General features: G+C 41.8%; 3 pseudogenes across 1 annotated transcript; 2 read left to right on the top strand and 1 right to left on the bottom strand.

The window, feature by feature from the left end:
- The window catches only part of LOC110196166 (cytochrome P450 4F3-like), an 8,303-nt pseudogene extending 4,025 nt beyond the window's left edge, over positions 1 to 4,278 (top strand).
- Positions 4,279 to 15,621: 11,343 nt separating this feature from the next.
- Positions 15,622 to 66,495, bottom strand: LOC110196135 (cytochrome P450 4F2-like; annotated as a pseudogene). Its single transcript, XR_013486426.1, has 13 exons — positions 66,415 to 66,495; positions 41,967 to 42,185; positions 27,191 to 27,335; positions 24,759 to 24,812; positions 24,301 to 24,427; positions 23,303 to 23,424; positions 18,676 to 18,946; positions 17,567 to 17,633; positions 17,168 to 17,297; positions 16,879 to 17,012; positions 16,574 to 16,638; positions 16,225 to 16,307; positions 15,622 to 15,942 (listed from the first exon to the last, which is right to left on the bottom strand). The product of XR_013486426.1 is annotated as a cytochrome P450 4F2-like (transcript).
- LOC110196098 (small ribosomal subunit protein eS12 pseudogene) lies at positions 38,655 to 39,038 on the top strand (annotated as a pseudogene).
- Positions 66,496 to 72,089: the final 5,594 nt, after the last annotated feature.

Here is a 72,089-nt window from a genome sequence, read left to right as displayed (position 1 = left end):
AAATTCTCTCTCCTGGATCTATTTTCTAGGTCAGTTGTTTTTCCAATGAGATATTTCACATTCTCTGCTATTTTTTCATACTTTTGGATTAGTTTTACAATGCCTCAATTTCTCATAAAGTCACTAGCTTCCAATTGCTCCATTCTAACTTTTAGGGAAGTATTTTCTTCAGTGAGTTTTTGGACCTCCTTTTCCATTTGGACAATTCTGCTTTTTAAGGCATTTTCCTCATTAGCTTTTTGGACTTCTTTTCCCATTTGGGTTAGGCTATTTTTTAAAGAGTTATTTTCTTCAGCATTTTTTGGTTCTCCTTTAGGAACCTGTTGACTCATTTTTCATGATTTTCTTGCATCACTCTCATTTTTCTTCCCAATTTTTCCTCTACTTCCCTTATTTGATTTTCAAAATCCTTTTTGAGCTCTTCCATGGCCTGAGACCAAGTCACATTTTTCTTGGGGGCTTTGGATGTAGAAGCTTTGACTTTGTTGTCTTCTTCTAGTTGTATGTTTTGATCTTCTTTGTCACCAAAGTAAGAGTCTGTAGACTGAATTTTTTATGCTATTTACTCATGTTCCCAGTCAATTATTTAAATTTTAAACTGTGTTAAGGTAGGGATCTGCTTCCAGTGTGGAGGGTGTACTGTCCCAAGCTTTGGGGGTTTTGTGCAGATGTTTTCAGAAATACTTCTAGGGACCTATAATTTTTCAATTTCTCTAAGGTGGTATGCTCAAAAGCAAGGTGTTTACTCCTTTCCTGGCCTGTGCTCTGGTCTATGAGTGACCACAAGCAATCTTTTCTGCCTTGTAACTGTGCAGAGGATTCCCTCTTCACTACTACCACAAGCTCCCCATGCCAGCACTCCTCCTCACCCCAGGAATGACACCCAGGACTGTGACCCAGATCTAAGCACAGGCAAAGCAAGAGAATCTTGCCTCAGCAACAGCAAAGAGATCCCTACAATCCTCCTCTGATCAGCTTGTTTGATACCGCCACTGTCTGTGGACTGAGAAGCAGTCTCTGCTTCTGTGGCTGCCACCCAGGGCTCCTGTGGGGCCAGGGTTAGACCAAACTCCTCTCATCCAGGTCTGACAAACTTTTTCAGCTCACTGTCTGAGTTGTCTTTGGCATTTGTGGTTTGAGAAGTCTGGAAACTGCCGCAGCTCCCCCTGATTCAGTCCCCTGAGGCCTGCTCCAGTTTTGCTCAACCCCTGTCTTTGCAGGGATAGCCCATGCTGAACGGTGTTTCTCTCCCAACCCAGTGCGACAGACCTTTCCTGTAGACCTTCAAGGTTTTCTTGGGCTGGAAATTTGTTTTTGTGGGTTCTGCTGCTCTAGAATTTGTTTGGACTCATTTTTACTGGTATTTTGAGGGGTTTGGAATAGAGCTCAAGCAAGTCACTGCATTTACTCTGCCATCTTGGCTCCATCTTTTCTCAAATTATTTTACTTAAAACTAATTCACACACCACAGCTTGAGGACCCCTGCCATAGGAGCATCCCAACACTGGCTGTACATCTCTAAAAGTAGATGAAATTCATATGTTCAGTAAAAGCTCTTTTCAAATCCAGGATTCTGGGGTTATGAGTGCTTCAGGAACCTTCAGGAAATCTGGTTCTAGGTGGACCTGGATGGTTTCTGAGAGTTCTACAAACTTTAGGGGACCTCCTAGGCATAATAACCTGCAAGTTTTTTAACAGCTACATGAGTCCAGAAGATGGTTTTAGCTGTATCCAATGTTCCTGGAATTGGTGACACATTCACAGGGGTCAATTATATAGGTTATAGGGAAATTAGGTGGTTCTAGGTGTACTTGAAATGCTGCTTGGGTCCCCTGAGCAGAGTTATGCATGGGAAGATAGGAAACCAAAAACCGAGAAATGTGGGGTGTTTCAGGATGCAAATGGGAAGCTTTTGTCAGATAAGGATATCCGAGAAGAAGCCAACACCTTCATGTTTGGAGGTAAAAGGACAAATGGAGAGGGAACGGCAAGGGCTTAAGAGGTCCTCTGGTTGGAATGAGATTTCTTGTTGGGGTCCTAATTAGCCCTGGTGTCAGACCCTGTCATATATTTTTTCACCAGTACTGGCCTAGGTATATGGGTATGTTTCCTCTCCCTCCACAGTCTAGTAATGGGTGTTCCTAACCACCATACTATACCACCTCTCTGCATTCCTTTTCCTCTCTTTTCACCCCAGGGCATGATACAATTGCAAGTGGTGTCTCTTGGGCCCTCTATAACCTAGACCAGCATCAGGAGCACCAGGACCGCTGCCACCAGGAGATACAAGAGCTCCTGAGAGAGGTCATCAACCAGAGAAGATTGAATGGTTAATGCAGGCTGAGGCTGGGGTTGGAATCATGGGGTCAGAGCTAGGGATACCCGTAGGTGTGTGTAGTCAGGGGACGGAGCTTCTGTCTACCCTGTCCACAACCAAAGACATTCCCAAATGAACCATTTACAATATAATAGTACAAGCAGGCATTTATATAGCACTTTGATGCTGGCCAGATATTTTACATATGTTGTCTCCTTTGATCCCCTACCTGGGAAGTAGATGTTATTATTTCCTCTCTGTTTTTCCTATTTTATAGAAAAGGAAACTGAGGGAGACATAGGTGAAGTGACTTGCCCAGGGTTACATAGCTAGCTAGAGACTGAAGCAGGATTCAAGCTCACATCTTAACTCTAAAGTCCGCACTCTATCACCCAACTCTATCATCCCAACTTGGCTGGAACTAATCTTTAGCAGATGATGACTCTCCTTTACTGAAACAGCTTCCCCCTTACCAAGAGAGACATAAAGGCTGAGCCAACCCACAGCTGATTTCAGTTTAACTTTAACACAGCTCCTACCCAGGGATAAAACACTGGGAGATTTCAAGTGTCAAAGCCCCCTTCCCACATCTCTATTGTTCATCCATAGTTCTCTTAATATTCCCTAATGTCTGAGTATAAAATTCTCCAGCCACTGATTAATAGATTCCTTCAAGTTAACAACTTCCTCATCCTCTTCTTTTTCCACAAGTATTGAGGAGGTATGTCCTCCCTTTCAACGCTATGGGTCTGGGCTGACAGTTCTTTTGTCCTTGGGGATGATCTATCCCCAATGCCATTCCTGACCATGTATATCAAGGAGAGCATGAGGCTGCACCAACCAGTTACTATTGTGGTCCACAAATGTGCCAAGGACATCCAGCTACCTGATAGTCGAATTATTCCCACAGGTGCCTTGGCCCAGTCCACATAGCAAAGGGAGGGAGAGTCACAGAATGGGGAAGAGGAAGTTTGGAGGAAGGAAGGATGGAAGATGGCAAATGGTGGATTTTACCATGGGAAGGGGCAAAGGCAGTCCCACTGAAGAGGCTAGATGGTCATGTCCATGAGTGTAGGCATGGAATTTTGGGACAATATTATGCCATCTCTCTTCTCCTTACCTGTTAGGGAATGTATGCCTCATCCACATCTTTGGAACACACCACAACCCAGCTGTGTGGCCCAACTCTGAGGTACCAACACCAACCTTTTACCCCATGGATGGTCCAAACTAGAGATTAGGGATATTGGTGTGAAGTAGAACTGAGCCCCACAAACATCAAAAACTAAGAACACCCTAGGTATACATTTCATGGCAGAGCTGCAGAAAGCACAAGGTGATAGGTATTTATTCTGTTCTAGATCTGTCTATTCTGACTATGATCCCACTGTGTGGGAAGCCTATTGACCTTGAGTGGGTATGACCCTGGGATAACTCCCACCAGCCTCTCTAACCACGTCCTTGTGCCCCAGTCTATGATCCATACCTCTTCGATGCCCAAAACACCCAGAAGATGTCACCCCTGGCATTTATGCCCTTCTCAGCTGGATCCAGATGAGACTAGAACATCTATTTGCCCATCTACATCCTTGAGAGATTTGCTCACCCTTTTTGTCAGTGTGGGCAGCTTCAAAATTCCAAAAGGTATGTCACCTCTTTGGGTTATAGATGCCCCATCCTTAAATGGATTGGGGAAGAGGGGAGGGTTCTGAGAAGCAGGTTGACCTCAGGGCCCCTTTACCTTGAGCAGGAACTGCATTGGCCAGAACTTTGCCATGTCTGAGATGAAGGTTGTGCTGGCCCTCACTTTGCTGCGATTCCATGTCCTACCTCATGAGAAACCAGACTGAAGGAAAGCAGATGTGACCCTCAGAGCAGAGGGTGGGCTGTGGCTGAAGGTGGAGCCACTGCAGCATCCTTCTAGTCCTGAGATATACCTCCAAGAAGTCCCTCAGAATTGATAACATTTTCTCTGGTCTTGGGCAGGCATGAGAACCTGATGGTTGCCTTCCTTTCCAACCATCTCTGTCTTCATTGTTATTCTTCTAAATAAAATACACTTCTACCCCTAATATTTTGGCATTCATTGTGAATCTTTATGCCAAGAAGGACATGGTAGGAGCAGAAGATAGAAGCCAGGAATCTGTGTCTTCAAACCTAGCCTTTATAAAGAGGCAAGAAGGATCTCATAGATCTATATAGTCCAGGACATCAGTCTGTAGAGTTCTTAGCCCCTAGCCTTGCAAGATCAGTCATAATGATAAATCCAACTATACTAATTATGAGAAATTGGATTAGTTGACCTGTAAGGTCTTCCAATTCTATAATTATTGAACTCTCTGAATAATCAGTGATTAACTGGACAGACAGACTAGTTCTAGGCTGGCAGACTCCCAGAGTAGGTAATGATATCAAAGAGTATCCATTTATACCCAAACCTAAGAAGGAACCTCCAAATCATCAGCCCTGACAAATGTTCACCCCTCTTTAATTGATAACGTTTTAGTTGCTTTGAGAACTCCTGGCATTACCCTTTATCCCTATTCCTTTTCCTGCCCCTTCAAACAGTCTCTGTTATTCCTTTCTCCTTGCCATATTATGCCACTTAAGGCTTAAGGCTGAAAAGGTTAGTAACTCCCAATCTGCTTCCTCACTGACATTTCCCATTTTAGCTGGTTAATTTTTCATACCTGGCCCCTTGCCTATTTTCCATCTTCTTGCTCACACTCCATTTTCTCTGGATTTTAATGTCTTTGTACATCATAGATTATCAAGCCAAACTGGAATGGATCTTACAGATTATGGACTCTAAGGTGTACCTGAAGAATAAATGAATAAAAGAATAAATGATTCCAAATTATTCTTCTTTCTGAAGCAATCCTTCTTTCCTTTTTTTGGACAGCTCTAATAGTTTGCTTTTATTTTGTTTTTTAAATACCATCAACCACAAATCTTTCCCTGCCTGGCCCTAATTCTGCTCTCCAGGTCCAAGGAAAACATATATCCTTCTCCCATCTCTCTTCCTAGTCCTCCAATTCATGAATAATAGTAGTAGTAGTAGTAGTAGTAGTAGTAGTAATAGGTGAAAGTTGAACTGAGTCTCAGCAGAGTCATAAATGACAGGTCAGTTCAATCTCGAGAGGTTAAAAATTCAGCAGTTATGGAAGGTTTGGAAAAAGTAAAGCAATTAATGAAAGAATTCCATTTGGAGTCCAATTAACATGCTTGCTCTTATCCCAGGTTTTTGTATCTTCTGGTAAAGCCTAGATGAGAAGGGAGCTTCATGAGTATTGTCTCCAAAGCCTGGCTCAGAGAACTGAAACAAATTTCATATCTTTTGCCCGAGAATGTTGATTTAAGAACAGCTGTACCTTCCCCTGTTGGAGAAAAATGCATTAATCACAAACCTCTAGTAGATTAAGGATTGAATTACAATTGGCCTTGAACTTCGAACCTCAGTGGAGGACTCTAGCTCGGGCACAAGATATTGCAAGAACCACCTTAAAACCAGATTGAAAGAGTTGTAGTATAACCTTACAAAAGAAAGGCTTATTAACCACAGTACCCTAGCTCCACAAAGGATGGTGGAGGTGGCTAAAAGATCTGGTGAAAGAGTTGTAACCACAGAATACTTAATGAATAGGGGTGTGTGTGTGTGTGTGTGTGTGTGTGTGTGTGTGTGTGTGTGTGTGAAATAGTGGCCTTTTTTAGTATGGGGTAGGGAGAGAGGGAATGATACAGCCTGGAATGTAAAATGTAATGAAAATAAAATTAAAGATTAAAAAATACAAAAATAAGAACTTTAACACTTTCAACCATACCTCTTTTTTAAACTCAGATATTTGCCATCATAGTAAAAAAGTCACACATCCACTTCAAGTTTCTCTAGGTTCTCCTCTAGGGAAACAGATTTCCTGAGAAAATTCCTTGATGGCACTAGGATTTTTCTATGACATTGAAGATATAGAATCAACACTACTCAGGGGTGGAATTGTTTGTTCCTGTCTAAGCAAGTCTCTGGCCTCTACTGCCATGTCTCCTCTGCCCTTTAAGGCTTCTACTTTTTAAGTCAGTTTCACCTACATATCACAAGACCATCCCTCCCAAATGTGGCTTCAGTCTTGTGTCATCATCATAAGATGAAGAATAGCATAGTCAGTAATCTTGAGAGAGGCCATTCAGTGGCTTAGGAACAGCAGTATAGTTTCAAACAAATCAGAAAATCTCTCTCAATCTTAAAGGTTCTTTGAACATGGACAAATCAGGAGCGTCTTTATCTGCTCTATGTGGCTACTCAACCTTCTTGACACATGGCCTACAGACTTGACAGAAACTCTACAAAACTGACATTTGCCCCTGAAAAAATTTAAGCCATTTTCCTTTAGTCACTCCAACATTTTTGCTCTTCCCAGAGCCAATGCTGTTATCAAAACATGCTGATATTTTGTTTAGATATCCAACTACTTTCTCCATTAGTGTTTGGAAACTGACAGGTTTCCCAGACATTCCTTGCAGCATAAGATCAAACTGGTAAACATCTAGCTGAGCATATGAAAGGAATCTTCTTCTTGTCTTTTTCTGCCTCAGAAGTCAGGCAGTAGCCACTGTGAGAATCAGTACTGAGAACCACTGGCTGTCTGATGGATAACCCAACACATCTGGAACTCTCATGATGGCATGCTGGTTGACTTGGCTCCTTTATTCAAAGGAGTCAATACACATTCATATTTTTCCGTTCTTCAGTAGTAACACTAGAGGCAATTCATATTGACTGTTGGATAATGATGTGATGATGCCATTCACCAGCAAATTCTTGAGATGATTTTTGAGATCATCCATCCCAGACAACAGACATTTCCCTGAATGGTAAGGAATTGGTCAGTGAGCTTGAGCACATCCCACTCACACAGTAAGAACACTCCATCTTCCTGATGGGCTGCCTCAATAACTACCTTTAGTCTTCTGTTATGAGGGAATCTCCAAAGCCCAATTTCTCTGGAGCCTCCTCAGAGGAAGAGCCAGTGTCCTTGTATTCTTCTTGTCTCTGCATGATTCAGTCCTCCTGCACAGGCCACATAGATAGACAAAGCACTGAAGGATTGGGACCCAACTTGCTGTTTGCAGTATTCTACTCATATCTGGAATATGTGGTGAGGCTGCGTGCACCAGCACCAGAGGTTTCTTCAGTGTACTCCAAGGATGGATGGTTTTGTCACTTAATCTTCCAAGGATAAACCATTCCAGAGACTATAATTGAATTTTCTTCAAATGTCTCCTTACAATGACTGGAACCTCATCATTCCTTGGGCTCCATTGTCCAGAACAATGATGTAGTCCACATGCTGCAGTTTCACTGTTGCTTCTGTATGAGGCCTGATGAGTAGACCCCAGATCCCTAATCTCCCTAGGGGGAGCTTCCTGTGTTCTAGAAGCACATTTGGGACTAGACTTTCCTTCTGAGAAAGGAAGTCATATTCATCTAAATCTCTGGCTTACAGTGTGAATATCCTTATTCACCCCCATCCCCAGTTAAACAAGTCACTCTCCAGAGAATCACAAAATGTTAGAACCTAAATCTAAGTCTAGTTCAATACTATAATCATTTTTTAAATTTTTACATTACTTTCATTTCCCAATCTGTCTTTTCTACCCACCCCCATCTCTAGCAAAGAATAACAAAGAAGAAAGCAGTTCAGCAAAACTAACCAAATCAACAACCAAATCTGAAAATTCATACATGGATATACGACCATAGCTCCCCATCTCTGCAAAGAGGGGAGAAAGGAAGATTCCTGCATTTCTGCTTCAGAGATAAGTTTTGATCAGTATAATATACGCCATCAATGGTTTTGGTTTTGGGTTTTTTGTTTTGTTTCGTTTTTTCCATTTATATTGCTGTAGTCATTTTGTATATTGTTTTGCTGGTTCTAGTTACTTCATTCTAGATCAGTTCATTCAAGTATTCTCACATCTCTCTGTATTCTTTATAATCATCATATTTAGCTGTAATATTCCAATATATTAATGTGTCCCAGTTCTATTCATCCTCAATCAATGGGTATCTACTTTGTTTTAAATTCTTTTCTACAATAAAGAATAACATTATGAATATTTTAGTGTTATAGAGGACCTTTCTTTGACCTCCTTGGTATATACCATTCTGAGTCAAAGGTATGGACATTTCAGTCTCTTCTTACCATCAATCCAAATTGTCTTTCAGAATGAGTGGATTGACTTGCAGCTCTACCAACAATATTAGTGTTCCTGGCTTCACAAAGCAACCCCTCAACATTACCTATTCCTATCATTTACATCAGTAACAAATTTCATCCATGATTTTTAAAAAATAAGTCATGTGGGGAAGCAGTGAAATGGATTAGAAAAAGTATTGGTCTTGGTCAGACTACCTGGTTCAAATCTTGACACCACTATTACTACTTTGGACAAGTTGCCTTTCTAGGCCTCAGTTTCCTCAACTGTAAAATAAGGATTTCCTAGAAAATTGATAAGGTCCATTTCATCTATAAGTCTATAATTCTAAAAAACGATACATAAGAGTTGAATATGACTAGGAAATAACATAACCTGGTATGTTAGTAGTAGTGAGAATGAGGCATAACAGATAGGCAGGCTAAATGTTGTACCGATATCTAAGGGTAGATATGCAGAGATACATAGGTATAGTTATATGTGTGTATGTATATATATATACACATCTGTATGTCTGTGTCTGTGTGTGGATATACATGCATGTACACATATTACATAAATATGCATGTGTGTACCTGCATTATATGTGTATGCATGTATTTGTCCGTGTATGTACATATATTTGCATGTGTATGCATGTGCGCTGTGTATATTGCACATATACACATACATAATGCACATATGTATACAAACACACCTATTAAATCAGAGGAAGACATCCTAGCACTCTGGGTGAGTTTTCTACATAGATGATTTGCACTCAGACATTGATAAACCTCTCATAGAATAGTCCAATCATCAATAAATATTTATGTGCCTTCTATGTGCCAGGCACTGTGCTAAGCACTAGGAATACAAATAAGAAAAGGACAGACAGTCCCTGCCCCCAAGGAGTTTACAATCTAATTGGGGAAGATACTACATAAAAGGAGGGAGAAGAAGATTCGGGGGAGGGAGGGGATTTGCAGAGTCAGAACCAAGCAGTGCAACCAGTGGGAAATGAAGAGTTTTCTGGAAATTCTGAGAAGCGCTCTAGAAGGGAGCTTTGGGAGGAAGTTTTTGATCTGCTGTCCAGCCCTCCAGAGAAGCAACTGAGTAGTGAATGTGTTGGATATCAAAGCTGAAGTCATCTCCGTGATGATGAGATTTCTGTAGATGACTTTGTTGCTGTTTGCCCTTCTTCCTTCATTTTGGAAGAGGACCAATGCTGTCATGAAAGTGATGTCTTGACTTAACAGCGAATTGGACTTCAGTGAGACAGAGCTGTGACATCATCAGCCTCACTCTCTCCTCCAGAGTCATCAGCATCCAGTGGCAAGACAAAAGTCAAGAGGACTGGCGATGGCCCAGGATGCAGAAGGTGACCTTGGCCTTTCTTAAATTAAGGTCTTTCCAGGTCTCAGTTTGTCTGAGGCAATACCCATTCCGTGACTAGGGGCTAGATAAGAAGTGAGACAAAAGATGCTGAGCTAAGCTTATCCTGAGCTAAGCACTAAGTTTGCAGAAACCAAACAGAGCAGCTATTAAGAGATGAAAGATGTAGCCAAGTGCTATGCTTATGGAGGGAACACCCACACTGATATAAACACAGTCCCATTAAAACAATAAAAAATACTGATTACCAATGGAAGACTAAGAAAGGAATCAGACCTCTGCTTGGAATGAACGGGAAGATGATTATGAATAATGGACAGAAGACAGCACCACTCACTTCTTGCTTCTTTTTCTCTGATGAGGACAATGATCATCAGATTGAGAGATGCAGAACAAAAATTACTAAAATAACAATAACCTTAGCTAACATTTTAGTGTCTACTATGTGCAAGGCACTATGTTAAGCACTTTATGGTTATTATCTCATTTGATCCTTACAACAACACTGGGAGCTAGGTACTATTATTATCCATATTTTACGGAAGAAAATTGAGGCAAATAGATGTTAGGTGACTTGCCCAGGGTCACACAGTTAGTAAATGTCTGAGGCTGGATTTGGGGACTTTCCTAACTCCAGGCCCAGTGCTGTATCCACTTTATCACTTAGCTTCCTAAAAGTAGTTGAACCCTCTGATAAGCAAGGATCTAGTAAGACAGTACCGTATCACCCTCAAGAAATCCAAGCCATAAAGACCCCAAGGTACATCATCCTGAATTGAAAAAATGGATAGGTATGAGTATGGTTGTCATGATGTTTTCTGTGATCTTTGGGCCTCTGTTGAGAATAGAAGATATGCTACAAAACTGAAAATGGACAAATGTTGACCCCGATTTCCAAACAAAAAAAGAAGACAAATTCTTTAAATTAGAGTTCAGTGATCTTAACTTTGATCTGTGGAGAAAATACTAGAAAGAGTAATTAAAGGGATAGTATGTGATGAATGCTTTCGCAACCCAGGGTCTCAAGTCCCCCAAACTCTGGGTTTACATAAACTAGTTTTAATCTTAATAGTAGCCCCAAGATATTGTATTTTTTTTTCTTATTAGGGCCACATTTGGATTTTTACTCTGGGAAATCTCAGAACATAATTTGTGTTTAGTTCTCTATTAATATGAGTAAATAGGATCCCAGCTACCAAACATTTGCATAAGTCACAGACTTTATTCTGCCCCATGGAAAATACAGAAAATGAAAATGACTCATAATATCCCATAAACCAGTAGTGTCAAACTCAAACAGGAACAAGGGCTTAGATAAGGATCACTTTGAGCCATATATTGACCAGAAAATATATTGACATTATCTGCGTTTTGTTTTAGTTTTTTTTTTGTTTTTAATATTTTTCCATTACATTTTAATCTAGTTCAGGCAGCACTCTAGAATGCTATGGGCCTAATGCTGCTCCAAAGCCTCCTATTTGATATCTCTGGCATACACAGATAAATAAAACACATAAAAGATGAACAATAATCCATAAAGAAACAACGCAATCCTCTTCTCTCTAGTGAACCCTTCTTCCCAACAGGGAAATTCTCTAGCCTCAATGCCACCTCCTTTCCACAGACTCAACCAGACTCCTGTGGTCATAGTGCCACCCTGTGCTTTGGAATCACCTCCAAAACAAAATGAATTTAGTACTGATAGACCACACTCTAACAATTCAGGAAGTCCCTCTTTCACCTCACAAAGACCCAAATAGACATTCAGCCTTATGGTACAACTCTGAAGGGCTCAGTCTCCCCTGAAAGGAGTACGTACACACAGCATGCCAGACAAGTAATTCCCCTTCTAGTCAGAGTTATGCCATTTAAATAACTCACTCTAACAGTGTGTGCCAAGTCTAGGTCCTTTAATCTTCTACATGCTGGCTTTCATTCCCTTGTTACTGTTCCTCTTAGCACCAGGGAACTCTATTCTCACCAAAAAGCATAATGCTCAGTAAATTCTTCTAGTTGCAATGGAAAGCCGAATCTTCAAACTTTAAAATTTACTTTCAAGGAAATCCCAGATGTGGGCACTGCCCAAGAAATTCCCAGTGCATTCTTGAGACTGTGGTCATGTGTGTAATATTATCTAGGATATCTCTTATCAGGTTTGTGGGAAAAAGTTATTCTGTCAGGTTCTTCTTCCCCAACACAGACATTAATAGCTGCTGGAGAGGAGAAATCCCAACCCCACCCCCTGCCACTGCCCCACTCATTTCCATCACCGCCACCACTGTTACCACCATTGCTACCACCTCTTCTGCTCTCAGAATCTCCCTGGAAATAAAGATAAAGATGAAAAAAAGTTTGTTACCACCCTATTTTAGACTAGAATAAATGGGTAATTCCTTCCACTATCTGTCCCACAAGAACACATCTTGAGAATAGATTTAATCAACCAAACTCGTTACTCCAAGAGGTAACCAGATACCAATAGGGCATATGTAAAGGGGCTGATTTGTTCTGGCCCTAGTTATTGAGAGAAATAATAATTAATAAATAATAATTTGGGGAGATCCAGAGTTCCCCCTTTTTTCTAGAGTCCTCATTTTGAAACTCAATCTCTAGAGGTTGAACTTTCTCCTCAATTGTGGTCAGACCTCATCCAACCTTACAAGAAATTTAATCCAAGGTGAATTCCTGCCCATTGTGTTCCTACTAAAGCAAGTTTGGGTAGAGGTAGATCCTTTCTCTAGATTGTCCATGCTGGGGGTGGTCTGGGTGTAGAGATGGTGTCTTTGTCCAAGAGAGACATGATGTCACTCTTTCAGTCCCTCATTGGAGTGAGCCCATTTCTCTTCATAAAGTCCGCCCCTCATTAATTGTGAACCAATCAGAGTTGATTGCCACCCTTTGGAACCCCTACTCTTCTAAGGGCATATAAATTGTGAGCCTACCACCATGATTCATCTTTGGTCCAAGAAAGAGATGTCCAAATGACCATTCTTTTTATCAATAAAATGCTAGCATTATTAATAAAATGATTAATTTTACCCAGAAATTATGTCTCTCAAACTTTTTTAAATATTACAGCATGCCAATTTTAGGGTGGCCTACCCTTGAAGAGAATACTGAGATACCAAAGAAAGAGCTCAAACCACCTTGGTTATTAATAGGTTTTATTAGGGTTAATTAGGTTAATTGAGAGAGTATTCTCATAAGAGATCAGTCATCCTGGGAGGCAGCAGGACAAGGTAACATCATGGATCCCCACACAAATCCTGAGCCAAGTCAGGTTCTTCCTAAAATGTGCCATGCAGACCTAAACACAATGTTCCAAAAGCTGTCTCTCCAGGGTACATACATGTTGCCCCAAAGCTATTGTCCTAATCCAGTGTAAGGGACCTGTGGTTTCTGGGTACCCCTGCCCTGTTACCTCTGGCACAGAGGCTCCCAAGAAAACAGAGAATGGCTCAGAAAGCATTCTTATTGGAACAGCTGTCCTGCACTATGTGACACTGTCATTACTCCTCATCCATTTATGTATGCCATTTTATCATTTCTCCATGAACCTGGGGAATGCATAAGGCTGCATTAGACATTCCTCAGTATCAGATATAATACAGGGAAATACAAGCCCAGACACATAATGAAAACACTGCGGTAACCTGGTTCCTCCCATTTCTGTTCTGTCACACACAGAGGTTTCACCAAGCTTCCTAGATCTCAAATCAACACATTCAGTTCTGTAATATTCCATTGAATTTGGGGGGGGGGGAAGCTCAGACTTCTAGATCTGGCTGAGTCATGACTGGCTTACCAGATTATTAGCAGCAGCAGCCACCTTCCTCCTCCACAGGTCCAACAGCCACCTCAGATGACTGTGCTAATATCTGGGCTAAACTTTCTTTGCTCAAAACATAGTATTATTCTTTGCCATGAAGAAACATGGCACACTACAGATTTGATAGATTTGTGCAAGTACACAAAATTACAACAATTATAATCTGTGGTACCTCTAGAGAAAATTTGTGGCATGCCTTTGTGAACTGCTCATCCAAGCCACTCGCTACCTCATTACTAGACTGTGTCAATCACCTCTTAATTTATTCCCTGCCTCCAGTTCATGCTATAAAAACCCTAATGACAATTCATCCACAGAAATTATTCTTTGCTATAGTCCCAAGCTGGAAATAGCAGTAAGTCTCCATTGACCACAGGATCATTACTATAAATATCTTACATTTCTATCATTCAGTTTACATAGCATATTGTTTGCCATAGCCCTTCAGCCTCATTTAACAGGAAGTATCTCTCTTTCTTGCCAAATTCCAAAACTGAACTCTGCTTCTAATGTGTGTCTCAGAATCTGTCCCTCCTTCCAAACGTATCCACTCTTAAGACATCTAGGCTTGAAATCTCAGTTATCTTTGATTTCTCTTTCTTACTCACCCACTCCCCACATTAAATTAGTTGCCAACCTCTATAAATTTGATCTCTAGGTCTCTCATATCTGTCCCCTTCTCTCTGCTCACAATGTCAACATCCTAGTTAAAGCCTGGTCATACATAACCTGGACTATTGGACTATTGCAATAGCTTTTAAACTGGTTTTAGTCCTTCAAGGCGTTGTCTCCAATTCCTACATCACATGCTAAGAAAATAATCTTTCGGATACACAGATCTAGCCATAATACTCTATCACTCCAAACTTTTAAGTGGCACTTTATTGCTTAGAGAACAACATAGAAAACCATTAGCCCGGAATTCAAGACTCTCCACAGTTAAGCTTCTATTTACCTTTCCAACCTGATTTTACACATTTCTCTCTTCACAAACTATGTTGAAGCCAAACTAGATTACTAGATCTTTCCCTGCACATTCTGGCCTGGAATGATCTCATCTCTGACTTCCCATGCCTACCATCTCCACCTGTTAAAACTCTTCCCTCAAGGCATAGCTAAGTATCATTTCCTTCATGAAGTTTTTCTTGATCATGCAGTTTGAGGTGATCCCTGCATGCTCATCTTTCTGATTCTTACTTGCTTTCCCCTATCATATTCTGCTTGGTATTATAACGATTTGTATACGTGTGTCTTACCCAACCCCACTCCACTAAACTCTAAGCCAGGGGTGGGGAACCTCAAGTTCATCCCTTTGAATCCAAACTTCACTAAACAAGTCCTTTTAATAAAAGGATTTGTTTGGTGAAACTTGGACTCAGTCAAAAGGCCACACCCAAGGACCTAGAAGGCCTCACGTGGCCTTGAGCCTGCAGGTTCCCCATCCTTGCAAAGTTCTTTGAGGCCTGACTATGTACCTTTTCAACATTATATTGCCAGCAGCATTTAGGGTTAGAGTTAGTGTTAGGGTTACACACCACTGTAAAAATAATCAACTCTGAAAGCTGTAAGAACCATCATCAATACTATGACTATTCATCTCTTATCCAAGAATATCTGTGTATGAGACCATCCACTTTACCATGTTCTTGCATAATTTGTTATAGGTTATTTTCTCCTTCAGTAGTGGTTGGGGACTTTCTACTATTAGACTATCAGGTAGATGGGAGATTATCTAACCAGATTTTTCTAGGTAATTGTGATTCCCATCTCCCCCTCTTCCCCACATTTCCATGTTCCTACTGATTCTTGCTGGAATTGAGAAATAGGGATTCCTATTTTCTCTCAGCAACCTCTACCTCATGGTATAAAGGCACAAAGCAAAACCAATATGTAATGTGTTAAAATGCTTTTATTCAGAAGACTCACAACCAAGACAAGGGTAACTGAAGGACTGGCAGTCTCCAGGCGTCCATGTCCCAGGCCTGAGGAAATTCTCATCCATCAATTCGGGGGGGTTTCTGAGGGGTGTGTCTCAGGGATGGAAGGATGCTGCAGTGGCTCTGCCCTCAGCCACAGCCCATCCTCAGCCCTGAGGATCACTTCTGGCTTCCTTCGGGCTGGGTGTTCATCAGGGAGGATTCTGAATCGCAGTAGAGTGAGAGCCAGCACAACCTTCATCTCATACATGGCAAAATTCTGGCCAATGCAATTCCTGTTCAAGGAGAGGGTCTGCCAATCCCCAGGTCTTGACCCCAACCTTATTCTGTCTTCCCACCACTACACATGTGTAAATGCACATGCATATGTGCATGGACACACATACACATACACACACACACAGAGGATGGCCCCTATATCTCCTGGGGATAGGGCTTGGGGCCTGAGACCCAGTCTCTCTTGAGGGTTTGGAGATGACCACAATGACCCAGAAGGGTGAGGGCATTTCCCCAGGACTTCGGGGAGGCAAATGGGAAAACATGTGCCATGGACTTACCTGGGTCCAGCTGAGAAGGGCATAAATGCCAATGGTGACATCTTCTGGAAATTGTCAAATTCAAAGCGGTGTGGGTCATAGACCTGCAGTAGAAGGACAGATCTAAGATGGTAGAGATAGCCCAGGGTGATACCAGGCAGGCAGACTTTTATCAGGGAGGCAAGGAAACTACCTTTAAGGCAGCAGGCCATTCCCTGTGAGGAGATCAATATTGTAGTCTCTTGCCTTCCTGGCTCTGCTCCCTAGAGGCATATTTAGGCTTCTCCTATATTCATTCTAGGCAAGGGCTCAACACTTTGCCATGAGTGTCCCTGACCCTTAGATCTGTCCAGATAACACAAGTAGGTACCTCAGGGTTGGACCACACAGATGGATTGTGGTGGGTTCCAAAAATGCTGATCAGACAAGTGCTCCCTGTTAAGAAGGAAGAGATAGAGAGCCCAACACGGCCAATAAATTCCATGCATTCACTTGTCAAAGTTCCGCCTCAACCCCACTCCTCCCCCATCAACTTTCTAAATATTATTCCTTGGCTGCTTCCTGAAGAAAACCTTATACCTGCTTTCTACCTTCTCCTACACTGCAGCCCCAGATGCAGCCCCTGTCGTGTCTTGCCTTCCCTTACTGTGCTACATACGCCTGGGTAAAAGATACCTTTGGGGATGACACGGCCATCAGGTAGTTGGATGTCCTTGGTGCATTGGCGAGCAATAGTAACAACTGGAGGGTGCAGCCTCAGGCTCTCCTTGATGCACATGGTCAGGAAAGGCATGTGGGACAGGTCATCCCTGGAGACAGCAGACCTGTCATCCTGGGAAAGGGGGCTTGGGGCTTAGGGATGTTTCTTTGGGGGAGTGTCTTGAGCTGTGGCCAGGATGGCCTGGGGGATGAGCTCCTAATCATCTTTCCTAGAGGAATTCTCCCAGTCTCATTCCACACTGACCATTCAATCTCCTCTGGCTGACGACACCTCAGGAGCTCCTGTATTTCCTGACGACAGAGGTCCTGGTATTCTTGGTGCTGGGCCAAGTTGTAGAGGGCCCAGGAGAGGCCACTTGCTGTTGTGTCATGGCCTGGGAGGAAGGGAGAAGACTCCAGACAATTGGAATGGGGGTGAGGGAGGTGTCTATCAGTGAACTGTGAAAGAGAGGGAATATCACAACCATACTGAAATCAGCACAGGCTCTGAGGGGACAGCTCCTTCTAGGCTAGTCCTGGTCAAAGCAGTAATCACTGAGGCTGACATCAGGAACGAGATATAAATGGGCTTCTTAAGGGGAAATCTCCTCGAAATCCCCAACACCCTTAGCCCCAGACCCTCCTACTCCATCTGCTCCCTTACCCTCGAACATGAAGGTGTCAGCCTCTGCCCGAATGTCTTTGTCTGACAAAGCCTTCCCATCTTCATCCTGGAATAGTACATATCTGTGGGTTCTTGGCTTCCTTCCTTCCTATGATCAGGCTCTACTCAGGATCCTCTTGTCAGCATCCCCCAGGAACTACTGATAGTGTCAGGTATCATACCTAGAACCTTGAGACTTAGCCCAAATTCTTAGCATAACTCATACCCCATAGCCTTCTAAAGTACCTGAAACTGTCCTCTGGACTCCTACTGCACTTACAGAACCACACCATAGAAGTCACCCGATATGTTCAAAACCCTCAGAAACTACACTGAGGAGTACCCAAAATCAGATACTGTTGGAAGACACACCTAGCATAAAAGAAACTTGAATTTAGAAGGGACCCTTACCCAAAGCATGAATCCTTTCTGATGCCAAAGAATATACCTAGCTTTGGTATACCCTGGAGGTATCAGGATTCTTTGATAGGCACTCTGTCCCTTAATAATTCTTGTCCCTTCCTCCTTAATACTCTCTCTCTCTCTCTCAAGCACATTTGTACCAAAGAAATTCTAGCTATTTCCAGCATACCCTAGACTCTCCTTTGATATAGCTAGAAGCAGCTTTAATGGTACTCCTAGATAAATCTATAATGTAGGGAATTACACTTGATATACTAGAACCACAGAAATATTTATGAATATGCCTGGAATCCTATTAACTATCCTGATAAACTTAGAAATAACCTCAGGGGATATACTTTGAGGTTATTTCTAAGTATAGTAGATATACTAGTTATTTCTAAGCATACTAGTTAATTGGATTCCAGGCATATTCCAGCTAGGATATATCTAGCTATACTTAGAACCCAAGTTAATCCTTTCATATACCTAGAACAGGCTAGAGGTAGCTATATCACCCCACCATGGGAGGGTGAAAACAGCATTCTATGTGACTCAGCTCTGGGACATATATTACAGAACCATGAATCTGCTTTGGCAAGCAAGCCCTTCATCTTCCCCTGGCTGTGCTCCCCCTCCCCATGGTCCCTCAGGGCTTCTGGAAGACTCCCTCCCTTCCCACCTCTCCCTGTAGCTCTAATGTTCACCCTGGCCAGCAGCAGAACATCTATGAAGTCCACAGTCTTTCCTTTAATCTTATTCCTGAGGAAGGCCTCAGAACCTTGTTCAGCAAGGACTCGGCGCCGGGTCTGGATGACATCATCTGTGAAGCTGTGTACCAGGTGGCAAGCCCTCAAGAATTGTCTCCCCTGGCTGGTGAGGTAGTATAGACGATCCCAGTATAGGATTGGCTCCTGGTTGCGTTTTGATACAAGGTCACTTAATTCCAAAATGGCAGAGATGTAGTGACTTGGCTTCCTGTGCAAAGTATGGGCCAGGATTAGGGGTCAGGCCAGCTAAGAACCCTGAGAGAACTCCAGCCCTTCAGGTTCCACATAGTTCAGAGTAAGCTCTTTAATGTCCCTCCAAAACAGCCCCCTCCCAACTTGCCTGCACTAGACACTGACATGACCTCTCCCCACTCTGTCACCCAGGCTCAAAACCACAAATCACATATGTTCTTCCTCCAAAATAGATAATCACAGAATCTCAGTTAGAAAAGACCTCAGAGGCCACGAAGGCCAACCTGGACCTGAACAAAAAATCCCTCTACAGTATCCTTAATGGGTCCCAGCATCTACTTGAAGACCTCCAGTGATGGAAAACATGCTAGCTTTTTGACAGTTCTAATTATTTGGAAGTGGGTTTTTCCCCCTTATAGCAAACCACAAACTGTCTCTCTACAATTTCCACTCATTAGCCCTAGTTCTGCCCTCTAACATAAATAATGATAAATCTAAGCATTCTTAAAGACCCAAAGATAGGCCTTCAAATACTTGTGAACTCTGTGGGGCATGGCACCAACATGATGTGGCGCCCACATTTCCTTTCTCTCTCTGTCTGGGCTGGCTCCCTCACTGCAATCAGCACTCATATTGGCAGGCCTGGGGTAGGGAGGAGAAAGATGGGGGGCAGGGGCTGGGAAGGAGATGTGGCTCATTCCCAGAAGTACGCCTGGCCATGGTCAGCCATGTTGCTACACTCACTCTGAGCCTCTTTCCTGTGTTTCCCATTTATACAGTCACAACGACACCAGTAACTCTAAAACATAAAACATTTGCTTGCTGAAAAGGCAAAAGCAAAAACAATCACATCATTATTCAATAGAAGACAAAAGCAAGAATAACCAGAATATAATTGTCCACTCATAAACCCTGGGTCATACTCTCCTGCCAGGTTACAAAGGTGAGAGAATGGGCACAAACCTATAGAAACCTGCAGTGAGGAAAGCAGGGAAACCCACATCCAGGTATTAATGTCCTTTTTAGAAAATAGTCTGCACTGCTGTCATCTACTGGGCAGAACCACTTCTACTGCACTTCTCTGACACTCCTAGGCCATGGAAGCAGCATTAAGCTCTTTCAGCAAACAACATGTTGTGTCCTTTCCATGACAAGCAGTTCCTATAAGTCTGGAATCTGTAGAGATTCATCAATCTGTTCTCTGGGCTAGGAAGGGTGACTACCTGTCTATAGAGAAAGGTCAATAGAGGGCAATGCAGTCATGCCCCTAAAGGATTTTCTCTGTCTCAAGCTGTAGATGGTATTGCATATAAGACAAGCCCAACAAGTTCTTTAAACCACAGAGAAGTCTGCTTTCCTCCAGTCAGCTCCTAGCATGAGCTCTCTTCCAAACAAAGCATCTCCCACGGCAACTGCAGAGCCTGCCTTTTTTTCAATCTCCTTTAAAACTGTTTCATTGCAAAGCAAAACAGCCAGGATAGCTCATCAATTACAGCAGAGAAGTCTGCTTTTCTCTAATTAGCTCCAGAAGCAAAGCGTTTCTCCACACTCTCTCCACTCCCAGACCACACCCCGCCCCCAACCTGATCAATGGGGTAGTGCAGACTCTAAACTCTACTCAGGTTTTGATTCATCTGCTCTTCTTTTCCTAATGCTTTTCCTGGCTTTTTGCTTCTTGCTTCTGTCTGGAGCTTCTCTGACCTTCCCTTCTCAGTCAGCTTCTACTCTCAGTTTCTATTCTTTGATTTCTAATGCCTCAAAGCAGGGTCTTGGCATGAGTGATGTTTAAATTGAAAAACCTAAAGTCCACATTTCATAAAGTATAACAAATAGTTATTAGACTAAAATCCCACAGTCCCAAAAGAGTTCTGCAATGCAGAGCTGTTCATCAGTCAAGTGCTGAAAATATTAATATTCAGATCAGCTGCTGGAAAACAACATGTTGCAGTGATCTCTGCATCACTCTGTTCTTTTGCATGTGAGTTGTTTTCAAACACATTTTCTCAGTACTGCTATTTGAAAGACTGTTTTCTCTCAGATCCCCAGAACTATTTGGGTTTCTTCAAACTTTTTCCTGTGTTTTTCCCTGCAAAAGCCCTTTTGTTTCCTTTTTCAGAAAATAAAGCATTCACATGAGAAAAGGATAGCACCTTACACTTAAACAAAGCTATCACCTCCCTCAGGGCAGTTAGGAGACACATGCACTGGACATAGCACCCAGCCTGGAGTCAGAAAGACTCAACTTCCTGAGATCAAATCCAGCCTCAAACACTTACAAGCTATGAGACCCTGGGCAAGTCATTTAACCCTGTTTGCCTCAGTTGCTCTTCTATAAAATGAGCTGGAGAAGAAAATGCCAATCCACTCCAGTATCTTTACCAAGAAAACCCCAAATGGGGTCACAGACACCACTGAACAGCAAATCACCTCCCTCTTCCCCCCAAGGCAGTCTCTTCTCAAGGATAACATTTCTAGTTCCTTCAACTGATCACCTGATATGGTGTGGTCTCCAACCTTTCCACAGTCCTGTTTACCTTGCTCTGCACACTACAGCTTTACCATGTATGGCATCAAGAACTGAACACAATACTTGCATATGTGGCCTTTTATACCTTCCTTTCTATCCCCACAGCTTTTACCCTAAGCTATTATACAGTAAATGCTAACCTTTGATTATCTTAGTCTCATCATTTCTGACCCAAGAGAACAGGGAAAGACTGAGGAGGTACTTTTAAAGAAAAGGCTGTGCTTGACCATCTGTGCCCATATCTTAGGTTTATGCAGTGCTAAAAGTCTCCAGTTGTTTGAATACAACTGAATGAGACCTCCAAGGATGCACACAACACAAAGAAACAGAAAAATGAATGTATAATGAAAGCTCCCAGGTAGGGTTCTCCTACTCTCCCATACAGAGGTCTCAGCAGGATTTCTTGCTTTCTTGTCAACCTATTTAGTTCTGCAATATCCCAATTACTTTAGGCAAAATGGGCCCAGACTTCTGGGAAGGAAAAGACACTTGTAGGAAATGACAGACAACTTCAGATGGGAAGAGAGAATGGCAGCAGATTCTGCCTTCCTGCCCAACAGAACAATGAACCATCTTTGATGATTGTGCTGATATCTGGGCCAGTGGTTCACAACTTATTTTTTTAATCACAGCATAATATTCTTTGCCAGAAAGAATTTTGGCACATAACTGGAGAATCAAACTACTTACATGTGTATATACAATTGCTAATATGAAGCCAATACAATTCAAGGCATGCCTACCAAAAACTCATGGCCCACTTTTTGAAAACCAGGCTGAGTGACAGCTAGGTGGCACAATTTATAGAGCTCTGCAACTGGAGGCAGAAAGACTTGAGTTCAAATCTGGCCTCAGAAATTTACTAGCTATGTGGAAAGTCACTGAACCTCTGTTTGCCCAGTTTCCTCAACTATAAAATGAGAACTGAACTGATTATCTTAAAACCCAGATTTAAATTCAGGTTGCTTGACACCAACTGCACTTTCCCTGACACCTCTATTTCTTCTTTACTGGCATGCCTCTGAGACTGGGGTGCTATCTTGTCTCTCTTTCATTCTTCCAGTATCTGCTCTCCTGACCTGTGACCAAGTACTTCTTCACACCATGCTCTTCATGGCAGCCAGTACATTGACCACTGGGGACAATTCTCCCATGGACCTTCTCCCATTGCCCTTCCCCAGGTATCTGCCTCATCCAGAGGATCTGTCTGGAATCACTCACTGATACTATTACAAAGAAAACTCTCACTGGGGACATCAGGTACCCATAGGTGAAGGAAAGGGGGAACTGAACCAGAAAGAGAATCAGAAGGGGTGACAAGTGAGTGCCTCACTCCCAAAAGTTTATTTATGTATATTTATTTTTTAGACTTTTTTAATGTACTTGTTGTTTCCTCCTATAGACCATAATCTACTTGAGTGTAGGGACTATTTCACTGATATCTTTGTAAGGTCAGTGCTTAGCACAGTACCTGGTACCCAGTAGGAACATAATAAATGCATGAAGTTCCTACGACACTGGAATTGCCATATTTGTAAATGGTTGATGATGAAATAGTCACTAGTGCCTTACCAAGACTAGTCTGGGGAGATACTGAAGGCAATGTACCTCCCTCTAAGGAAGTAGATCAGGGATGGGGTTTAGAATATTAAAGACACACATAGCTAGTATAGGGCCTCCAGGTTCCATGTTAAGTTTGATCTGCCACTCTTCCTTCACCATCCTAAATCTCAACCCTAACAGTGAGCATTCCTCTTCAATAGAGTTCTTCCTTTCCCTGCACACTGTGGCTATGTTGCCTCTAGTTCCTATGCCCTCAAAGTCAAGAGCTGGGCTGAGACTTACTCCTGACAGTGGCTGTCATGGCTGAAGACACATTTCTGCAAGCTGTCCAGGGTCATGAGGCTGATGTGCTCAAAAACATTCAGGCGGATGCTGCCCCCAACATACAGTTGTCTCCAATTCATCTGCCCAAGAAAGAAATCATAAGTGTGAATCTGGACTCTTCCCAGGAGCCGAACCTTTGTCCTGAGCCTCTGTAAAAGGCTAGTGAAAGCAAGAGAAGGATCTCTTTTTGTCATAGGGAACCAAGTGGGGGCTATAGATCACATTCAGAGCTCTCCTTAGGGTAAAAGGGAGTCATTGGCTAGGAGTCAGGAGAACTGAGGTGCAATCTGAGTTATGCTGCTGTGTGAACTATTTTGTGCAACCCCAGCAACTTCCTTCTTCATCTGTTAAAATGGGGATGATTAACACTGGTCTCTCTGCCTCATAAGATGCTGGGAGGAGATGAGGTCATGGACAGAAAACTGAACTGAAAGGGCAAGTACTGGAGAAGACTTATATGTGATGGTGGCCGTGGGTTCTGTTCCACCACTTCAACCCCCTCAGGCTAAATTCAAGGAAAGAGAGTGGTGGGATAGATGAGAGGCATAACTAGGCACTTTTGCACCAATAATCCCAACAACAAATGGTAGCTGAGATAAAGTAGACTAAATGCACCATCATTTGGGGCTCAGGGGAGATACCACAAAAGACTAAGGTGCAACCTGGGGGTGAGGGTACGAAGTAGGACCTTACCCAAGTCTACCTTTGTTGGATCTCTCCTTTAACTAATAATTGTTGATAACTAGATCCTAAACTCTGCTTATTCCCTACTGAATCACTGTAGCAACCTCTAATTTCTTTTTTTCTATAGGGGAAAAGCCTTGGTCACCTTGCTGTAGTCATGGACACCATCACACCTGTTGCAATACAAGGTGATCTAACAATGAATTCACTCCACATAAGCTGCTGGCCTCTTGGGGTCTCCTCCCATCTACCCACAGCTTTTCCAGTCTTACATGCATGATGTCAGTGGACTTGTTGAAAATCTTTATGTAGGGTTTGAGGATGTCAAAGTGAAAAGCTGGGTCAGCAGGCGCCGATGCTGGCTCCATTTGTCTCCTTTGCTCAGAAGCAGCCCATCTCCTGGGAGAAAGATGGTGGAAGAAGATCATGCCCAGACCATAATAACACTACGCAGGACCCTTACCCCACACACAGATCCCACAGCACATCCCCCCCCCATCTAGGCCCCTCACCAATTCTTTACTTATCCCTATTCCTAAATCTCTCACCCACAACTACTAGCCTTCAACCCATTATTACCCAAACACTAATCCTCCCAGGATTCTATTCTCCCTTAGTCCATTAATATTCAATCCTTTAGTTCAATGAGCTCCTTGGTCAAAAGCATCTTAAACTTTTCTCCTCAGTTGCCTTCTCAATTCCTAGTGCTTCTGCCCTAACCATCACTCACCCAGCCAAGGCTTGAAGAATCCATAAAAAAGCTTGTCCTTGGGTGCGATATTGGCTGTTGAGACATATGTGTTATTTCAAGGGGTGGTGTAAAGATCATATGGTGAAGATGGGGGAGGAATGTGCCACGAGATAGCCAAGAGGGAAGAGAAGGGAGGGGAACTCAATCGCAAGCTGGGACATAGGAGGCTGGAGCTTCCTTTCCTTTGCCATTACCCATCCCCAACCGCAAAACAACTTCCTCCTAAGTTCAACACAGAAAGGGTAGAGAAAGCAAGAGGACAGCAGAGATCAAGGTGAAAAGCAAATAATGTTGGGTGGAGGGCAAGAGCAGGAGGCTTAATGTGGGAGAACAACCAGATATAGCCTGATGTCCTACCTGGGCAAGATTCAAAGAAGGCCCCAAGCTTGGCCCAAAGCACCCTGGGAATGGCCAACGCATGACCCAGATCTGGCTTCTTATTCCTCAGATACCACCCAGAAACGGGCCCAGACATGGCCTTGCAGATGATCAGTAAGGAAAGCTTGCTTTTCCAATATTTCAATATTTCTATGTGTCTTATTTAAGAACTCCTGGTCATTCTCCTAGGTATGTTTGATTTCTCCACCATGCCTCGGATGCCCTCTCACACTGGAGCTTCCCTCATCCCCTGTGACCCTTTCACCCTCTAACATCCCTCTACCTCTGTGGCCCCTCTTTTGCCATGACTGATTTCTGGGGTCTCCGTTTTGAAGAGGGGCCCAGACCGGCCTTCCTTCATTCCTCTCCTAGCTTGGCTTCTGAATCTCCCTTCCCTCATCTTTCTCTCCCCTTTCCCCTCATTAAAATGTCAGCTCCTTAAAGGCAGGGACTATGGGATTATTTTTGGGGGTGGGGTTGCTTGTATTTGTATTCACTCTTAGTATAGTGGCTGGCATATCATAAGCAGGAGCAATTTATTAAGCTCCTCCTTTATGCTAGATACTGTGCCAGGTGCTAATGATACAAAGATGAAAACAAAATAATTTCTGCTGTTGAAAAACTTACACGCTATTTGTGAAGGAGAAGGCAAGGGTGAGCTCATGAGAGCTATATGTACACGGATTATACATATAATGTATTACACATACACATGGGGGCATTTGATCATGGTGTTCTATGATTCATGGCTATACAGTACCACCAGCAGAATTATTGTTTTTTAAAAAATGAGATTTAGTTTCAGGGAAAAACCTGGGGTCTTTGAAAGCACTACACAATTTACCAAAAGAAATGCAGTGTTCTCTTTTGCTTCTATTTTATTTTTTACTATATCGATTGTCCATCCACAGCTTGACCCCTAGAGAAGCTAAACTGAGCTACAGTGGTGACTGTGTTTGGTGGCTCTGGTCCTGTCCAATGCTAAGATTCTTCCAGCCCTAAGCCATCTTCCCCTTGTGAGGGAGTTGGAACCAAAGATCATGGACTGGGTGAAAGAGGAGGAATGCTAAGGGTTCCCACTGCTCTCTTTGAACCAGAGTATATAAGACCCTCTGCTTGGTGTTCAAAGCTCTTCACAAGCTGCCCCACCACTGCCTTTCAGTTTTCTTTTACCTTACTCTTCTCCTTGTACCTGCAGTTCATTGATGCTGTCCTCCTTGCTGTACATGAGACAACTTCAGGTGTTTTCATTGACTATCTCCCACTCCTAGAAAGCTCTCCTTCTTCATCTCCACTTTGTGGCTTAAATGACTTACTTCAAGTCCCAGCTAAAACTCCACCTTCTACAAGAAGTCTTTCCCAAGGCACTATAATTCTAGTGCCTTGACTGGACTATTGGTTCCAATGTATTACAGATATAGATACAGCTATAGAGGTGGAGATAGATAGATATGGATATAAATATAGAAATCTATAGAGATAGAAATGGATATAGACATAGATGCAGAGATATACAACAGGAACTGTCTTTCACCTTTCTTTGCATCCTCAATGCTTAGCACACTGCCTGGCACATAGTGCTTGATAAATTTTATTACTATTTCCTAACTTTCCTCTGCATCCTGGACACTCTAGATATCAGATGGAACTTCCTAACATTGAGTCTCTCATCATTGTTTTCTTTCCTCCTTTCAACTTCTCTCTCGCTTCTAGCTTCTATCTTTCTCCTCTGTCCACTCCCTCCTTCTTTGTCCCTCATCCTTTATTTCTCCCACCACTGTCTCCTTCTTCTTCCCCTTCCATCATATTTCCATTCTTCAACCCTTCCCTATTCCCTCTTTTTACATCTAGCAGCTTTTATTGCACCTGTCCCGAGGAGAAAAGTTCTTGAAGGCAAGAACTATTGATTTTTCTCCCTGTATTAGGTGCTCTATGATCATATATGTCAGTGGGAGGGTTGGTGAATAGCTAGCTGAGGAGGCAGGCAGGGATAGATGTTGCCACGGTAACCAGGATCCTTGGGGTTTACATACCTGAAGCTGATGTGACAGGCCTGATGTAGTCTGGGTGGCAGATGAAAACAATTGGGTGGATGGGTCCACCCCACATTAGAAAGACCTCCCTGAAAGTGGTCACAAACTTAATAATATTCTTTATACCTTCTTCAGAGGGTTTGATCTGCAAATAAAGCAACAGGAAGAATCAGCACTTTCAAACAAACTTTAAGGAAGTGCCAAACCTGCCATGGGCAGGAAAAGGCTGAAGATTCCAAAAGGGATACAGACGCATGGGCTTTTCTGAGGGCCATCTCCCTCATGCAACCAGCATGAGAGGGTATGTAGCACCATAGAAACGGTCCAAGCCTGGTACAGAGTCTCAGAATTGTAGGGACTCCAGAGGCCATCTAATCTAACATGCACCCAAACAAAAATCTAGTGGACAACATGCTCAACAAGTAGACTTTGTGTTTCTTTTTGAGGAGCTCCAGTGAGGGGGAAGCTTCTACTTTCTCAAGAGAGTTCACCCCATTTTAAGGCGGCCATTATTGATAGGAAGCTTTCCCTAACTTCAAGCCTAAATCAGTCTCTCTATACTTTCCATCCATTACTCGTAGTTGTACCCACTGTGGTCAAGTGGACAATTCCAATTTCTCTTCCTTGCTTTCCACACTATGACAGCCCTTCAATAATTAAAGACAGTAACTCCTAGACTGAAAAAAAAAACCTTTGCTATAACTCCTTAGATAAATGTATGGTATCCAAGATATATAGAGAACTGACACAAATATGTAGGACCAAGAGCCATTGCCCCAATAAATAAGTGGTCAAAAGGTACCAACAGTTTTTAGAAGAAATGATGAGCAGCAAATATATGAAAAATTCTCCAAATCACTAATAAGAGAAATGCAAGTTTAAAACTCTGCGGGTTCACTTATCAACATGGAAAAGATGATAGCAAATGCATTCAATGCTATGAAAAGACAGGAACAACAATACACTGTTGGTAGAATTGTGAACTGATTCAATCATTCTAAACAGTTTATAATTATCTAAGAAAAGTCATTACCTGATCCATACCCTTTGACCTAGTTATCTTGGTTATAGAAAAGAAAGAAAAGGGGAAAAAAGAAAGAAAGAAAGAAAAAGAAAGAAGAAAAGAAAGAAAAAGAAAGAGAGAGAAGGGAAGGAGAAAGAAAAAGAAAGGAAGGAAGAGAAAAGAGAGAAAGGAAGGAGAAAGAAAAAGAAAGAGAGAAAGGAAGGAGAAAGAAAAAGGAGGAAGGAAGAGAGAGAAAGAAAGAAAGAAAGAAAGAAAGAAAGAGAGAGAGAGAAAGAAAGAAAAAGAAAGAAAGAAAGAAAGAAAGAAAGAAAGAAAGAAAGAAAGAAAGAAAGAAAGAAAGAAAGAAAGAAAGTCCTATGTGTGAGTAATCCTATTTCATATATAATGGGATTACATAGAGCATGTGCAAAGATTCACTTTCTGCTTCTAACTGTCCACATGTGAGTGACTCAGTGCTGAAGAGTATTAACACTGTCCACTGAGCCAGGAGAACAGACAGAATAATGGATCTTGAAAAGGGCAGTGACTCTGCCTCTCTTGATCAGTCTTCCTTTGACCCTTGAGCTGGCATCATACAACTCTAGGACTTCCTATGAAGAGGGCAGGTCGAATTGCACCTCACTCTTTTCCATCCTTTAGCCCCATGTGACCACAGCACACGGCAGCTAAAGTACATGTCCTGCTCAGCCACCCTCAGTTGGAGGTCTCATTGGACATTACCCCGTGGGGAAGGTGGAGACCTGGGGGGAGGCCTGAGCCTGGACTTTAGATCTGCCTCTTTTGTGTTTATGCTGTCATGGTCTTAGGTGAATAAGCATCAATACCTAAATGAATGTGCCCCACTCTATCCAAAGAAACTACCCTGTGAGTTTCAGAGGTTCAGAAGTTCGGAGTCCCTTGATCAGAGCTGATTGGTGGCATGGAATGGGGTGGACAGAGGGGGCAGGAAAGGGGAATCCCCAGCAGATACTCCAGTGTTTCTTAGAGGAGAAGATCACTGTGAAGAGGATGAACTCAAATCACTGGTCTACCTTCCTTTCAACTTTCTCTGTGTATTTCCCCATCATTAAGGGAACCCTTGAAATCCTAGAAACCCTCCAGACACTGGAGAAGAGAAGAGAATCTAGAACATTACAGCCTGTAGGGTCCAACAAGGTCCCACAAAGGGCAGAACTGAAGGGCTGAATAGGTGGTGCCAATGGAATGGAGAAGTGGCCTTATCCCTGATACACGTGGGAATAAAGCTAAGATGCTCTTCCAGAGCCAAGAACCTTCCCTAGGAGCCAACACCACAAAACACCAACATTCTGACAGGGGATGAGGAAAGTGACACCCCCAGTCTCTTGAAAAGATTGAGCAGCTGAGTAGGAAACCACAGAGTTCCATGATGAGTCCTGTTTCCATTTAACCTGAAGCTAAGGTACCAAGGACCTCTCGAGACTTGTGTGGCAGCTAATACCATCCCACCCAGCTTGGGGCTGCAGAGATGGACATTGAGCTTCTCTGAGGGGCCACACCTTGGAGCTGAGGAAGAAGACATAAGGGTCCAGCCTCTAACATAACATCAAACCCCATCACCCAGGTTAGGTCAGGTTAAACCATAAGATAGTCATTCAATAAACATTTACTAATTTAACTGATAACTAATTAATTAAAAATTTACTGCTATGTGCCAGGCACTCTGCCAAGAACCAAGGATACAAAGAAAGATAAAAGACAGTACCAGCTCTCAAGGAACCCACAATCTAATAGAGGAGACCACATGCAAATAGCCAATGTAGACATGCTATATACAGGATAAATAGGATATAGTCAACAGAGGGAAGGCACTAGAACTCAGAGGGACTGGGAAAGTCTTCCTGTAGAAGGTGGGATTTTAGCTGAGGCTTGAAAGACAGGGGTCAGCTGCTCCAGGTCTCGGAAATAAAAAGTCTCTCGGTGCTTTCCTCCTACGCTTACTGTTCTCTATTATATTTGAATCTCTCAAACACAACCAGAAGAGACTGATCCAAGTCTCAGGCAATTACCTTTTCAGAGATACCTTAGATGTTGTTTAAGAACAGTCTTATACAGAGCAGCCTGTACTAGAATGAGAACTCCCCAACCACAGAGGAGCTACCAGGTGGAGCCACATAGCACCAAGTAAACAAGGGAAAGGACAATCACAGCACTCTAAGAATTATATCAGGAAAGACACATAGGGGAAACTTCACAAACAGTACAGTGATAACCTTCCTGATCCCTAGAGGCTTACTTACTTAAGTCTATATCTCTCTCCACAAACAACCATATGTCCTCAGGGTTCATTTGCAATCAGTTTAATTATTTACAGGAACTAACAACTATTCTAGGTGGTGCAATGGGTAAGAGCTCTGGACTGAGTTTAAATCCTATCTCAAACACTTACAAGCTTTATGACCCCAGGAAAGTCACTTAACCTCTCTCAGTCTGAGTTTCCTCAGACTTGAAAGTCAAGATTTCAAAAGATCATAAACTAGAATGTTGGACTGACTCTAATAAGATATTTAACAGGAATAGATCCTGTGATTTATGAATGTAGATTTAGAGCTAGAAGAGACCTTAGGAGAAATAGGAAATAAGCAATTATTTGTTGTTGTTCAGTCATTTCTTCATGACCCCATTTGGGGTTTTCTTGGCAAAGATGCTGGAGTGGTTTGCTAGTTCCTTCTCTAGCTCATTTTACAGAACTCAGTAGGAATATTTTTCCCATGACAGCTGGCTGACCATAGATTGTATATACCATACTTTTTCAGTTCTTTTTCAGGAAAATGATAAATGTTGGAGGGGATGTGGGAAAATTTGGACACTGATGCACTGTTGCTGGAGTTGTGAACTGATCCAACCATCCTGGAGGGCAACTTGGAACTATGTCCAAGGGCTATAAAAATATGCATACCCTTTGACTCAGCAATGAGATGACTAGGTCTATATCCCAGAGAGATTTAAAAAAAGAAAAAGAAAAAGAAAAGGGACCTATTTGTACAATAAAAATACTTATAGCAACTCTTTTTATAGTAGCTAAGAATTGGAAATTGAAGGAATGCTCATCAATTGGGGAATAGTTGAACAAGTTGTGGTATATAATTGTAATGGAATACTATGTGCTATAAGAAATGATGAGCAGGATGATTTCAGAAAAACCTGGAAAGACTTGTACGAACTGAAGCAAAGTGAAGTAAGCAGAATCAGTAGAATATCATACACAGTAAGAACAATACTGTTGGCTTAGCTATTCTCAGCAATACCATGATCCAAGACAATTGTGAAGGACTCATGATGAAATATGCTCTCCACCTCCGAGAAAGAACTGGTGGAGTTTAAATGCAGATCAAAGCATACTATTTTTCACTTTCTTCATTTTTTCATGGGTTTTTTTTTGTCTGTGTTTTTATTCACAACATGATTAAAATGGAAATATGTTTTGCATAAGCGCACACGATTACACAACCTACATCAAATAGTTTATTGTCTCAGGAAGTGGAGGAAGGGAAGGAGGGAATTTGGAACTCAAAAATTTTTTTAAAAGAATGTTAAAAATTGTTTTTACATGCAATTGGGGAAAAATGAATTTTTTCTTAAAAAAATACTTCTTTTTCAGGTTTGAATGGGACTTGATGGCCTCCATGGTCCCCTCCAACTCTGAAATTCTATAATTTTCCAATTTTATGAAATATCTATGACATAGGGCAGATAGGTGGCACAATGGATAGAGTACCAGGCCTGGAGGCAGGAAGAATTATCTTCTTGAGTTCACATCCAACCTCAGACACTAACTTACCTGTATGACCCCAGGAAAGTCACTTAACTCTGTTTGCCTCAGTTTCCTCATCTGTAAAATGAGCTGAAGAAAGAAATGGCAAACCACTCCAGTATCTTTGCCAAGAAAACTTCGAATGGAGTCAGGAAGAGGGGGACATGAGTAAAATACAGGAACAACAATTACCTACGACATCTAGACATCACGCTAAGCGCTAGAAATATAAAACAAAAACAAAAACAGTCCCTGCCCTCAAGAAGCATCCAGACTATTATAGGCATGTGCAGAGACCCGAATACAAGATAATTTAAGGAGAAAGAATGCACTAACAGTAGAAGAGGCTTCCCTTAGAAAATGCATATCAGTAAGACCTTGAAGGACATTAAGAACACCTAGAAGCAGCTGGGAGACAGACAGTATAAAGGCACAGCAGGAATTGGGATGTCAAGGTCTACAATAATTAAACAAGTTTAGCTGGAACATAGAATTAGTGAAGGAGAGTGAGATGAAATCAGTCTAGTGCCAGGTTTGGGGGTTTTTGAGGTTTGGTTTTGTTTTTTCTTTTTTTGGTGAGGGGGAGGTGGTTAAGCCTGGTCCTATGAACCTGTGATTGAATCCAAGCAGGATGCTCTAAGGGAGGAATCTCCCTGGGCCAGTGCAAATCAGCAGTTTCCAGCCTGGGAATGCCTGGGGCACTGACAGATAAAGAGACTGGGAGCTGGTGAAAACCTGCTTAAGTGGTCCCTGGTCCCAGCTCATAGGACGCAAGAATGCTAAGATTCAGGTGACAGTCTCCACATCCCGGGCCACTCGCTTGCTATGGCATGGTTAGAGTTAAGTTTCCTGGGTCCCTGCCCTCATTTCTCATTGCTTATTAGACAAAATACCAAGACTTCACTAGTCCAGACCAGCCCCACTGCCTTCTGCTCTCGAGTGGGGGTGGGAAGAAAAGTGGAGCAGCTGGCTGCACTTCTTAGAGCTACAGACAGTTGGGCAAGTGCCCCTGGGCTACCCACCCCAATGGAGCGGTGTCTTGTCCCTTTGTCCTGAGGGGAGGGAAGGGGTCAAAGGTGAGTCTTGCTTGTTATGAGTCCTTCTGTCTATCTGCTACACCATACTGTCTCTCAGATTATGGTTTTTTACATGTTAAGTGAGAATTTACCTTCTATTCTAGGAGCAATGAGGAGCAACACAAGGAGCAACAAGAGGCCAACACAGGTCAAACCATGTCACTCCCCTACTCAACAAACATCAGTGGCTCCCTATTGCCTCCATTTGGCTTATAAAGCTCTTCAAAACCATGCCCCAACTTAGATTTCCAGCAAATTACATATTACTCCTTGCCACACACTATACAAACTAATCAAAGTAGACTTTTTATTGTACTTCAAACATCTCCCGTCTCCATGCCTTTACACTGGCTGTCTCTCTTGCCTGATACACTGCCTCCCCATCTCTCTTCTCAGAACACTTGGCTTCCTTCAAAGCTTGTGTCGCCTTCTACATGGAGCTTTTCCTGATTCTTCCTGTGTGGGATGCCACTCAAATTAAAGAACACACAGAGGTATCCAAGGAGAAACAGAAAGTTAATTTATTATTATTATTTCAAACCTCGAGATTTGAAGTGTCCCTCCACCAGAATACTCTGATGAAAGGAAACAAAGTAGAGGAGCAAAGGACCTGATTAAACAGCCCTAATGGGCAAATTCCCCCCTCCCACCAACTAGCCACTATTTGGCTCACATTCTCAATGTCCATAGAAACTGAAAACAAAACAATGAACACAATATATGTATCTGTATTTCTTAGTTTGCTGAAGTAATACCAAAGAAGCAATTAAAGATGTGCAGTCAAGCTAGACACTGTACTGTATAGCCAGGTCACCACGACCAAAATATAGCAACAGGTGCATCAACAAAATACAGGGGGGCTTCTTCAGGAGTTCCAGGCTTGGCAAACTTTAACCACTGAACAATGGCATGGGGGGGAGGGTACTTGGGGTTGAATTCCCATAAATCAGGTGATTTCTAGTAAATCAAAACTTAGGCCTGTCAGGCTGCTATGCCTGCCTTGAGTCTAATACAATTTCTATTTATTCTTCTAAGAAGTTTTCATGGGACTCCTCATCCCACTCAGCCTTGTCCCAAACCTTAATTACACTGAGGAGTCTTCACTGGGACATCCCATTCATTCCCTACCCTCAGCTGCCGCTGCTCCTACTCCAAAAAAGTACCATATATATTTCCTGCGTGTATGAATACATACATATATATAGTTTGCATAGGTCTTAGATATGCGTGTGTTATTTCATCTGAGGCAGGTAAGTGGCACAGAAGACAGAAGCACTGGGCCTGAAGTCAGGAGGACCTAAGTTCAAAGCCTGCCTCAGACACTTAATGGCAATGTGATCTTGGTGAAGTCACTTACCTCTTTTTGCCTCAGTTTTCTCAGCTGTATAATGGGGATAGTAATAGCACCTATCTCCCAAGGTTGTCAAGAGGATCAAATGAGATAGTATTCATAAGGCACTTAGCACAATGTCTGGCATAAAATAGGAGCTATATAAATGCTAATTATTATTATTGCTGTTGTTGTTACCTATTAGCATGTAATGTCCTTGAGGACAGGGAATATCTTATTTTTGTTTTTGCATCCCCAGTGACTGACACAGTGACTTAAGCAAGCACTTTAAGAAATTCTTATTAATCAACTAATTGATTGAGAGAAAAGTCACAGTCCATAGGGAAGGCAACAAGGGATGTAAAGAGAGGAGAGGAAAAATAGGAAATAGGACAAGGAAACTCAGGTAAGCAGCTGGAGTCCCAGAACAATCAATGAGGGAAACAGTAGAGGCCACCTCCATTGCTTACCTTACCACACCCTTGTGATGACCTAACCTATTTATAATTTGATCCCATAGAATCATAGACTTTTGGACTCAGGACATTAGAACTGGAAGGGATCCGGAATGTGAGAGATGGAAGGAAGCTTAGAATAGCCAACACAGACATTCAGAAGTGAAAAGGACCTTAGAACATGGAATATCAGAAATCGACCAGTCCTTTAGTCAATCAGTCAATAAATATTTAAATAAATGTCTTAAACATATTTAATATGTGTAAGCACTTCATGTGCTACAAATGGGACGTGATGTGATACAAATATCTTAGGACATAGATAAATAGAAATGAAATCCGAACTAGAAGGAGCTTAGAGCAGAGAATATTGGCGCTGAAAGGGTACTAACCTACAGGAGAGATATATCTACCATTAATCAGGCAAACACAAGGGTAGGGAAGTGAGGGATTGAAGAGGGTGAAATCCTGAAGACCAAGTCAGGTCAAGAGTTAGGATTCCTCAGATTGCCAGGATTCAAGGTAGTGATGCATAAGTGGGATGACTGATGCTGGGGCAACGGTAAAGATTCCGAGTCATGGAGGTTGGTCTGCAGCTCAGAAGGACCCATTACCCGGAGCAACTGCAGACTGACTATTACATGATGCAAGCTGCTTTCCCAAGCCTTCAAGCCCCATAAGATGGTGGCATGCACTCCCTGCACCTAGCCTGTTTAGATTCAGATGTCATGGGTCAGGTCACAGTGGCCCCTGCTGGCTTAACTACCCAAATTCCTGGTCTTGTTTTGGTTTAAAAGAAGGGTGGGGAGAGATTATTATTGTTATTACTGTTGTTGTTATTATTATTATCCCTTTTACAGATGAGGAAGCTAGCTCATAGAGGCTGTGACTTGCCTAGTTTAAAACAACCAGTATACCTCAATACCTATGCCAAGAGGAATGTTGCAACTAGCTGGGAGATCTATCAGGGGCAGGAACAGAAGGCTTAAGCCTGTTTTCCCAAGCTTGAAAGTAGGAACAGGGAATGGAAGGAAGCAACGAGTGGGGAGAGCTTCTTATCAGGCTATATAATAGGCGAAAGGAAAGTGGAAACATACTCATTTTTTTTTGTTTGTTGCTTTTTTGGTGAGGCAGTCGGGGTTAAGTGACTTGCCCAGGGTCACACAGTTAGTAAGTGTAAAGTGTCTGAGGTCACATTTGAACTCCAGTCCTCCTGATTCCAAGGCTGGAGCTCTATCCACTGGGTCACCTAGCTGCCTGAAACATACTGCTTTTAACAAACAGTTGCTAAAAATATTTCTAATAATTACTTTTGTATCCCAAACAATCACTTCCTATACCAATTAAATGATTTTGCTGATGCCATGCTGTTGTTTGCCTCAGTTCCTGTTAGCACAATATTAATTAAATATCTAGACCATGTTGATTTTAGAGATCCATGCTTCCATACTGGAATGGGGCTCAAGCCACACAGAGTTCACTTGCCAGAAAATCTTCAAATAATCAAATGCTTTGGTGATTTCATCAATTCAAGTGTTCCTTCTAATTGTGTGAATTACAATTAATCCATGCCTGCTTGTTCTGTGCCACTCTTGTCCATGTCCTCCCCTGAGTTTACCCCAAGGGTCTACCCAACATGCTGGGAGCCTTCCTTGCTTTCTCTTGACATGGAAGAGATACCAGAGGAACACACAAGCAATCTATGTCTTATTCTTCCCAAATGACCATCTCATCTTCTTTTCTATCATAAATTTCTTTAACAGCATCATTTTCCAGTTCTTCAGAGTTCATTTTATAATATTTTGCGGCCTGCTTATACCCAATATGCACCTTTCTATTGCCCTCAGAATGCTATGAACTTTTAATTCTTAGAAATTATATTGTTCCATAACTCACAGCCACATAACATTCACACAATATTCATATTAAAGATGGATCTTTGCTTCTGGGAATTTAGAGTCACCAAGCAAACTTTGCAATTTCCCAAAGGCAATACAACCTGCTCTCCTCTTGCTGCTTAATTCTAGATCTAAATCATTATCTATTTTCAACGTCTGTCAAAGAAATAGTTATAGATTAGATAGATAAAAATGTACATATGTATATATTTATACATAGAAATATATATACACATATACATGTGAACTCATTAAGTTGTCTAGCTAACTGCATGTTATAATCTGGACAGCAGGTATTCTACATCCATTTATTTTTTCCTACATAAATGGTTGGGCCAAATCTTTTAGAGTACTTGTGGATCTCTTCCAGGAGAACTACAATTTTTCAAACCAGCATGATGTCATCTGCAAATATTAGCATCTTTAGGAGATCACTCTTCAACTTGGAGTCTATACCAGATCACCATGACTATGCAATTTTTGCAATCACATGTCTCAGTTACAATATTTTCACACAGAAATATAATTTATAGAAACCTATGGCCACAAAAAGGAGAACAAAGAGCATAAAGATCATCTTAGTACCCAAACACTTGACTTATTTGCAAGGTTGGAAGATGAGGAAGCCATAGGTAACAGAGGTTTAGACTTGTCTGAAAAAAAGATATAAAAGACAAGATTAACTTGTCTATAAAATTTTACTGCAAAAAGTTGTGGAAGTTTATGAATAATCTCACATCTGATCGAGCCATTCTGGAGAGCAATTTGGAACTAAGCCCAAAGGGCTATAAAATTGCATCTACCCTTTGACCCAGCAATAGCACATAGTTCTATATACCAAAGAGATCATACAAATGGGAAAAGGACCCACATGTGCAAAAAATATTTATAGCAGCTCTTTTTGTGGTGGCAAAGAATTGGACATTGAGGGGATGTCCATGAACTGGGGAATGGCTAAACAGGTTGTGGTAGATGAATATAATGGAATACTATTGTGCTATTAAAAAAAATGATGAACAGGCAGACTTCAGAAAAACCTGGAAAGACTTATATGAATTGATGCTGAGTGAAGTGAGCAGAACCAGGAGAACATCGTACACAGTAGCCACACTGTGCCATGACTGACTTTGAAAGACTAAGCTCTTCTCAGCAATGCAAGGATCTAAGACAACTCCAAAAGATTTATGATGGAAATTGCTATCCACATCCAGAGAAAGAAATTTGGAGTCTGAGTGCAGATGGAAACACACTATTTCCTCTCCTTTTCTTTTGTTGTTTTCTTTTGTTTCTTCTTTCACATGGTTCCTCCCATTAGTTCTAATTATTCTTTACATCATGACTAATGTGAAAATATGTTTAATATGAATGTATAAGTAGCGCCTATATCAGATTGCATACTGTCTTGGGGAGGGGAGAGAAGAGAGAGGGAGAGAAAATCTAAAACTCAAAATCTTATGGAAGTGAATGTTGAAAATTAAAAATTAATTAATTAATTGATTATAAAAAATTTTTAAAGAAGCTTAAAAAAAGAATAATCTTACATCATGAAACAGAGAGAAATAGGAGGTGTCAAATCAGTTTAAAGAAAGTTAAGTGAGAAGCCCAGCTAAACAAAGTCATTACAAAGCATTTAAAGGTAAAACTGGAAAGAAGATAACAGTTAGAAGAAATATGGAAAAGATTTGGAAAGATTTTTATAAAAAATTTTAGAACGAAAAACTCTTTTCACCATGAAAAACAGAGCCACCAAACTTAGGCTCTAACATAGCAGTCCTAAATATGTGTATAGAAGAGACAGAAATGGGACTCTAAAAAAAAAGATGGCTTTTTCCCTGTCACAAGCTGAGTCGAGCATGAGGCGACACTCCTGGGTGTTTTCAAAATTTAGCTTCACCAGTGAACCGCTGCCATGGCCGCTGCTGGAGGTGTAATGGATGCTAAAATAACTGCAAGAAGTGCTGAAGACCGCACTCATCCACAATGGCCTAACTTGTGGAATTTGTGAAGCTGCCAAAGCCTTGGACAAACGCCAAGCCCATCTTTGTGTTCTTGCTTCCAACTGGTATGAACCTATGTATGTGAAGTTGGTTGAGACCCTGTGTGCTGAGCACCAAATCTGCTTCATCAAGGTTGATGACAACAAGAAGCTGGGTGAATGGGTAGGCCTCTGTACAATTGACAGAGAGGGCAAGCCCCTTAAAGCGGTTGGCTGCAGTTGCGTTGTTGTTAAGACTATGGCAAGGAATCTCAGGCCAAAGGTGTCATTGATGAATATTTTAAATGCAACAAATGAATAAAATAAAAGCTTTGGTCTGATTTTTAAAAACGTAAGATGGTAAAAGCAATGGGACTATCAGAAAAAATTAAGAGAAAGGTAGGTGATAGAGTGGATAGAGTTTTGGACTTGGAGTCAGGAAGGCCTGAATTCAAATCTAGCCTCAAACACTTAATAGCTGTGTAACCCTGGGCAAATTCCCTAACCTCTGTTTGCCTTAATTTCCTCATCTGTAAAATAAGGATGATAACAGCACCTACCTCTCAGAGTTCTTGTGAGGATAAAAAGAGATAAAATATGTAAAGTTCTTTGCAAATCTTAGAGTGTTATATAAATAATAGTTATTGGAATTAAAATGCCCTCACACACACACATGAACATGAACCTAAATCTTTTCAGGGTTAACATTGGCTAGTCCACTGGTGACAGATGACTAGAATATGAAAAGAAAGGCAGAAAACAGAGAATGAAAACAAAAGAATGCTGTAGTCTGTAAGAATAGTATGAGGAACATAAGTTCAGAATGAGCTGAGAATCTAGCTGCTAATAAATGCTAAAAACAACATAAGGGTTGTCATAGCTATGTTGGGAAGAAGAGTAAGACCAAAGTAGGAATAGCTAGTAGGAGTAGTAATAAAAGTAGTAGTAGTAGTAGTAGTAGTAGTAGTAGTAGTAGTAGTAGTAGTAGTAGTAGTAGGCATTCATGTAGTGTCTACTATGTACCAGGCACTGTGCTAAGTACTATTACAAATATTATCTCATTTGATCCTCACAACAGCCCTGGGAGGTAGGTAATATTATTACTCACATTTTAAAGTTGAGGAAACTGAGGCAAACAGAGGTTAAATGATTTGCCCAAGCTTACACAGCTAGTAAGGGTATGAGGAAGGATTTGAAGTCAGGTCTTTCTGATTTCAAGCCCAGCCCTCTAGCCACTGCATGGCTTACCTGCCCAGGATAGGACTGCTGCTCAGCAATAATGATAACAAAGGATAGTGATAACAGATGACCGTGAGAAACCCTAACTCAACTTTATTTTGTGTCTGTTTTTTCTTCCAAAAAGAATGAGCATTAGACTAGAGAAGACAGAAAAAAAATAGCTAATGGGAAGGGCTGAACCCCAAGATAAGTAGGGAAAGGATACCTAATCCTAGATCACGGTCTAGCAAGATCAGACAAGCTACACCTTATCGGCTTGAAAGAACTAGAAGTGATTGCTAAACCATTGTTGTAAAGATCATGGAGAGGAGGATTGGTGCCACATGACCAAAGAAGAAAAAATAATAACTGTAATAATGACAACAATAACAATAGCTAGTATTTCTAAACTAGGGTTTGCAAAACAGTTCGAATAGTTTATCTAATTTGTTGCTCACAACAACCATTTGGAGTAGGCGCTATTATTCCTATTTTGCATATGAGGAAACTAAGGCTGAGAGAGGTTCAATTACTTGTCCAGCACCACAGAAAGTAAGTCAGAAGACAGCATTCAGGTTATCTTGACTCGAAATCCAGTGCTCTATCCACTATGACAGGAAATGGATAGAGTCTGTGAACCGTGGGCCAGTGAGATTATCATCAGTTCCTGACAAAATTCTAAAACATGATAATAAATGGAGCTTATAGTAATCTCAGGCAACACTAAGAGGAGTAGATCGTCAAAGAATAAGGAAGATGGTCTGACTGTACTTGGTCCACGTCAGGCTACATCTGGAGTACTGAGTTCAGTTTTGGGCACCATGTTTTAGAAAAGACATTGATAATCTAGAGAATTACAGAGAAAGGTAAAGAGACTGTACACCAAGCCACAGCAGAATCAGTTGAAGGAACTTGGTATGCCTAGTCTGGAGCAGAAAAGGTTTGGGGAAATAATGGGAGCCATCTGGATAGCTGGAAGAAAAGGGGGACTTGTTCTGCCTGCCTCCCAGGGAATAAACCAGGAGCAAATAAAGGAAGCTGCAGAGAGAATAATTAAGGGCTGATGTAAGGAATATCTTCCTATCCATTAGAGCTGCCAAGAGTGAAAAGGGCTGCTCTAGTGGGTAGTGAGTTCACTGTCACAAGGAGTCTCCCACTGAAGTTTAGATGACCATTTGTTGAGAATGTAGTATAGAGTGGATTCTTGCTTAGCTTAGGTACCCTCTGAGGTCCAGTCCAACTCTGAAATTCCCAGAGTCTCTGATGGGCATTGGTTCGGATCGGATGGAAATTTCCAACTTGAAAGATGTCAAAGTCCAACAATGCATCAGTTCATGTGAGGCACCAAGGGTCGGGGAAGGAGGAAGGAGAAGTAAGGAGAGAAAAGAGCTCAAGTGATGAAGGAAAGGAGAGGATTCCTATCTGCTCAGGGAAGGCTCAACCACACTGTAAAAAGACCTGCTGTCTTGGGTACAGGGGACCAGGTAGGTGGGGAAATGGAGGCTATGTCTTGGGCAAGAACCCAGTAAGAGGGAGCCCTAAGGTGAGGAGACAGGAGAGAACAGTCTTTGAGGAACCTGTGGCCCTGATAAAGACTCAGTTTAAATCCCCCTCATCCTGTGATGGCTCCCAGATTCCACCTGGGCTCTTTGCCTTCTTCATATGTCCACATCCCACTGAGAAAGCAAAACTCTTTCCATCCTATGGAGGTTATTGAGGAAGGGAGTAATTATAGGGGGGACTCTTGCTATATTAGCACCACCAAGGACATCAGAGAGACTGAGCCCCCAGCTAACCCTTCCCCAGAGAAGACCTGCTCAATTCCCCGCTCTAGGCTCAAATGTTCAGTTCCCTTCAATCCCTCAGGCTCTTGGCCCTTTAGTGCCCTCCAATGCTATGTGTCCCTAGTTCTCCCAAGCCTTCTTCCCACTGATAAGCCCAGACCCTCTACCCACTGAAGCCCCCAGCCTCTCTATCCTCTGAGCCTCCCACCCTGACCTAGCCCTCAGCCCAGATGTCCCCACTCACCAGTCCTGCATGGCCCTTAAACCAGTTCTGTAATGGGGGTTCAGGGAAGCATCGAAGCTGTCGGCAGTTGATATAGCATTGGTGGACAAAGGTCAAGGCTTTGCCCAGGATCCAGGTGCTAAATGTCAGGAAGATCAGGAGCAAGGCTGAAGAAACTCTAAGCTCCAGTCCCAGCAGGCCCAGATGGTGAGACAACCACTCAGAACCAGGCAGCATCCTCTAGTGGGAGAAATAAGGTGGAGCAGAGGGGAAAGAAGAGTAATGGTGAGACACAAGGTGAGATGCACAGGGGAAGCCATGGGGCAGAGAAATAGGGGGAAATATAGAGAAAGATTCAGGAGGGAGAAAGAAAAAAAGGGGCAAGCAAGAAGGGAGGTGAACAGGAAAGGAGACCATGGGGTGGGGGTAGAGCAGGGTTTTGAGATCACAGGGAAAAGTGACCAGGTTGGGAAAGCCAAGAAGGGAAAGGGAGGAGACATGGAAAAGACGGCAGGGAGAGAAGGGCCATGAAGGAATCAGAAAACCAGGGTCTGTGTGTGCTGGGATGGTCCCTTACCCTCTCTGGGACTCCCTGTCCTTCAAGGAACCCCATCCTTCCCCCATATTCTTGAAGGCAAAAGTGAAGTAAAGAGTGGGAAGAGGTGGTCTCGAGTCCTCAGGAGCACTGCCAGAGGAACATGCCCCTAATTTCAGGTTCCTATCAGTCTCTTCTTGGCTCCACTGTTAGGTTTGGGACTCAGAGTCCTTTATGAGCAGCTGTAACAATGGGGCTGACTCATGTTACCTCCCTACACTTCCCTCTCTCAAGGTTGGGCCTCTTCCTGGCCTGATGCCTAATCCCTCAATCCCAAGTTTCTGAAGGGAAAAAGGGGTGTATCTCTCCCTGAACAAGGAATCCCTCACCATCCCCTTTGCTAGCTAAGTATCTGAGTGATACAATGGCTAGAGCACTGGAGCTAGAATCAGGAAGACCTTACTAGCTGGGTGACCTTGAGCAAGTCACTTAACCAAGTCACTCACCCTCTGTTTACTTCAGTAGGGATAATAGTAGCACTTACTTCACAGAGTTATTGTGAAAGTCAAATGAGATAATGTCTAAAGCACTTAATACAGTGCCTGGCACACAGTAGGTACTTGATCTACGCTTGTTTCCTTCCCTCCCCCCTTCCCATTACCCTGCCCCGAGCTTCCAATGTTTGCAAAAGTGTCTTGGAAAACCAGTGCCCACAAAAGCATGCCTCCATCCTGCAGGCCCAACATCAGCCATGGTCTGACACATCATTTTCATCTCTCCTCTCCTACCTGGCTGCTTTCAGGACCAGCCTCCTTCCTAGTAAAAGAAAAGGTCGGCTAATTCTTGATGGGATAGTCTCTCCTATGTTCCAGAAAGTATCGTCCCCTTTCCCGTGAATTAAGAAGGTAAAAAGAAAAGGATGGCAAGGTTTCTGGCTGTATGTAACTCATTTTCTGAAGGGCTTGCAGTGGTAGACGACGAAGTTCCCTGAATGACCATTTGAGCAAGAAGAACTGATGATTAAATGTATCTACACAAGGAGCAGCTAGGTGGTGCAGTGGGTAGAGCTCTGGCCTTGAAGTCAGGAGGACTTGAGTTCAAATCTGCCCTCAGACACTTGACACTTCCTAGCTGTGTGACCCTGGGCAAGTCACTTAACCCCGATTGCCTCACCAAAAAGGAAAAAAAAAAGTGTATGTACACAAGGGATGAACCATCCCTCCACTTCTCTCTTCCTTTCCATCAGTGAAAATGGTGGGCTGTTTTACAAGCATAGTGCTTGTTATATCATAGTAAATACTTAATAAATACTTATTGACTGACTGATTAGAGAGATTTCCCTTATCTTCCCTCCAGCCTCCATATGGTTATAAAAAAAGATGTCCTAACTAGGCAAGTTTCCAGGTCCCTTAACTGTCTTTGTCCCTCTTGTGTTTTTTTCTTTCCTTGTCTTAAGTGAACAAGAATCCAGGATTGGATTTAATCTTATGAATTTAAAAGGTCCTGACATTCTGAGTTGATGCTTAAAGGAGGTAGAGGGAAGATCTGCATTAGGATGTCCACTAGAAGGAAGATTGGCCCAACTCTGACATGTTTTACTAGTAATAGGCACCAGGAGTTGTTTGGACAGTGCCCAGCCAAGGTGAAATGTAAACTGTCTCATTAGCCATTCTAGAAACTTCTATGTGTTCTAATGAAGATAAAGTAGCATCCTCCAGCAGATCAGGCCAATGGTTATGTTCTGTTAATACTGTTCTATTAATGCATGATTGCGAGCTTTTTTGCTGTTTACCATTTTTGCTGGTATATAAGAATAAGAAGTAGTATAGTGAATAGAGAACCAATCTTGAAGCCAGAACAACTTGTGTTCAAGCCTGACACATGCTGGTTGTGTGACTTGAGACAAATCACTTAACCTCCCAGTGCTCTGGACAACTCTCTAAGACAAAAGTTTCAGAGGAAGTGCCAACCTACATCCGTAGAGGCATTTTCTTCACCCAAAAGTTCCCTCTGCCAATAAAGTCGCTTGCCTGGTTCTTTTCCCTATGAATGTCCCATACTCAATTCGTTCATACATTGAATTTTTTTTTACTTCTCCTTTTTTGGGGAAATCCCCTAGAATGGTGATCCATAATCTAATTTACTATAATCAAAATTATTACCTAGGTTCCCTGGGGTGAAGTGATGGGTGCGGGGCCCAAGCCAAGATCTTCGCCCTTTGCCCCAAAGGGAATCTGACTCACAGGCCCCAGACCCTCATCTCCCTTTGAAAGCCTTAGCCTTACCTTTTAATCTTATTCAGATGTGCACTAAAAGAATATGGCTCCCTTTTGTCTATAGGCCCCAGAAAGGGCTTCCTTTATCTCCTTTTGAAAGTCCTAGCCCCACCTTGATTTTGTGCAGATGCCTTTCAAACTTCTGCCTTCCTGTTCCTCCATTATCTATTCCCATTGTCTATTCAATCTCTCAGACCTCCCCAATTAGAATTGTTACCTAGACCCTTTTCCCAACCCCCTTCTCTGGCTACCCAAAGTTACTTTAGTATTTAAGATCCACCTTGGCCCTCATCAGATGCTGAGAATCTCAGGCCCACAAGGCTGAGAATCTCTCATGCCCATTCATCTTTACGGGTGTCACCCGGCCTATGTGTTTTACCACTAACAAACTTTTCCTCTGGCTGAAGAAGATTTGAGTTGAATTCTTTCAGACAGGGCCCGGTACCGCGATCTTGGGGTCCCAGCACCCCAAAACTCCTAGACCTCTCCAAAGGACTTAATGAGTCAATAAATGTGTGAAAAAGGAGCCCTGTCTCACTGAAACCAGGCTCCATAGGACTAAATATGATCAAAATGGTATGGCTGTGTACAGGATCTGGAGCTATAAGTGCCTAGACTCTGAGAGCTCAACCAAACAATATCTCAAAGCTAGACCTGTGTATAGATATAGATACAGATATAGAGATAGAGATAGATAGATAGATAGATAGATAGATAGATAGATAGATAGATATTGTAATATATATATATCCCATTGGACCTTAAGCTTCTAACAGGGTCTATTTTCACTTTTGTCTCTGTCTCCCTACCCGTCACTTAGAAAAATGCTTAAAGGAAATAAGGAAGGAAAAAGGGAAAGGAAAGAAGAAAAAGAAAAATGTGCTAAATATATGCTTATTTATTGATTGGTTGATTGATGGAACACACATGACAAGCAAGCATCCAACCTTGGCTTGAAGACCTCCAGTGATAAGAAGCATGCTACCTTCCCTGGAAGCCCATCCACTTAGAAAGTTTTTCCCCAGAACAAATGTAAATCTATCTCTTTGCCACTCCCACCCATTAATTGCTCTAGGCCTCTGGGGTCCAACAGAATGATGTTCATCCCTCTACCATAGAGAGCCTTCTGATCCTAGGAACCAGAGTCATTTCTTCTCCAGGTTGTACAGCCTTGTACCTGGCATGACTTTAAGGCCCTTCACCATCCTGGTTGCCCTCCTTTGGTGCTTATCAATAGTTATCTGAAAACACAGAGAGCAGAACTGGCTCCAAGTATTCCTTGATTGGATTGAAAAGGGCAAAATACAATGGTACCATCACTTCCCTAGTATTGAACACTTGCCTGCCTCTCTAATACAGCCTACCCCTTCACTAGCCTTTTTGGTTGGCACAAATCATTGGTGTTTTATGTTAAGTTTACAGACAAAAGGCTATTTTCTCTGCAATTGATAGGGCCCTAGGGCTCAGAACTTCCTGTTTGGAAGATGGGGAGGAGGGGAAGAGAAAGAGACTAAGAGGAGTAAGGTAACAGGAATTTCTGGTTTTCCAAAGGTTCTTCCCAGAACCATTGAATTCCTCTCCTCATATCCCCAGGCCCCCTGAACTAGAAAGCTTCACCACTTCAGCTTTGGGCCTACCAAGAAAGTGAGTGAGGATTGGGGGAGAGAAGGGGAAAAGTATGGAATTTAGGACTTAGAGGCTTAGGGGCTCAAGAATGGGGATAGGGATGGGGAAAATGGATTTTCTAGAGTTTTGTGGGTAAGGGGATAGGCAGAGAGAGGGATGGGCTGCATTCTTGAAAATTTGGTACAGGGTAGAAGCCCCCAGCAACAGCTCAAAATGGGCATTAGAAATGAGGGGGTGGGTGATGCAGGATCAGGTCAGCAGAGGACCCCACAGGACCCAAAACCCCCAGAAAATGAAAGTAGCAACCAGGAGCCAGCAACCTAATTGGTTCCCTTGCCTAACTGGTCTTCTAGACCAGAGGTATCAAAGCTGTGAATGCTTCCTAGGCCCCAGTGCAGCCTGAACCAGATAAAAATGTAACTGGAAAATGGTTATCCAAATAAACAAAAATACAGTTTAATATAGATAACATTATATTTTAGAAGTAGGATCCTTATGTATGGATTAGTGACCCTGTTTCTATTTGAATTTGATAACACTGCTCTAGTCCCTCCCCACACAGCTTCCAGAGCAATCCTAATACATAGTGAGTGCTAACCAAGTAACTCACTTGCTCAAAAGCCTTCAGTGGCTCCCTATTGTTTCTAGGATAAAAAAAACAAACTAGGCTGGCATTAAGAGCTCTCCACAGTTCACTTCCAGCCTCCCTTTTGCCTACCTATGCTCATGAACTCTACGTCAGTCAAACTGTACTTCTAGCTGTTCCTTGAATTTGACGCTAGGTCTCTTGGCTTCACATAAGCCTTTCCTCATAACTAGGATACAGTCCTTTGTCCTGTCCACCTTTCAGAATTCTTGTCCTCCTTTAGCTCAGTCCAGGTTCCACTTCCTTCATGAAGCCTTGCCTCGATCCCCCTCTATTCCTTGACAAAGGAAAGGAGAAAATTAAAGAGTTTTTAAAAAAGAAATAACTAAAGAAAGGAAGAAGGAAGGGAGACAGAAAAAGAGAGAGAAGGAAGGAAGGAAGGAAGGAAGGAAGGAAGGAAGGAAGGAAGGAAGGAAGGAAGGAAGGAAGGAAGGAAGGAAGGAAGGAAGGAAGGAAGGAAGGAAGGAAGGAAGGAAAGAAGGAAGGAAGGAAGGAAGGAAGGAAGAAAGGAAAGAAGAGGAAGAGGGAGGAGAGGAAGGGAAAGGAAAGAAAGAAAGAAAGAAAGAAAGAAAGAAAGAAAGAAAGAAAGAAAGAAAGAAAGAAGAAAGAAAGAAAGAAAGAGAAAGAAAGAAAGAAAGAAAGAAAGAAAGAAAGAAAGAAAGAAAGAAAAAGAAAGAAAGAAAGAAGAAAGAAAGAAAGAAGAAAGGAAGGAAGGAAGGAAGGAAGGAAGGAAGGAAGGAAGGAAGGAAGGGAGGGAAGGAGGGAGGGAGGAAGGAAGGAAGGAAGGAAAGAAAAGCATTTATTAAGTCCTTACAATGTACAAACCACTGTGGGGATAAAATATAAAAGCAAAGACAATTCCTTTTCTCAAGGGGCTCATATTCTAATGAGGGAAACAATGCAATTAAAAAATTTCAGCTACAAATCAAGTGGAAGGGTCCCATGAATCATGGAGTACAGCCACAAAGTAGATACTATCTAATGCCTCTTCTTCAATGTCATTTCAACTGCTACCATTTAACAGTTAACCCGGCTGAACCATTTGACTGTCCCCAGGACTTCAGAGGCAAGAACCTTCTTTTCCTAATCTTCAGTAGATATTGTTGCTGAATAGGCCAGGGCCTGAAATACTCACAGAAGTAGTGACCAGAGAGTGTTAAGAATGAGGGTAGAAAGACAAGTTAGGGCCAGGTTGTGAAGGGCTTTAAAAGCCAAACAGGAATTTCTATTTTTATCCTAGAGATGTAGGGAGTGACTGGAGTTTATCGAATAAGGGGTAATAGAATGAGATCTGTGCTTATAGAAAGCCATTTTTTATAGAAGATGATTGAAGTAAGGTGAGCTTTGAGATAGAGAGATCAACGACGAGGCCATTGCAGTAGTCTAGGTGAGAAGTGAAGAATGCCTAAGATGATGGCTGTTCGAAGAGAAGAGATTTGGATGTGACAGATGTTGCAGTGATAAAAACAGCAATACTTGGTAACTAATTAAGTATGTGAAAGAGGAAAAGGGAGGAGTCCAAGATAACTCCAAGGTTACAAACCTGGCAGAATGTAAGATACTGGTGACCCAAATTACACAGCTAGCTGGCTAATACTAGAACCAATATTAGAATCCAGGTCTCCTGATTATTCATTCCAAAATGCCATGTTTCCTCTTCACACCTGTTGTACCAAGAAATCAGCGAGTGACACCCAGATATAATTTAAAATGTGGATTTATTAGCGCATGGATGCAAGGGGCATGCACACCCAAATCAAGCAGCCCTGATCAGGGGTCGAGCTAGGGTTTATATGGAAAAGGACATGGGAAAGAAATGCCAGGAACACTGATGAGGTAATCCAAAGGTGCAGGTGTCTTTGGGGGCTATGGATGGGAAAGTACAGGGAGTACACCGGACAGGGAGAGGATGGATCTTTGGAGTCTGGCAGGAGGAAGAGTCCTTGGGCTGGCCAAGGACACCCCTCTCCCTCTGTCTTGATGAAAGAATGCTCTGCAACAAGGGAAAGCTTTCTCACAACACAGGAACTTACTAAGGAATTGGGAGGCTTCCAGAGACATGATCTGAGGGCTCTGTGTAGCTGTACCAGGGAGAGAGATAAGGGTCATGCTGAGGCCCATGCATGAATAACTGCTAGGCACAGTGTCCTTGGGCTGGGGAATGGCTGTCACAAGACAGTGTTTCTGAGACTGGGAGAAACTGGGGCACAAGTACAAGCACAAGCACCAGAGCACCCCATTATTATGGGTCAGAGATCACACAAACCAGACCAGGTGTCCTGTTCTCTGGTATAAACATAATTATCTAAAGCAATTATATTGCAAGCTTTCTTATCCATTTGCATTGGAGGTACGGGCTATGCTGAGCCATACGAGAGTACACTTCACTATTGTTTAGATCTAGGAGGAAAGAGGTCTGGGGCAAGATTAAGCACCAACTTTTGCTTTCCATGGCTTAAAGGGCCATACTACCTAAATGGCAAAATAATGTTCTGCATTACAACCCATGGTCATGCCTGAAGTCTGATATATCAATGGGCTCCTCTAGACCAATTAGATAGTTTAGTTCAGTAAATATTTATTAAGCATTTATGTGCCAAGCACTATGAAAGGAATTAGGAATACAAAGACAAAAGGGAGAAAGGCATATTAATACACTATGGTAGAGCTGTGGATTGATGCAATCTTTTAGAGAATGATTTGAAATTTTGTAAGAATAATAATTGAACTATCCATTACATTTGACCCAGTAATCATACTACTTGGCATTATCCCAAGCAGGTCAAAGACAGAAGATCCAAGGTCCAATATACCTTGGAATGCTAACAGAAGTCCTTTGTGGTGTAGAAAAGGATTAGAGCAAATGTTGATGAACATCGATTGAAAATGCTTAGGAAAAGAAACATGACACATGAATGAAATGGCATATTATTGCACAGTAAGAAATGGTGAAGTCAGAGAAATCTGAGAAGATTTAGATAAGCTGATGCAGAACAAAATAGGTAGAACCAAAAAGAACAATATGCACAGTGACCATAACAATGTAAACCAAAGGAAGCAGAACTCTGAGTAAGTGAAACGGCAATGATGGTCCTGGAGAAAAGATGAGGAAATATGACTCGCAGCACATCAGCAAAGTTAAGTCAACAAGCATTTATTAAGCACCTACTATGTTCCAGCATTGTGCTAATCACTGGGGATACAAAGCAAGGCAAAAACAGGCCATACCTTCAATGAGCTCACATTCCAATGAGAAAGACTTCTTGTCGCTTAGTCAGTTAGTCTGGTCCGATTCTTCATGACCTCATTTGGGCTTTTCTTGGCAAAGATAGTAGAGTGGTTTGTCGTTTCCTTCTCCAGACCATTTTACAGATGAGAAAACTGAGGCAAACAGGGTTAAGTGACTTGCCCAGGGCCACACAGCTAGTAAGTGCTGAGGCTGGATTTGAACTCTGGTTCTGACTGCCAGACCCAGCACTTTATTCACTGTGGTACCTAGTTGCTCAGGGAGGACACTACATGCAAACAACCATATACATACAAGATATTTATAAGATAAATTGGAGATAATCATCAGAGGAAAGGCACTACTGTTGAGAGGCATTCTCGTAGAAGGATTCTCATAGAAGGTGGGATTGGAGTGTTTTTACACATTATCAGAATTAGTCACTGTCTGGTGCTTTTGTTTAATTATTTTTATTTGTTATCAAAAGAAAGTCAACCTGAAGGTGGGAGAAGGAAGATTTCCCTCCAGAAATAATTGTAACATAAAAAATAAAAGGCACCAATAACATGTACTTTTGAAATATGGCTCTCTCTCAAAAACAAAAAAAATGAACCGCTTTGATGGGATGACCTCTAAGATCTCTTCCAGATCTAAATCTATGATCTTATGAATGAAATTAGTTTCCTGATATAATTCACAAACTGACTTTGCACTTGACACCTCCCCTGCCATACCTACAACAGCTGTTCTGGGGTCTTACATTCCTTCACTTTTAGATGACCTACATGCTACACTCTAACATTCCATTTCCAGATTATAGAACTGTCATAGATCATCAGAGTTAGAACCCCCCATTCCCAGACTATATGGTTCAGCCTCATCAGTCTATAGATGAAGGAACAAAGTCCTAGGGCAGGGAAATTACTTGCCCCAAATTGCATTGCTACCTGACTATTGGCAGAGCCAATGCTAGACTCCAGGTCTCCTGATTTTCCAATCCAGTGCTCTTTCCAAACACCACATTTCCATTTCAAGCGCGAGGTCATACCTGAAGCCTATATGTTATTAAGCTCCATTAGGCCAATTGAACAATTTTAAACAAATATTTAATAAGCATTTATGTGTCTGTGTTATTATTAAGCATTTTTGCACTGTGTTAAGCATTGGGAACACAATTGTTGTGTGCAGCTTTTATTCTGTTGGGGAGAATTGAAACTAGAAGAAGCACTGAGCTCGTGAGTTTCCCCATAACCTAGTGCCCCATCTACCGCAATGTCAGAAGATTTTCCAAAGGAAATCCATTCAAGAACAATTCTAGAAAAATTGAGTTTACTTACTGTCAGATAGAAACATATATGTTACTTCTAGAATTTCTCTTTTCATATATCAAAATTCAATCTCAAGCTATTTTAGCCATCACTGCTAGAAGGACATGGTAAGATGAATTGAGAAATAGCTTATGATTTCCACTAGGGCACCAGCTTATCAATGTCACAGATCAGATCTGCTCAGAAATCCTTACAATAGCAAGAAATCACAAGAGAACCTTGTTCTGAAGAACATGTTTTAGGTACCTGTCATTCTGGACATTCTGATTTATCCAAAAACAATTAAAACACCCTTCCTTCACAAAGAATAAGGCAGGGTTGGTAGAGTATTTGAAATCCTGGAAGGAAAATTCACATTCAAATCCTGTCTCTGACCGTTACCAATCATGTGAACATGTACACATCATGTCATTTCTCAAGACCATTTTCTTATCCATAAAATGGGTTAGTAATACCTGTAGCACCTAGCTCACAATGTTGCTGTGAGTCTCTGGTAAGAAAATGTATGTAAAGTGATCTGCAAACTTTAAAAGTCTGTGTCAGTGTCAGCTATTACTATAAGGGTTAGCTCTGAATCTTGGCACCCAGAAAAGATGAGGAGTCACTCATAGAAATGCCTATGAGTAAGAGCCTTCTTATTCCCTCCAAGGTTACTGAATACCAAAGCTAGAGAGATATCAGTGGTCACGAAGTCCAAATTATACCTAAAGAATTGCCTCTATGAAATATCCAACAAGTAGTTATCCAGCTTGAAAGTTTCTGAGGAGGGGAAATATCCTTCCATTCTCTCACATGAAATATTGGCCACTGGTAAGGAGGAAGACCAAGCTAAACTAACTAAAGCCTAGCCCTGGGAAGGTGGGGGGTGCTGTCCCCTGGGATGCAGGGTTCCAAAAGGTTAGCCACTGGAATAGTACCAAGAGAGCCACTGGAAGGAATTGCTATTCTCTTGTTACCAGTATGAGACGGAGTGGATGGATTGAGTAAAGCCAAGAAAAGAATTTGAGGTGTACCAGAAACGTCAAATGGTCCAAATATTTTTTGTACACAGGTCCCTCAAAGGGACAGGGCTGCCCTTGAAGAGATGGACACACCTGCCTTCCCAGTGGTAAACCTGGAGTTCCTAACTTGAGTTGGGGAAATTGAGGCTTCCTGAAGGCACTTATTGCATACTGTAAGTATACTGGGTGCCTGTTCTAGGTGCTTACTTTATGGGCTTACTTCCCCTGAATCTGTACCCATGCAAGGAGGTTGGGGCTCCCCAGAAGGGACCTCAACTACTCTGAGGGTGATAGGTGGTTATTCCTACTTCGGAGTTCCCACCAGTGTACTCCCCCTTAACAAAGTGACCAGGTGACTCAATTAACCCTTCCCAAAGGTATTAACTCATGTAAAGCAAGAATAATCATTACATAACATTCCACCCATAAACCAAAGGCACACAGTGAGTGCCTTTGCGGGGTGGGGGGGGCGGGTGGAGTGTGCACAAAAGAAAAGTACCATGATAATGATGCATGTGTAGGGAATACTTGGGGCCAGAGAAATTCACAACTTTAGAAGTACAGTCCTCACTGTCCTTTCTCTCAGGACCATTCTTTACAATGTCCACTAATGAATAAGGGGTCTATATTGGATAGGTGGCTACACTGCTAAGCTGGCCTGGGATGGATTGCTCTGCTGCAGAACTGTTGCTGTTTAGTCATTTCCAGTCGTGTCCTACTCTTTGTGACCCTTATGGAATTTTCTTGGCAAAGATAGTAGAGTGGTTTGCCATTTCCTTTCCAGCTCATTTTGCAGATGAAGAAACTGAGGCAAAGAAGGTAAAGTGACTTGCCCAGGGGGTCACACAGCTAATAAGTGTCTGAGGCTGTATTTGAACTCTGGTCTTTTTGACTCCAGGCCCGACAGTGTAGCGGCTCTGCCACCTGGCTTCCCCATGGACCTGGAATCACGCTAACTCAGCTTCCTGTTCAAGCCAAGGTACATCTATCCAATGATCACAAAACAGTTCTGGAGTTCAGAGTTCCCCTATTATTAACTCTAAAGTTCTGTTGGTTATATGCTGATAAGCAACTTGATAAGCAATAAGGCATTGAAGCCAGTCTTTGTCCTAGAGAAGTACATTGTCTCTGCGGGCTGTTTTCCAAATATTTTTTGCATACAAGTCTCATATTTGTCCTTGCTTTTGCCCCTTTTGATCAAAGCCTGATGGGGACACACCTTTACAAAAGCAACAAACTGAAGGCCCAAACACAGAACCTGAAAACTCTGGCCACGAAGTTTATTAAGGCTCCAAAACACAGCTAGCAGATCTCACACAAGACAACATTCCTGGATTCCTCCCTAAGCCTTCACTAGTACTGCTGGTCCTGAGAAGTTTGATTTTTAGAGATTATCCATAGAGTCACCCGAGAGGAATGGAAAGAAACTCAGCACTGGATCCACAGTGGTTTCACAACATGAAAAATAATAGTTAACATTTACACATAGTAAATGTAAGGTTTTCAAAGTGCTTTACAAATATTATCTCATTTTATCCTCATAACATAATCCTCATAAGAGTAACCTGGGAGGTAGGTTACTCTTATTATTCCTATTTTACAAATGAAGCAATTGAGTCAGAGAGCAGCCAAGGGTCACAAAGCTACTGAGTATCTGAAGCCAGATTTGAACTCAGGTCTTTCTAACTCCAACCCATTGCCCTATATACCATGCCACCTGGCTGCCCCTAGCAGACTAGAATGTAGGCCATAACTAGAGAACTATACAAATTATTGAACTCCCTGGACTGCTGATCATTCTTGAAAGATTGTCTTCTCTGAGATGAAGGAGTTGGAGAAGCTCTGGAAAGACCTGCTAAACAACAGAATTTTCATTCAGCTTCACAGACTGAGTGAAAATTCCACTGAGAGAAAACAGCCCCTCAGAGAAAAAGTATTTATTAGAGGCAAAGGTGGCCTACATCTCTTGTTTCACAGAAGCTAATTTATACGTGACTACTATGAGAATCTTGAAGAAGACATCTAGGAAATCTTGATAGCTAGAATGTTGTGGGAAGTGTAGAACAACTGTTTGTTGACTATTTATGTCATATCTGGCAGAAATGTGGATTTTGGTTTCTCACCCTAAGAGAAAGGCGAGTCACTTGACACCAGGAGTGCCTGCTTTGAAGCTGGAGTCAGCCAGGGACCGATGAAGCAGAGTAGGGTTAAAGCAGAGAATAAGGAGTTGAGATTGTTTCCTGATGCTTAAAGAGACTCGAGCTCAGCTGGGCCCAACTGAGTGGAAAGCTCAGAGCTGACAGTGACTCTTGATTATCGAAAGTAGCTAAGCCCAGATGAGTGGAAGGTTCATAGAAAAGCAGCTGATCTAAGAGAATAACTTAGGGCCTGCTTTGTGCCCCATGGAGATGCCTTTTTTTAAAAAAAGCTTTTGCTTCTGTTACTAATAGCTGAATGGATTAGAGAAATGAGAATCCTCAGCTTAGGAGCTGTCTAGAGAAAAAAGGGCTGATATGCCTTTCCCTTTATTGCCACTTCTGGCTTAAGATGGGAAAGAACCTAGCCAATAAAACAGATTTGAATAGTTCTCTAGATCCCAAGCTTATAGGGAAGAACTTTTGTAGAAAGAGTATTACATTGCCTTAGAGCCCAGCCAAGGAGCAGTGAATCAGTCAGGCATAAAGAGGCAATGCTCAACATATGACTTATGGTATGGACTATTCCCTAAGGAAACCAAGGCCATCAAGGCCTACAGTACAAAGTCATGGGTTGCCCCCCTTGGCAAATGTGTTTCCCTACTTATGTGCCTCCTAACTAGCTTTTTCTAAGTTGGTGCTGTTTTTCCAAATGGTCACTGCATGGTAGGAGAATGTGAACCAGATTTATGCATAGCTTACTATGATATTACTATTCTTGTTTTTGTGTTGTTTCATAAATGTTTTGTGATTGAATTAATAGTATCATCTAGACAGATTTGTTTAAATGGTAAGCACACCAGTGGGGGCTCAAGGCTACAGTTGTGAGTAGTAGATTCCCCATACAAGGGTTATCTAGAGAACACTGAGAGCCAACTTTAGAAGTATGAACAATTCCTCTCCTGGAATCTCCCAACCTGCCAGTACAAGTGCAGATTGGGGTAAATGAAACCAGCATAGAGAGCCTAGAGAGCAGCGGAGCCTGCTTGTGCCCATGCTACACTAATACCTTATCCCATAGGGCCTGTATATCAGAAATTATATTGATTTACATAGAGGGGAAAAGTGATATGTGATTCATAGCAGACAGGACCCCTGATTCAGGAAAACACTGCACAGAGGTCAGGACTTTCCTGAGAAAGTGAATCATCAAAGAAAGCAAAACTATAAAAGCCTCAGCCTTTACAGGCAGTTTGAATAGGAAAGATAGGCAATGGACTCAGTTGCCAGATAACATATCTGGTTAAGTGGACTTTAAACTGAAAAGGGCAGGGAGGGAAAGAGAAATGCTTGCATCTCTCTGCAATTCCTGGCACTGCAGAGAGGACCGAGTACAGCTGGGAAAGGATAATGGCACAGGGAGACAAGAATTTGTAGAAGACAAATCAAGAAGGGAGACAGCCATAAAACCCATGGCCTCAGATACAAAGGTGCAAAGTCTGGGCAATAAGCAGAGTGAAAAAAAGTTCTTGGCAAAAATACAAACCTAGATAGGATGAAACTCAGGATGGGAATACATCTCCAGTAGGTCATACGTCATTCAAAAGAATGTTTTTTGTTTTTAATAGCATTACATAAGGGTGGTTAAGTAGTACAGTGGATAGAGTGCTGGGCCTGGAGTCAGCAAGAGTCATCTTCATGAGTTCAAATCTGGCCTCAGATGCTTACTAGCTGTGTGACTCTGGGCAAATCACTTCACCCTGTTTGCCTCAGTTTCCTCATCTGCAAATGAGCTGGAGAAGGAAATCACAAACCACTCCAGTATCTTTGTCAAGAAAATCCCAAATGGGATCACAAAGAGTCGAGCTAGACTCAAATGACTGAACAAGAATAGAAAAGGAAGCTTCAATTAAAAAGAGCTTCATCACAAACAGGTCATCCCAGACTCACCTTGATTTCTTTTCTGGTACATACATTAAACTAGTAAATGAAGGAAACACTGTAGACATAGTTTGATTAGACTTCAGAGTTTTTTAATAGCTTATTATTTTTATTCTTTAACAATCTTTTTTTATGAATCCATCCCTCTCACTACCTCTGCCCCAAATTGAATGGGGGGGGGGGATCACTCAGTATGTGTCTATATAGTCCAGAAAAATAAATGCCCATATTTGCCAGGTCTGAAAATGTATATCCCTCTCTGCATTTTAAATTTGTTGCCTCACAGGTAAGCCCTTGCAAAGATGGTAAATAGTGCCTAATGAAGGTTAAGGATGAATTGGTTATGTCTGGAAGAAGCAGGAAGGAAACCAGTAAAGAGGAAAAGATTAGTGAGGGAGAGGATAAATCAGAATCAGGCTAGTTGGTCTAGAGCTTGCAGTCTCCCTCTTCCCTCTTTCAAAAACCAATTCCTATGGCACCTCTCCCATTCACCCAGATCATCCATTCAAAGTGTAATTGATGGCATGTTTCGTCTGGATTCTTTTGGATACATGGTTTATCATTCCATTGATCAGAGTTCTAAAGTCTCTCAAAGTTGCTTTTCTCTATGATATTGCTATCATTTTATAGATTGTCCTGTCTGTTTCTGTGCACTTCAATCTGTATTAGTCCATAGACATCTTTCCAGTTTTCTCCGAAATGGTCCATTTCAATATTTCATATGGCACAATAATGTCCCATTACATTCATACACCACTGTTTGTTTAGCCCTTCCCCAATAAGAGGACACCCCCTTAGTTTCCAATTTTTGGCTATCATTAAAGGAGATGCTATAAATATTTTTGCTAAATAGATTAAATGTTAAATTAAATTAAATATTTGCTTAAAAATACTTTTTACTCTTTCTTTGATTTCTTTGGAGATATAGGCTTAGGAGCTGAGTCAAAAGGTATACAGTTTGTGTACCTAGACTTTAACAAAATATTTGATAAAGTGTCTCATACTACTATGGGTGAAGAAGATGGTGAGAGGTGGTCTAGACAATAGGAAATGGATTGCATGGCTGTCCTCAAAGAGTAGGCATTACTGGTTCAGTGTCAAGTTGTCAGGAGGTGTCCAGTGAAATGCCCCAGGTATCTGTGCTTGCCTGTTCTATTTATGAATAACTTTATTAATGACTTATCAATGAGTTTATCAAGGATTTAGATAAAGGCAGACAGAGTTTGCTTGTCCAGTCTGCAAATAACTGGATGGCAGAGTCAGGATTCAAAAGTATGACAGACTACAGGCTAGGATGAATCTAATAAGATTAACTTCAATAGAGATAAATATAAGCATAAAGTCTAATTCTGTATACTCAGGTTTCAGAATGTGTAGATGCTACTGCTTAGGAAGGGTTCTGGTCTGGGAATAAAATTCTCGAGGGAGCTCAACTGACATGATTACTTTGGAGAGGAGACTTTCTTCATTCCTGCTCCAAGAGAAAGACAAACTATGGAAGGTAAACATCCAGGGGAAAGCCAGCCCTGATTTTCAACTTCTCTCCCTAAAGACTTCAAGGAACTTCTCTTTGGGTGAGATCCAGGACTCTGTCTTGGTGGAAAGCTTAGCTCACTCCATGTAAAGATCTTACCTATTCTTATGTATTTTCTGGTATATTATAATCTGCAGAGTTTCTCCAATTTCTGTTTGTAATCTACTTAAATAAATAGGCTTACTCACTATTCACTATTTGTGATAGTCTTTTGTGTACCTAGCATTTGGTGAGGAGTTAACCTCCAGGTATAAGCTTGGAGTTCTTTCTTTTTAAGGGATAACAACCAGGGGAACTAATAGCATTTTGTTGGTTGCTGTCATTTAAAAGATTGTACACCTAAATTTTCTATTTGAGGGAGAGGGAAGGACGATAGATATAATTCTAGTCTGTACCCCTTCTCTCAGAGGAGAACAGAGAAGCCAGCAGTCAGCTTCGTGGCCCCTTCTCCAGCTCACCTTTAGGCAGGAATCAAAGTCTTCCTTGAAGAGAGATAGGCTAGATTCCAAAGATATCTATCAGTGTCTCTTCCATGAGCCACATTTAGGCAACCCATGTGGACATACACATATTACATGGGCAATACACACACCCCACACTTGAGTTTAAAAAATCAACTTCATGAATTCAGGATAAGGGAAGTGTGGTTAGACATGAAAAAGTTCTGGCGGGGATGAGGAGATACTGAAAGAGAAGCTTAATATGGTTCAGCATATTGTATGTATAAAATATGATCCACCATGAAGAGTTATGTGGTGACCACAAAAGCTAAAGCAAATATGGGCCACATTAAAACAGGCATCATTGTCAAAGAAAAAGAGGGGATATTATCCTCTCTTCTTTGCAGACATAGGGAACAATGAGTATGGAACATTGTATATACTGTCATGAGACAGTGAGTTATACAGAGGCTACAATACTGGGCCTAGAGTCAGGCACTTATTAGCTATATGATCTAAAGCAAGTCACTTAACCTCTGATTGCCTCAGTTTCCTCCACTGAAAAATAGGGGTAATAGCAGCTATCTCCCAGTATTGTTGTGAGAATCATATGAGATATTTGTAAGAAGCACAATAATTAGCACATAGTAAGTGATAAATCCTTACTTCTTTCCCTTTATCTATCAGAGTAGCTTGATGTTTTCGGTATGCTGAACTGATTTTTTTTATATTTTGTTACCCAAAAAATTGCCTTTTAGATAGGGGGATAGATTAGGAAAGAAAATCATTTTAGTGGCTGAATGGAGAATAGATTGGAATGCAGAGAGACTACTGAGGCCTGAAGAGATTAAAACACAGGCAGAGATCATTCTGAAGAGGAAAATGGCAACTACATAACATGGCCAATGTGGCTGCACATCTACCAAAATAATGTTTTCAAAAGCACGCAGAGAAAGTGGAAGCAAAAAAAGTAACCAAGGATAATGACAAAAGTAGGACACAAGACTTTCAAAATAGTGCCAGTGGTATATTACTAAAGGCCGGAATGAACCAAAGCTGCTAAGACACACTGAGGATAATAAATGGGAGCCTGTGGGACCGTGTTACAGGCAGAAGGAGGATTAAAGGAGAGATAAAACCACTTCTCAGGGAGAGACGGAGGGAGGACAGTGATGTATGATGGTGAATGGGATGAACTCTTCAACCCTCATTTTCCTTCTACTATCTTTGAAATGAGAAAGATAGAGCAAAAATGGTGAGCCAGAGATGGAAATCAGGTAAAGAGGAAACAAAAACAGAGAGAGGGAGAGAGTAAAAGGCTATCCAACCTCCCTCAACAGATTCAAGTCAGCAGATCTGAGCAAAACTACCTAGCACACTGAAAGAACTGGGAGATGGAAACACTGCACAGGTCTAGCTACACTTTGAGTGAATAATCTGAGAAAATGGAATAGGAGCTGTAGGACCTGATTTTTGAAAGATGAAGGAAGGAGATGGCAAACTCTAGGCCAATGAGTTGGATTTTGATTCATCCTCTCCCTCATTCATCTTTAATCTCTTCCTCTCTACTGGTTCTTTTCCTGCCACCCATCCTTAAAAAAAAAAATCTTCAGTGGACCCTACTTACCATTGTCATAAGCTATTGTCCTCTCTTTTCTCCCTTTCTCAGCCAAATTCCTTGTATGAGCTGTCTATACTCTCTGCCTCCACTTCCTCTGCACTCACTGTCTTCTAAACTCCCTATGGATCTGGCTTCTGACCACATCACTCAAGTGAATCCTCTGTCTCAAGTTACCATGATCTCATTTTTGTTTTCAAATGACCCAATTATAGTCTTTTTTTTTCTTTTTGGTGAGGCAACTGGGATTAAGTGACTTGCCCAGAGTCACATAGCTAGTAAGTGTTGTGTCTGAGGCTGGATTTGAACTCAGGTCCTCCTGACTCCAGGGCCTACGCTGTATCCACTGTGTCACCTAGCTGCCCCTCAATGACATAGTATACAACTAACTTCTGTTCATAAGTCAGATGTTTGGTTTTTTTGGGGGGGGTTAGGCAATTGGGGTTAAATGACTTACCTAGGATCACACAGCTAGTAAGTATCAAGTGTCTGGTGTTAGGCCAGATTTGAGCTCAGGTCCTCCTGGGCTGATGACTCCAGAGCTGATGCTCTATCCACTGCACCACCCACCTAGATGCCTTGTGATTACAGTCTTTTGCAAAAGTATACCTTCACATATAAAATGTGGAAAGAGTATCTTGACTTTGACATCATCATCATCATAGCTGGCATTTACATAATGCCTTAAGGTTTACAAAGCACTTAACAAATATTTTATATTCTTTTGTCCTCACAATAACCCTGGCAGGCAGATGCTACTATTATCCCTATTTTACAGATAAGGAAACTGAGGGTGACCAAGATTAAATGACTTCCCCAAGGTCCCAGAGCTACTTAAATGTCTGAGGCCCAATTTGAACTTGGATCTTCCTGACTCCAAGTCCAACAATCTATCCGCTGCCCCCACCTATCAGCTTCTATAAATTAGACTTGGAAAGTTTGATCTTTAGAACATCAAACATTGAGTAAATTACCAAGCTTATCATTTAATCAGTTGTTTTTCCTCAAGAGAAGCAAATTACAGTATGGCACAGGTCACAGATGTAAGTAAACCATATCACTTCAGAGACCTGATAATGTAGAATGGCCATTAGAGGAAATGCATTTTCTATTCCTCAACTGGGTTGTCCTGAGAGGAAACAGTCACTTATGCCACTATTTTGGCTTTGTTTTTTTTTTTTTAACTGTGGACTAGTATGTTCCCTTGTTAGGCCCAATCACTTGGGTCAGACATCTTCTGTTTTGCCAAGGAATTTATCCCTGAACAAACTCCACTGTTGGGGAGGGGGGTGCCTGAGAAACCACCCAAGGTCCTGATAGGAGAAACCCTAGGGAGAGGTGGATGGAAGTGGCAGTGACTGAGCAAGGAAGTCCCACATGGAGAATGAAAGCTGACCCAGAACTATGATTAAGAAAGTCCCCAAAGGACACAGAAGATACACTACGTGCTGATAAAAGAAGCTTCAGAGGGGATGGCAGAGGGGACATTCCAACTGGAAATGTCCCAGGGGGATCAGACGACCACATAGTACCCTGATCAGACAGACAGCTGAAGCTCTCTGACACAGGACACTGAAATCTGTCATCCCTCTGAATGGAGAATATGGAACCACAGCCCGAGAAGTGAAAGTTAGCAGCAAGAACACAGGAAATAGAGATCAGAATCAAATAGGGTTGGTCACCAAATCCAAGAGGGTTGAGTCTGACCCTAGCATTAGGTCCTAAACCAAAAACTGAGGCTAGAGATTTTAATAAACAGAAGATACTAACACTAGGAAGAAATAGTATGGATCAAGCATGATCCAAGAGGAAAACCTAGAATAAAAGACTGCCTCCACAACAACTAAAAGCAGGACCTTGGGAAAGAAAATGCCTGGGTTGCAAAGACAACAAGAATATTTAAAAGAAATAAAGCAAGAGATACAAAATGGAAAGCAGAAGATGGGAAGAACCTGGCTGATTCTGGATGTAGTCGATAATGATCTAAAGTCAAATAAGGAAGCTTAGGGGCTAATTGGACTCTTTAGGTTCTTGAAAACCATTATTCCCACTTGAGTATTTTGATGGTCCCTATTCACCACATCACTCACCAATCTCCTTCTTTTTAGTGATGTTTGGAATGGGCTGGAGCTTAAACTTAAAAGACCTAAAGTGAGTTACCCAGCAGTGTCTCCTCCTGAGTGAGTCTATGGGGCTGATGGTCTTATACAGCTCATCCATAAGGATCAGGCCACAGGGAGACTGCCAGGGTCTGGCAATATCAAACAATCATCAGACCTCTGGATTCATAAGTTCCCAAAACAGCCACTCCATACCACCCTTCAAAAAGAATTGCTTGCTCATTATTGGGCCCTTGTTGCTACTGAATGACCATACTCTTACCCTCATCCAAAGTTGCTTATTACGAGTTGAGCAATGCAAGATGACCCCTCTAACAAGATGGGTAAATCATGGCAGTCTTCCATTTTTCATTGGAAATGGTGCATTCCAGATTAGGTCTTCCCAGGCTTCTCTGGCTTAGCCCCTCTGGCATTCTCTGGTATTAGCCCCTTTACAAATAACGTGTACATAGGCTGAGACCTCCAGTCCCAGTTTCACTGCTTTGCCCCCTCCACTAGTCCAGTGTGCCTCCACTGATGAGGATTAAGTCTTAGAGAGCACCATTTTGCCTGATTCACTGATGGTTCTACCCATTATGAGAGAAGTATGCACAAGTGAACCTCAATTATTGACAGAATAAGAGAGATTTTGACAGACCCTCTCAGTGGGCCAGGCTGCAAGCTGCATGGCCAGCATGTGAGAGAGACTTGAGGGATGGAATGGAATAGACAAGATTTGCATCTATATCGATTCCTGAGTAGTGACTAGGATCTAGCTAAGTGGTCTGGGGCCTGACGAGAACAGCACAAGACAATTAAAGGCTCTCTTCTTTAATGTTGGGACCAGTGGAAAAATTTTATTGTTGCCTCCTACTGCATACAATTGTTCATAGGGCATGTTAATTCCCATTAGACATCGCATACCCTCTGCTGAATTAAATGATCCAGTTGATGCCCTCAAGAGAGTGGCAGAGATTAAAGACTGACTCTATCATCAATCTAGATGTAGGGGGATGCTATGCTGTGGTGGGTATGAGACCATATGATCCCGTTAAGTAAGAATGACACAGCTACTTCTGCTCAACAAAGCTCTTCACACCTATCTGTGTATATATTCAGAAATTTGTTTTCACTTAACTATCCATATTTGTTTAAAAGGGCTTTGTTTTTCTTCTTTTTCTCAGTTGAGGGAAAGTGAGACAGAAGACACATTTTGGTTTATAGAGAAAAAATAAAATTTAGAAACATCAATATCCAATGCAGAATTGGACTTGGACAAGGTCACTCCTTGATTGAACCGCAGAAGGGAACAACAGAGGCTCTGATGTTATCTTCACTCCTTGCCAATTCCTACTTCTTGTTTGAGCTCTGGTTGTCAAGCAAGGTGACCTTAATTCCCCCTAAAAAGAAGTATGTCTCAAATCTATGAAAGGAGTTGAATCTTTGTCTTCTGTAATGGCCAGTTCCGTGGCAATAGCATTTGAGACTGATCTAGTCCTTTGAAAAATCCCTTAAGTTCCCCAAATGAGACCCAAGAAGGGAACATTCTGTGGTCCTCCCTGAGGAGTAAATCTTAAATGGATCATTGGACTGAGTCACTTGATGCCAAAACAAAAGACTTCAATTTTTGGATGGGCTTTCCCCTCCTCAGCTTCCTACTAGAGAGAAAATGTGCCTCAGATATACCAAAGATAAAACAAGGCTCTTCATTCAAAAACTAGCTTCTTAGGGGTATTTAGAAGCCTTAATACCCCACTGTCTGGACAATTCATCAACCAGCAAGGACTCCTTCAGGATTCCAGAGGAAGGGGCACTGTCATCAAGACTAGGCGTGCCATTTTCCAATTGATAAATGGTCAAAGGATATAAACAGGCAGTTTTCAGATGAAGAAATCTAAGCTATCTATAGGCATATAAAGAAGTGCTCTAAACCATTTTTGATCAGAGAAATGGAAATTAAAACAACTCTGAGATACCATCTCACACCTATCAGATTGGCTAACATGACAAAACAGGAAAGTGATAAATGTTGGAGAGGATGTGGGAAAATTGAGACACTGATGCACTGTTGGTGGAGTTGTGAACTGATGCAGCCATTCTGGAGAACAATTTGGAACTATGCCCAAAGGACAATCAAACTGTGCATACTCTTTGATCCAGCAATACCACTACTAGGTCTGTATCCCAAAAAGATCATAAAAAAGGGGAAAGGACCCACATATGCAAAAATATTTATAGCAGCCCTTTTCATGTTGGCAAAATGTTGGAAAATGAGGGGATGCCCATCAGTTGGTAAATAGCTAAACCAGCTATGGTATATAAATGTAATGGAATGCTTTTGTGCAATAAGAAATGATGAACAGGCAGATTTCAGAAAATCCTGGAAAGACCTTATGAACTGATGCAAAGTGAAATGAACAGAAAGCATTGTACACAGTATCAGCAACATTGCATGATGATCAACTATGAATGACTCAGCTCTTCTCAGCAACACAATGATACAAGACAAGTACAAAGGACTCATGAAGGAAAATGCTATCCATATCCAGATAAAGAACTGATGGATTCTGAATGCAGATTGGTGCATATTTTTTCACTTATTTTATTCTTTCTCGTGGTTTTTTAAAATCTGTTTCTTCTTTCACAACTGTGACTAATACGGAAATATTTTTTACATGATAGCACATATATAAACTATATCAAACTGCCTACCATTTTCAGAAAAAGGGAGGAAAAGAAAGAAGGGAAGAAATTTGGATCTCAAAATCTTGTAAAAAATGAATGCTGAACATTTTCTTGACATTATAACTGGGGAAAAAATACTATTAAACTTAAAAATAAATGATTCAATTTTTTTAAAAGACTAGGCATGATTGGTGATTTGTAATCTCTGACCCTCACATCCTTCCCTCTGTTAAAAGGGGGGGAAGCATTCAGAAAGTATTAAAATGAGCTCTTGATGCCCGTGAACTTAAACACCGTTGGCAGGCAAACAGTTTGTATTTTTTCCATAATCATGCCCTGAAGAATAGGTTCTACATTCTTCATCCAGGAAAAGATACTTCCCCAGCCACATTCCTGGGGGCTCATCTTTTACCTCCAGCCTATAATTCACTTCTATTCAAAAATTTAATAAATTTTCAGTTCAAAAGATCTGGACATGTGCTCATAGCAGTAGGAAAAAGAAAGAATAAAACAGACTTGGAGGCAACAAAGTGTTGAACACAGAGATATAGTAGAATAGAAAAGAGAAACCATGCCAAAACCCAAGTGGGATTTGGAGTCTGACTAGCCTTATTTTCTCCTCTTTTTTCAGAGGCCCCAAATAGCCTTGGGCCTCCAGGCTAATTCCCAGGGCTCTTATCTCTGCTTCCCACCATGACCATGATCCTTCTCTCTGCCTGCCATCTTGACCAATGGACGTCTTCCAGGGCCCCAACCTGCCCTGTCTCTATCTTTCTCCTCTTTTCTATACCCAATTCCAACAACCATTCCCTAAGCTTAGGCTTCCATCTCTCTACCTCACATTCACTGTCTCCAGGGCTCTCCAAGTAGCATGGAACTCCTACTCAGTTTTCCAGCCAATGTGACCGAAAGCTGAACCAATGTTACAAAAGGACTTTACCATTAGCAATAACAGCCGTTGGTGCCCAGACATACTAGTCCTGGCAAGGCTATTTTTTTTCCTAAAAAAAAAGATGTAGGGTCTCTCCCTAATACCTGTCTACTAATCCCTTTCATCAGAGCTGAACCATGACAATGGCAGAAGAGAAAACACCTTTCAATGCATGAGGGCAAGATAACAGGACTATTCGACCAGCCCAACTCCCAGTCAAGTCTGTTTGCAGTGAAAATTCCCTGTGCCCAGCTTTGTCCAATGTCCAACCTCCCTCCAATTCCTGGCTTCCCTGTTTTTCCCCAGTCTCCTCTCCAGTTTCTTTCTGGGTCTTTCCTCTATCTTCTCCTTACCCCAGCTTTATACCCAGCCCTATCCTGCCTGTTACAGCTTAGAGCAGCTCCCTCTATAGCTCTAGGCTTGGATATCAGCCTTTTTTTTAAAGTACCTGTTCTCTGTCTCCGTTCTCTGCAGTTCTGGAAAACCAACGTCACCGTCTCCTGATATCTGAATGCTACCTACCCTTCGTTTTTATCCAAAGCCAGGTCCACATATCCCCTAGACCACACCTCAAACTCCACCCCCAGAGGCAAGAGGCTGAGGGAGGGCCACTGGACCAGAACAGAACCTGGGCAGAAGCCAGGGCAGGGAGGGGAGTTAGAGACACAGGCCAGAAAAGGCTTCTGTGAGCACAGATTGTAGCAGTAGGTGAAAGGACATGAGAGATTAGAGGCCAGGCTCCTAAGGTCATTCTGTACACTAAGATCCACCTTCCTGCTCCTCCTCTTCTCCTCCCTTTCCCAACCACCCTGTCCTGGTTAAAGAAATAGAAATACTACCTCTCTCCCAAAGCCAAGGACCTTCATCCCAACAGTCCCAATATGGTGCTCCCTATTTCATCTTCCCTTCCCACTCCTCTCTTCTCTTTTTCACTCCTTCTTCTAGGTGGTACGGTGGACAGATAGAATCAAGAAGATCCGAGTTCAAACCCAGCTTCAGACATTTACTAGCTATTTGACCCTGAGCAAGTCTTTTAACTTCTGTTTACTTCACTTTCCTCATCTGTAAGATGGGAATAATAATAGCACTAATCTCCAGACTTGCTGTGAGGATAAAATGAGATAAGATTTGTAAAGAACTTCACAAACTTTAAAGCACTATATAAATACTACTTATTATTATTATACTATTATTATCCCCTTCCTATCCTTTTCCAATTTTCCTCAAATGAAAAAAAGAAAAAAACAGCCCCCAGGAAATAGCCAGTGTGAGGGACACCTGCAGTTTGGAGAATTCCTGGCACCCAACTACTTCTGGCATTAGCTAGCCTCCTTCTGGAAACCAGAGACTGCCCATTCTGTCAATATCCAGAATCACCAAATTCTGTTGATTTCCCCTCTACATCTATCCCATTATTTTCATTCCCTTTCACCCTTGTTCAGATCTATATCACTTCTCTCCTGGAAAGTTACACCAAACTTCTAACTGTACTTGCCGTATGCATAGTGTAGCACCTGCTTAGAACAGGCTTCTTCTTTGTATGGCCTGTACGTTCCTCCTGGATACTCCAGCTGGGGACAAGAAATGCTGCGGGAAGAGGGGATTGGAGAGGAAAGGGAGGAAGAGGAATCACAAGGAATTACCCAGAACTATGAACAAAATATTCATATCTCCCCCATCCTTAAAAACTCTTGCTTAAAACTCTTCCATCTCAACTAGCATCCTATAGCTGTCTTCAAACCACTTACAACTTGAGATCCTGGCCTTTTCCTTTACTATATTCTCTCTTCTCACTCTTTTCTGAATACTCTGTACTTCTGACTTCATCATTTAACTGAAACTTTTTTCCCCAAAATACCTAATGATCTTTTATTTGCCAAATGTAATGGCCTTTTCTCAAACCTCACCTTTAATTGTTGTGGTTGTTGCTTTTTGATGCTAAGATTCTTTTTTTAAAAATTGAACTCTATTTTATTTCCTCCTATTCCTCCTACCTTCCTTCTGCCTACTTCTTACCCCCATTGAGAAAGCAAGAAAAATAAAACCTCTGTTACAAAAATGCATAGTCAAACAAAATAAATTCTGACATTGGCCATGTCCAATAAATAGATATCTCAATCTGCCCTCTAACTCCATCATCTCTTTCTCAGGAGGTGGGCAATATGTTTCATCATGAGTCCTCTGGAACTGTGGTTGGCCATTATATTGATCAGAGTTCCCAAGTCTTTCGAAGTCGTTTGTCTTTACAATATTTTTGTTATCTCTAAACTGCTCTCCTGGTTCTGTTCACTCACTGTTCATCAGTTCATACGTGTCTTCCCAAGTTTCTCTGAAACCAGCCCCTTCATCATTTCTTATAGCGTAATAGTATTCTCTCACATACATACCAGAACTTGCTCAGCAATTCCTCAATTGGTAGGCACCCCCTCTGTTTCCAAATCTCTGCCACCACAAAAAGAGCTGCTATAAATATTTTGTACCTATGGGTCATTTTCTTCTTTCTTTTGATTTCTTTGGGGCATAGTTCTTATCCTCATCCTTCTTAACCTCTCTGAAGCTTTTAACTCTCTCAATCACCTTTTCTATCTAGATACTCTTTGTCTTTTCTCTAGGTTCTCTCTAGGGTAGAGGATGCTACCCTCTTGGTTCTCCTATCTGTCTAATGTCTCCTCAGTCTGCTTTGCTGGTTCTTCATCCATATCCTGCCTGCTAATGGAGTATCCCCAAGGCTCTGTCCTGGGGCCCCTTCTCTCTTTATACTATCTCATTTACAGATCTCATCAGCTCCAATGGGTTCAGTTATTATCTCTATGCAAATGATTCCTATACCCAGGCATGTGCTGGAACTGGCTTCCAGGAGACAGTTGTTAAATTTTCAGTGTGAGCATTTACAATTCGAAAATTGGCAAATGCTACAAGTCAGAGCTCGATTTATTGTTTTGTTGATTATCTAGTCTTGAGAAAGATAGAGGAAAATGTTGATAATTTAGGTTAAACTTAAAAGTGTGTCATGCATTCTTTTTTTTTTTTTTGGCAAACCAGTGGTTAAATATTTGCCAGCCCACTTCTTGCCCAGATCTATATATCCAGCCCTAAACTCTCTCCTGAGCTACAGTCACACATCACCAAATAATTTTTAGTCATCTCAAACTGAATGTCACGTAAGCATCCCAAACCCAACGTGTCCAAGACAGAATTCATCATCTTTCTTGAAAAGCTTTCCTTGCTTCTAGATTTTTCTGTTATTATTAAGGTCCTAGTTGTCCTCCCAGGCTCACAACCTCATGTGTTTCATCCTTTAATCTTCACTCACTCTTACCCCACAAATCTAATGCATTGTCAAATCTTGCTTCAATTCCATCACAACTCTCCTACATGTCTCCTTCTCTCCACTCATACAGGACTACCAAGGTGACTTTTCTAAAGTACAGATCTGACCATATCACCTACCTTGTTCGCTGAGCTCTAGTGACTCCCTCTTACTTCTAGGACCTTCTTTCTTTAGCTTTTAAAGCTCTTCATAACCTAGCCCCTTCCTCCCTTTCCAGTCTTCTTATATTTTTGTCCCTTCAATGAATTCTGTGATCCAGCCATACTGGTCTACTGGATATTCATCACAAATGACACTCCATCTGTTACCTCCACGCATTTTCACTGGCTGGAATGCTCCCCCTTCCCACCTTATGCAAGAGGTCTTTCCTAATTCCTCCCAGCTATGAGTGCCTTCACCTCTCAGATTACCTTTCATCTACTCTGTATGTATCTTGTATGTACCTATTATATACATATTGTCTTATTTGTTTATATATAGTCTCCTCCACTAGAATGCAAGCTCCTGATATCAGAATGGATTAAAAACCATAATCCCACAATATGTTGTTTACAGGAAACACACTTGAAACAGAGGGAACACACACAGGGTAAAGGTAAAGGGCTGGAGCAGAATATATTATGCTTCAGCTGAAGTAAAAAAAGCAGGAGTAGCAATCCTGATCTCAGACAGAGCAAAAGCAAAAATAGATCTTATCAAAAAAGATAAGGAGGGAAACTATATACTGCTAAAAGGCACCATAGACAATGAAGTAATATCATTACTAAACATATATGCACCAAATGGTATAGCATCCAAATTCTTAGAGGAGAAGTTCAGGGAGTTACAGGAAGAAAGAGACAGCAAAACTACGCTAGTGGGGGACCTCAACCTCCCCCTCTCTGAACTAAATAAATCTAACCACAAAATAAACAAGAAAGAAGTTAAGGAGGTGAATAGAATATTAGAAAAGTTAGGTATGATAGACCTCTGGAGAAAAATGAATGGGAATAGAAAGGATATACTTTTTTCTCAGCAGTACATGGCACATGCACAAAAATTGGCTATATACTAGGGCATAAAAACCTCCACAGCCCAATGCAGAAAGGAAGAAATATTAAATGCATCCCTTTCAAATCATGATGGGATAAAAATTATATGTAATAGAATGTAAGCTCCTTGAGATCAGGGACTTTTTTGCCTTTCTTTGTATCACCAGCACTTAGCCCGGTGCCTGGCACATAGTAAGTAATTAATAAATCTGACTGACTATGACTGAAATGGCACTGGTGAAAAGGTTACTAATTATTTGGCACAGGGTATTTACCACCAATTAATCCCTTTGCGACTTCCATCCACGGCTCTTGGTTCTGCTCTCTGCGGACAAACGAACAAATCAAAACCTCCCCCACATAACAGCCATGCAGATACTTGATGACAGCTCTCATGTTCACCTTGAGTCCTTGCTTCTGCAGGCTAAACATCATCAATTCCCTCCACCAGTCCTTAGACGATGTAGACTTGAGGCCCTTCACTATACTGATAACTATCCTCTGGATACTCTCCAGCTTCTCAGTGGTCTTAAATCATGGGGCCCAGAACTGAACACAACACCCCAGAGGTGGTCTAATAAGGATAAAGTATGGTGGGACTGAGACCTCCCTGTTCTTAGAAGAAATACCCCTTTTATTCCGACCAAAATCATATCAGCTTTTTTGACTGCCATATCACATGGCTGGCTCATATTGAGCTTGCAGTCCACTAAAACCTCCAGATCTTTTTCAGAATAACTGATGTCTAACCCAATCTTATACTTGTGAAGTTGATTTTTTGGACCCAAGGGCAAGACTTCACATTTATCCCTATTGAATTTTATCTTGTTGTATTCAATCCAATGACTAGCTAGTCAAGATCTTCTTGGTTTTCATCTATAGTGTTAGCTACCCCTCCCAATTTGCACCATCTATGAATTTGACAGGGACAATGATAGGCCCTCACTATCTGAAGTCGTCGTCCATGCATATGACCTCCTATTCCTTGCCTTCTATCCTGCTTTTAGGTAAAGTATCAGAGATAGCTATGGCCTTATGAACTTCAAAAGCTACTGGAAATCTGGGAGCTAGAGTACATGCCGGCTTTTGTGGCCAAAGACCCAGCATCAAGACGCTGAGAAATGGATTGAGGGATGCAACCTAGTGTTAGCTGAAACACAAGAACTTGGAAGTGAATGGGGTGAGAGCAAACGCTGTGTTGAAACTGTGGTAAGTTTAAACCCATTCTCTGCAGAGACTGAAGTGGTATAGAAAAGGGTATGCCTCCCAGTGTTGGGGAAAATGTTTTCACTTTTGTTTTTTTCCTTTTGATTAAAATAAATATCTCTTTAGCAAAGTTAACTGATGTTCATTCATTAAATGGATTTGAGACACTAATCACTGGCAGCTAATGGATGGGGAAATACCAATGTGAGGACTCACTCAAGCCAATAGAATCGATCAAAGATAGCTACAACCCCTCAAAGGTATCCCTCAAACCCCGATGGTTCTAGCCTTGCTTTGGGAGAATGAGGCCAAATTGTCCTTACTCATGTAACTCACATTTTTACATCTTCTCTACAAGAATAGTATGAGATGCTTTATCAAAATCTTTACTAAAATCTTGAAAAATTAGTCCACTACATTCCTTTCATATACGAGTTCCATAACCCTAACAAAAAAAGATATGAGGTTGGTCTGGTATGACCTCTTCTTCATGAAATGATGCTGATTCTTTATGACTTCTGCTTCCCTTATCTAAATGGTCAACAATCATTTCTT

This window comes from Phascolarctos cinereus, unplaced genomic scaffold (assembly GCF_003287225.1).
Source record: "Phascolarctos cinereus isolate Bilbo 61053 unplaced genomic scaffold, phaCin_HiC Scaffold_4;HRSCAF=312, whole genome shotgun sequence".
Taxonomy (NCBI): Eukaryota; Metazoa; Chordata; class Mammalia; order Diprotodontia; family Phascolarctidae; genus Phascolarctos; species Phascolarctos cinereus.
Note: the sequence above shows the minus strand (reverse complement) of the source record. Positions and strands in the feature narration are given on the sequence as shown.